This window comes from Gymnoscopelus microlampas (assembly GCF_963454915.1).
Source record: "Gymnoscopelus microlampas genome assembly, chromosome: 13".
Taxonomy (NCBI): domain Eukaryota; kingdom Metazoa; phylum Chordata; class Actinopteri; order Myctophiformes; family Myctophidae; genus Gymnoscopelus; species Gymnoscopelus microlampas.
The window spans coordinates 32,262,395-32,334,483 of NC_139950.1; the positions used below are offsets into that span (position 1 = coordinate 32,262,395).

At 41.8% G+C, this 72,089-nt stretch overlaps 2 protein-coding genes across 4 annotated transcripts in view; one reads left to right on the forward strand and one right to left on the reverse strand.

Annotated features, from left to right (window-relative positions):
- Positions 1-5,096: 5,096 nt before the first annotated feature.
- phactr2 (phosphatase and actin regulator 2) lies at positions 5,097-56,607 on the reverse strand. 2 transcript variants are annotated; one of them, XM_084076857.1, is made up of 12 exons: positions 56,428-56,607; positions 28,363-28,548; positions 26,454-26,528; positions 25,594-25,734; positions 19,729-20,278; positions 19,198-19,364; positions 16,850-17,006; positions 15,467-15,522; positions 12,964-13,025; positions 11,967-12,104; positions 10,183-10,259; positions 5,097-9,495 (listed from the first exon to the last, which is right to left on the reverse strand). In XM_084076857.1, exons 1-12 carry the CDS (start codon positions 56,564-56,566, stop codon positions 9,480-9,482), a joined length of 1,764 nt encoding a protein of 587 aa, XP_083932983.1. In that variant the 5' UTR covers positions 56,567-56,607; the 3' UTR covers positions 5,097-9,479. The 2 variants fall into 2 exon arrangements, with proteins under 2 accessions (XP_083932983.1, XP_083932984.1); XM_084076858.1 differs by lacking the exon at positions 56,428-56,607 and adding an exon at positions 36,537-36,834.
- Positions 56,608-60,378: 3,771 nt separating this feature from the next.
- The window catches only part of LOC311059175 (pleckstrin homology domain-containing family A member 1-like), a 21,789-nt gene continuing 10,078 nt past the window's right edge, over positions 60,379-72,089 (forward strand). For both annotated transcript variants that reach the window (XM_084076860.1, XM_084076861.1), the window contains exons 1-6: positions 60,379-60,557; positions 65,417-65,683; positions 66,702-66,758; positions 66,869-66,914; positions 70,808-70,905; positions 71,708-71,839. In XM_084076860.1, coding sequence (XP_083932986.1) covers positions 65,543-65,683; positions 66,702-66,758; positions 66,869-66,914; positions 70,808-70,905; positions 71,708-71,839 — 474 coding nt within the window. In that variant the 5' untranslated portion in view covers positions 60,379-60,557; positions 65,417-65,542. The remainder of the gene's footprint in view (positions 60,558-65,416; positions 65,684-66,701; positions 66,759-66,868; positions 66,915-70,807; positions 70,906-71,707; positions 71,840-72,089) is intronic.

The window sequence follows — 72,089 nt, forward strand, 5'->3', positions numbered from 1 at the left end:
GAACAGAAATGACATATCTTTTTGCCTTGCACAGAGCAGATAAGACAACTAACTTCAATATACAGAGAAATAAGTGCCAATGACCAGTACCATATAAATGAATAATGTACTATGGCCAAAATAGGCTATAGTGGAAATAGCTGGAAGCTTGTAGATCTGCTATTTCCACTATTTTTGAAAATGTAGGAACATTTTTCAAATGATGCATACTTGCGATAGGAAATTATTTAATAATTGTGACAATCTCAGTCTAAACAGGCTTTTAAAAATCATGTGAAAACATTGGTATGGGAAAGCATACACAATGAATTAAAAGTTGTAAGTTAACCAATTGGGGTGCTTAAGTGCTTATTTAGACATAAGGTCATGATGTGCCATTGAAAAACACATTTTCTTTGTTGGCTGAGTGGCTTCCAGGCAGGCATTCTGCTCTCTCTTTCTGTGTATTCTTTGGAAAAGGTCCACTGGACCACTGCAATATTGCAGTATGTGATATTGCAGTAATATTTGCATGATGTGAGCATTCTATTTTGAGAGGCAGATCTATTTAGATCTGCCTCTCAAAATAGAGTGCTCACATCATGCAAACAATGTTTTATTTTAAATATTTTATTTAAAAAAAAAGTTAAATAAACCCCAAAGTGCTTTACATAAAACATTAACTCTAGAGATGGATATTCTTTCTATTTCTTATGTACCCACTTTGGAACATCTTTTACCAAGTATTTGGTGAAACTCAGGACTGCGTTTAGTATGATCACTACACTGCAAAATGTGTAAACTTTTACTGAGAATGTAAAAACCGACCAATTTTTACACTCAGTTTAATTAACAGGATTTTACTGTGTATGATAGGCCAGGACAAGAAAGTCTCCCATCTTCTCATTTTTAAAAACTAATCCTTGCAGATATTAAAGTGGAGATTAATGGTCCTCTTATAACAAATGAATAATGGAGCTGTAATATAGCATAGACCTCCAGGCAGCAAGCCAGGGAGGAAAACTGCTCTCCTATCTGTGAGGACTTAATGTTCTCGTGTGTGTGTGTGTGTGTGTGTGTGTGTGTGTGTGTGTGTGTGTGTGTGTGTGTGTGTGTGTGTGTGTGTGTGTGTGTGTGTGTGTGTGTGTGTGTGTGTGTGTGTGTGTGTGTGTGTGTGTGTGTGTGTGTGTGTGTGTGTGTGTGTGTGTGTGTGTGTGTGTGTGTGCGTGCGTGCGTGCGCACCCACGCAAAGTCCCTGATGACAAGTAATTTTTGTCAGGTCAAGTTTAGGGTTGGAATAAGGTTTGCATAAAGGTTAGAGGGACATTTCAATTAAGTTTATGGATTTATAGACTGTGTGCATACGTGCGTTTGTGTGGACAGAGAGGAATTTATAATGTACTTGTGCCAGGAGGGCATCGATTATCTATATAAAAGTTATGTTTTTGGCAATCTGCTAAATAATTATTTCTACTTATTTTGGCTGTTTTTAAAACGTTCAACATGAATGAATAAATAAACGGATAAGGGAACAGCTTCAGATCCTCTAAACTCTTTTTAACACAACAATTTCTTGCCAAAGTCGGGTATTGATGTGTTGCTTTTGGTGAGATCAGGTTTGATCTCATGGAGTTGAAGAGATTGATGACTCACTTACACTTGCTTTCTTAATCTCTCTCTCTCTCTCTCTCTCTCTCTCTCTCTCTCTCTCTCTCTCTCTCTCTCTCTCTCTCTCTCTCTCTCTCTCTCTCTCTCTCTCTCTCTCTCTCTCTCTCAGTATGTCTAGCACTGACCATGTCTGTCACAATCTGTCACTTTGCCTTACACGTGCAGGATGTTTTTGGGTGGGATACCGTGACACTGTGACTTTGTCTGTGTTTGTTGTTCTGCATAGTGCAAGCTATATATAAGCATAGGCTTATGCTACTTTGTAAATATGTATTTGATGTACCCCAACACGCACGCACGCACGCACGCACGCACGCACGCACGCACGCACGCACGCACGCACGCACGCACGCACGCACGCACGCACGCACGCACGCACGCACGCACGCACGCACACACACACACACACACACACACACGCACACGCACACGCACACGCACACGCACACACACACTCTCTCTTTGAGTGGCAGGTACACCCATGCATCCACTCGGAGACTTCTTCAGATGTGCCCAGGGACACATTAGCACAGGGGTCTTCAACAGGGGGTCCGGGACCCCTAGGGGGTCCGCCAAATCTTAGTGTGATATGATTTGTTTTTTACCCTAACCACTTCAACCCTAGCATCTATTTTCTGAGGAGAACTTTAGCCTAAAATAGCATATCTGCAAGCTCACAACGCCTCGCAGCGTAACATTAGCTACTAGTTACTTTGTGGATATAAAGTATTACATTATAAAACATACATTAACCACTTTAGCCCTGTTTTTGGCAATCTGCTAAATAATTATTTCTACTTATTTTGGCTGCTATTTTCAAACATTTTAGTACTTTTACTTTTGGTACTTTAAGTACATTTTGATACCAATACTTTTGTACTTTTACTCAAGTAAATTTTGAATTCCGGACTTTTACTTGTAACGGAGTACTTCTATTTTGCAGTGTTGATACTTTTACTTAAGTAAAACATTTGAATACTTTTTCCACCACTGAGATTTATGTTACATTTGACATAATGTTTCATATCATGATCAATAAAGATCAGTCAAGACTGTACTGTTATTGATGGTACTTTGTGATGTTATTCCTCCCCTGACCCTTAATCCCCTTTGTATTGCTACCCTTGCTGTATCTTACAGTACTTTTTCTTACCCTTTATTTGTAACTTAACTGCTGTGCTGCGTTTGGTGACTGAATTTCCCACGCGGGATCAATAAAGGACTATCTAGCTAAGCTAACTAGAGGTGCAAAATATTTACTTGAATATCACTACAGTATGTTATGTTTTGTGACACTGTATGAATTTTCAAAAATACTATTGAGTTTTTCTTAATTAATTAGTTTACTAATTGTTTTAAAATCAGTGTATAGGCAAATGTTAATTCCTTTGCTCAGATTGCACAGAAAGTAGTATTAAATGCAGATCCCCACAGATTCTTTATGCTATGACAGTTTTCCTAAAATGTTATCTTATGAAAAAAATGCTTACAGTATTGCAATATATGGGTAATTTCCCATATGGTTGCACATGGTGAAACTCATCCCACTTTCTTTCTCTCTTTCTCCCTGTCAGAGCATACTCCATCACGCCCTCATCCTGTGTGGATTCAGCTGGACTAAAAAGGTTTGATCATTATTACACAAAGGCAAAAACCTCACTTACAAATAGTGCAGTCTCAGTGTACAGATATGCTAACCAACTCTATGTGTGTGTGTGTGTGTGTGTGTGTGTGTGTGTGTGTGGGGGGGGCGTACCATATATAAATATGCTTATACCTTATGTACTATCCGTGACCTCAGCAGATGACAGTGAGTTAGCAGTGTTTGGGAATCAATGGTTAACAAGCCATGTGGCCCATAGGTCAGGAGCCTACAGTATCTGCTGTTTCCGTAGTATGAGGTAGCTTGGTGTACTGTACAAGTACACCCCCTGGACATATGACACTAATGCGTCACAGGGTCTTACCCACAATCCAACCCTTGATTCTGAGTGCCCAGCAGGGAGGCACTGGGTAATATGTTTATAGTCATTATACAGTACTTTGAAATGGTGTTTGATGTGGGAGTTAGCTACTGTATGTAAAAATTACAGCATGTAATAGATTGTGTATGACAAAGGCCTCATTATTTATGTTTCTCTTAAAGCATGTTGTATATATTTTTTAGATATTTGATGTCACAGGCTGGTCACATGACGTCCGAGATCCACAATGGACCCACACCGTTTCTATGTGGATCCCGAAATTCACATAATATCCAATTTGCGAGTTCCTAGTTGGTTATATCATTCCATGTTATATCTGATAATTCATCTAAATTGTTAACAGATGTTTTTTCCATCAACACGTGTTACAACAACAACATTCACTCCAAATTGATAAATCAAGTCATTTAAATAATTCATAAATAATCTCAGCTATTCAGTTATTTAGCTTTTTATTTTCATGATTTTATTTTTATGTGTTCAAACAGAAGCCTTCCTCTGAAACGTATTCATCAACATCTTTAAGATACATCGCTTGAATGCCATCATAACTAATTGCATACGGTAGGGTTTTTAAGACAGGCTATGACCATGCTGGTTTGTTGACTCGTTATTCCTTTGTCTATTGCCTTAGTGATGACTCATGGATGCAGATTCTGTTTTGCTCCAAGAGTCCTTGAAAAGCACTCAGTTTATTTCTTCACCATCCTAGCCAACTATTCGTCAGAGTACTGTACTTGACTCTTCAAGGTCAGTAATCAGGAGACAAACTGCTTGAGGAATTGAACTCATTCATCAACACAGGGACATTATCATGTTGGCTCAACCATTGTCAACATCAAGGACAATGTCATTCTATTGCCTATTCTGAGATGATAACCTGAAAACGACCTCTTTCTCAGTGCATGTAGCAGAATGTAACTAAACAAAAGAGGTTTTCCATGAAATTAATGTTTTCCTTGAACAGTTGAATACAATTTTCTTTTTTACATATCGTCACAGGAAAGTCACTTGAATAATATTCAAGTGCTTAAAGCGCCATCTATCTCTGGTTTTTGATCGACAGTATATTACACATTTATATCTAATAGAGTCTGATAGATTAATAATATATTATGTAGATAAGTCAATCAACAGACATACTGATGGTGAAAAATACTTGCAAATAATCATCTGAACAAAAGAGTCTAACAAGAAATGATTTTCCACATGTCTTTATATACAAAAACATCATAAAGTTGGACATTACTATATGTATCTATATTACATGATATCATCCTATGAAGATAAATCTCAGATGGCTTTTTATGACAAATTTGCAGTTTGGTGACATTCCTTTAGTAACTAAAGTTTAGTTTTTCTCGCCTTGTAGTTGAAGGCCTGCATGTCCTTTTCGCAGGCTCATGAAAGTCAAGTCAAAACCTTGATTAATGGCAAATCTACATGGTCGAGAAAACATCTCTGTAAAGATTACTTTTTAATGAGAGGTTTTGCGTTTGACAGCAGCACTTTACTTACACATTGATAAAAACAAACAAAAAGGATGTATAATATAACTGTATATTTCAGATGTATTTTCCAAAACACATAGCAACAATAGACCAATAATATATTTGTCATTCATCACAGAATCTGACATTTTTACACTTTGATGCCTGTATTATAAATATGTTGGGATAATTGGACCTTTTTGTATAATTTGAAACTCGTTCTTTATGGATATGGGACTTGGAGAGAGGCCTGGGATTTACTAGTAGTAGAAACCATAGATGTGTTATGTCATCAAAAAGGTGTACCCTTCTTTATTTACACTTACTATGCACTGCACCACTGGTACACCATGATATGGCACAGTGATTGGCAATAATGCTTGCAGTTGAGGAATCAAGTGTCAAGAGTGGCTGGAATTGATTTAAACCACCTTGATAAACTGAAAAGCTGTGAAAAATACTTGTCAGCATCCTAACCTGCTGACATCCATCACAGAGACTGATATTTTTATACTTGGATGGCTGTTTTATAAATGCGTTTAGCTAATTGACTCTCACTCATTCTGACAGGTTCCAAAGTAGATGTCAAGATTTAGAGAATGAATCCAAATGGATCTTATGGATTAAAGGAGGATATTAAAAAAATGTGTGCCCCTGGTTTGAGTAATACTGACTGAGTAGTGAATACAGCTGATTTAACTGCTTATATTCTGCTTATTCTAGATCAACAAGCTCACATTCACATTGTGTCGCACTCGCATCGCGACGCATTTTGAGCTTGAAGATCTATTTTCGCAATTGTTAAAGATTTTGACCATCTAGAAGTGGAGAGAATGTATAGTGAGAATGAGAGAATGTATAATGACCATTCAGATCGTAGACGTGTCACGCTCTCCATCTACAGTAGAGACAGTTGTAGATTTCTGTACTAAATCTAATATAACAAACATTTTCTCTTATGGGGTTCCCTGGCACAAAATCTTTCCAAATAGGGGTCCATGGCCTAATTTGTATTAATATGGGGGTTTTGATATGAGAATGTTTGAAAACCACTGACCTACAGTGTAGAGATGAAGCCTACTTCACTGCTTCTAAACCATGTGGGTCAGAACCCCATAGCGGTTTGTGAGATGTTATTACAATAACAAGGGCAACGACAACGTCAAAGGAGGAATGTTGTCTTAATACATTGGGTCCTAGTCAAAATAAAATTGAAGTTCCAGTGTGACATCAGTTGAGAGACAATGTCCTGTGGTATCCAATATAATGTACTTTTTTTTAGTGAAGACGGAATGGAGCCGATTTATTACCATCAACAAAATGTGTAATCTGTGGCTGATTCAAGTCTTTTTTTGGGACGCCAGTTTTATAGGTAGGCTATGGTCAATAGCAATAGATCTACACATTTCTGTTATAGGCCTGCTTGATATGATCCCTACAACACTCACGTTTTCTCACATTGCGCGATCATATGGGGACAAGAATGAAAAAAAATGCAAATAAAAATACAATGTAGAAAAATCAAACAGCTAAAATCATAGCTTAAAACATTCACATAGGAGTAATAACATATCTTGGCAGTAAACTTGATTTCAACGTATGCACATGCTCGATAGACATTCTGTACAAAATAGTCAATATACTATATAACAAGATACATATTAACGTGACTGAATACTGTTGCTTCTCTTCCGATATTGTACACCTTGTGTTACAATCTCCAAACATTCAAAAGAGGACAGAGGCCCCCTTATAAATCACAATTTGTACGAAGGTGGCACATCAAGGTGGGTTGTTAAAAGGTAGTTTTATACCCTTGCAATGCCTTCCTTCTAGTCAAGGTTCACTAAGCCCAAAGATGATATCCTACAAAATAAAGATGTAATTCTACATTACACCTTTAAAGCAATTTTTGAGATACGTTTTGCACTGACTTTCTCCCAGTCCTGCTGCGGGAGATGGAAAGGGAAAGGGAGAGCGAGAGAGAGATACATTTCCAGCAAATGCTCTCGATCCGGCAGCCGTCTGACACATATTGATGACTTCCCAGATTCAAATCTCTGCCAAACAACCTGTGCGTTCAGCAGCTACGTAGGGCACCATCATAAATCTGTGGCCTTCGTTGCACACTGCATTGTGCCCTGGCCTGGACACTCGGATTTCAAAAGTCTCACAATGTAAAAATACCGGTGTAAAAGGGACCTACCACTGCAGGAGGTTTTAGGGGGTTCACACTAACATGTCACCAGAGTTTATTGTGTAGGCTACTCACATACATAATTCCTTTTTCTTTCTCGAAGATTTCTTTCTAATTGTGCAAAAAAAGGTTATTCAGACTTGCACAAGAATAATACTGTAGGCTGAGAAAATATAGGAGGCATGGAACAGACACATGGCAGAGAAACAGAGGAGCATGGCTGCCTACCGTATGCTAATTGGCACAGACAAGCAAGAGAAACAGACCGTGCAGTGTTACAACCTCTAAAGTGACTGCAAGATAATTAGATCACATGAGATTAACAAGTTTGTATCGACTGTGAGGAGAGAAACCGCCATGTTGGCATCACATGTGGGAGAAAAGAAACGTTAAAACTTTATGTGGATGACTGAAACCTGCAGGCAATCTGTGTAATGAATCTCCCTTTACATAACGTGGCAGAGGGCTGTGCAACAAGAGGCACATATTTGACATCAGTGGGTAGTGTGTGAACACAGGGTCACCACAAAGGGAATGTTTATGGAAATGGAAACTTCCATCAGAACAGCCTGATCTATCATCTCTTTTCTCTTATTACCGTGTCACAGATTTATCAAATCAAATCAAATTGAGATGCAGCACTGTTTAAGGGTATCGAGGGTTGGATGTTGAAGAATGAAGCCTGTCACCTTCATTTAAAGCTGATAGGAAACACCGGTGTGTGTCACTGAGAGAGGTAAATAGCAGGAGACACTTTTGGCATTTCAAATCATTATGAATCACAGGAAAGAGTCTTCGGCCTATGATTTAAGATTAAGTCATTCTGTTTGGTCTTCTGTCTATACCAAAATCTAGTTGAAACTAATGGTGATCAATCAAGCCTTTGCAGTTGCCGCTCCCACTCTCTGGAACTGTCTTCCCTTAGTCATAAAAATGCTCAGTCAGTGGATAGTTTTAAGAAGCTGTTAAAAACTCACTTGTTTTGTAAGCAAATCTTTTGTAATACACTATGTGTTGTTAGCCTTCTGTGCAGTTTTAATGTTTTTAATGTAATTTTCATTGTACGGCACCTTTAAACCCGTTTCAAAGGTGCCGTAATAAATAATGTTTACTTATTTACTACAGCCGATTGCCTGAAATGGTTTATGAGTAGATCCTCCATTGTATGTGTATAGAGCTTTACCCTCAGTAACTGCATGTAACTCCATAGCAGTGCAACTGACATCATATGGCATATGAGCATCAAGTATATTCTAAACACTGTGTTAAGCACGTTTGGTCGTTGTTGCTGAATGGTTTCCATTTCAGACCATCTTTGACCCTCATAGATCCGTTGGCATTGGCAGTACAATGCAACAGCAATCCAATCCAACGGTTCATTCCTCATCTGTATACACTCCTCAGAGCTTAAAATTCCTAAATTATGACATTGTGCCCTCTAGTGGCAGTACACTTTAAAATAATCTTGACACATTACACATAAAACATAGGCACATTTCAACATAACTCTCTCTCTCACTCACTCTCTCTGACATCAGCACATATCAATCCAATCAACGTAATTTCCTGTTCTGAGAGGATGTCCATATTTGGCCACAGGATTGGCAGTGGATCTCCACAGCCCCCCGTGCACAGTTACGGTATAACATGTTGTTGTGCATGTTAGAAATTGCCAGGTAGAAACCTCTCTGCACAGTTCACTTAGGCTGCACAAGTACAGTGTGTGATCTCTGTGAGTTTTTAGGGCCGCTCCACAACCCAGAGGGAAGGTTAAGTAATTTCCTCTCTCCGTTTCCTCCCGTCGTGTTGCCTGACAATGGAGATCTTGGGGTTTAAATAAAAACGCCTAGTGAACCGGAACATTAACTTAAGTCCAGGAGGTTTCAAAAATAAATAGCTGGTCCAAACCAGAGTCCTATACACACTGTAGCTCTAGCTCAGACCATAGACAGGTGCATGTATATTGTGGCTAGTATCCATTGACATCCTAGGTCCGACCTGTAACCGCGGACTAATAGACATATCGTCAGCGGCTGTGGAATCCCAAAGAAAAGTCAAGTCAGTCTGAAATGGGGCACTGTGGGTGCTGAAGGCTGGAGAACGGTAGAAGCCAACGCCTTTGGAATTTATTGGCCTGAAATCCAGTTGGACCGAGCATGCTTAGGGCCGATGGAACCTGTAAACACGAACACAAATTGTTTCATGTTAACATATTAATAACATAGCACACCAGAGACTCGCTCTATCATCTCTCACACTGAGGTACAATTAGGGATGCAACTATCGATTATCTTCTTAGCGATTATTCTATCTTTTTTATATAAACAAATCAACACAAAGGAAATTCTAATCAATTTGTTTGTAAGCCACTTAATCAATTAGTCTGATTAACTACGCACTGTTTCATACTTTGTCATACAACGGTGCCACATAAAACAGTCTACGACAAGTGGTAGATCTGTTATTTCAGCTACTTTTGAAAATCGAATATTTTATTTAAAAGACAATAAAATTGATTAGTTTGATTAACTGTTGTACCCCTAGGAACAATGTTATACTAACACTGATATCTATATATCTAACAATGCATTACAGATCTTGGTCTCACTTCATTGGTTGTCAATGGCGGGACTAATAAACGCGGAAGGACCTTGGTGAGAGCATTGCTCCTTCTAAGTGTTAGTGGGTTTAGAAGCTGTCATAATAATATTAGCATGAATCAGTGTGAACAAAAGCAGTGTAGCGTTAAGGTGGTAAGATTATAAGTGGTTGTGACTGCAGAAGCAGGAAAATGTGCATGTTAGCGAAGCACAAGTTAGCCGCTCATTTGCATACTGTGAGTTAAATGGATTGTTGGGATTACCTGGTGTAATGTTTGCTCTCCTCGTGAACGTCCATCTCTCGGCTCTTAAACTCGTTTAGCTCCTTGCGGATTGCAGCCTGGGGAGGGGGCGCATACACACACACACACACACACACACACACACACACACACACACACACACACACACACACACACACACACACACACACACACACACACACACACACACACACACCACACACTATCTGTAAGCATCTTCCATGGTCTGTAATCAGTTCCCTGACCTCTAACCTTAACCCGCAACACTAACCAAATGAACCCAACAAAACATTTTACAGTGTACATACCTACATGCCCCGCCTACCCGACCTTAACAAAACCCTAAACCCAAGCACAGACATACAAGTAGGTCTTTGTATTGTTGACAGACAGCAACATACCTGCACTTGGGAGGGTTAATCTTTCCTTTTTTTTGTGAGGACATTTAGGATCTGAGGGCATTCTTTTGACTAAATATCAGTCCTGCTCAACTTATCACCTATCACTCCATTACATGATTAAAGTAATGCCTAAATGTATAACCTTCAGTGGTGGAAAAAGTACTCAAATTCTTTACTTAAGTAAAAGTACCAATACTGCAATATAGAAATACTCTGTTACAAGTAAAATGCTTAAGTCGTTAATGTATGTTTCATAATATCATTATTTATATCTGAAAAGTAACTAGTAACTGAAGTTTTCAAATAATTGTAGTGGAGTAAAAGTACAATATTTGCCTCTGAGATGTAGTGGAGTAGAGGTAAAAGTACAGAAAATGGGAAATACTCCAGTAAAGTAAAAATTCTTCAAAAGTGTACTTAAGTACAGTACTTGAGTAAATGTACTTAGTTACTTTACACCTCCGCTAACCTTAACCTAAATACAATTTGACCAGTGACAAATACTAAATTAATTTAGGAAAGTTGGCTTAAGTTGGCACGATAGTAAAAACACAGACCACACACACGGTTAGAATCAGTGATGATGACAGTTTTTGCCAAATTTTCAGGCAGTACGCCATGTTCTCTTTGTGCTTGTGCAATTGCAAATATGTGCAGCAGGGAGCAGCATTGAGAAACATGAACACAATGTTCCCTGTCTTGAAGAGTAAAGGTAATTACACTGCATTACTTACTGCTGTTTTCACATTCTTTCTGCATCAATCTGTGTGAGTTGCCAACTTATAACATAGTAAAGTATACTTTAGAATAAGTTCTACTAGTATTTATGGTTAATTAGTTACGTTTAATTGAATTGCAAATAACCCACAAATCATACATGTTGGTTAAAAGACATTCAAGGATAAAACTTTTACATTTTCCACTATACTGATCCCTATGTGCATCTAGTTAGAGATTAACCGAATTTATGAGTGATTCAAACATAGGGTAGTGAGATTCCTCTTAAAGAAATATCACTTACTATCCATTTAAGTTAATAATTTAGTCTCACTCCAGCTCTTTAGTAAATAGAAAATAAAACTTCGGGCAGGGATACCAGTTTTATCCAATCAGCAGAGAGAACTCATACTGATAAATTATATTTGTGGTGTTCTCTCTCATGATTGGTTAAAATTAATACAATATTAATACGACTTAATAATGTTTAACATTTAATAGTGGAAAATAAATGCTTCTCTCCATTTGTTCCTGAGTAATCGTTTGGAACACTTCCCTTACCATTACATGTCATTCTGGGTAAGGTTTAATTTAATGACAAAAAACATGAGTGTAAGATGCAAGGAAATGTAAAGATGAGATAAAGTGGCCAGTGGGGGTACCTACCTTGTCAGCTGGGGTGAGCCGTGTCCAGGGTTTGTCTGCCCGCCGGTCGTAATCCTTGGCATCGGTCACCTCAACATACTCGTTGAAACGCAAGATCCTCCGAGCCACCAGATCTGCCACTGAAGGCCTCACACTCAGCTACGGACAGTGGTGGAAAAAGTACTCAAATGTTTTACTTAAGTAAAAGTATCAATACTGCAATGTAGAAGTACTCTGTTATAAGTAAAAGTCCGGAATTAAAAATGTACTTGAGAAAAATCTATATCAAAATGTACTTAATGTACCAAAAGTAAAAGTATTAAAATGTTTGAAAATAGCAGATCTACAAGCTCAGATTGCGACGCTATTTTCAAATAGCCTAGGTATAAAATAGGGGCTAAAGTGGTTAATGTATGTTTTATAATGTAATAATTTATACCTGCAAAGTAACTAGTAACTAAAGTTTTCAAATAATTGTAGTGGAGTAAAAGTACAATATTTGCCTCTGAGATGTAGTGGAGTAGAAGTAAAAGTATAGACAATTGGAAATACTTCAGTAAAGTACAAGCACCTCAAAATTGTACTGAAGTACAATACTTGAGTAAATGTACTTAGATACTTTACACCACTGGCTACGGAGAGACCGAGAGAAAGTCACAGATAGAAGGAGGGTTTGGGTCGTGGTAGGGTCATAAATAGAGGAATAGGTTAATATTATGCAAAGACATTTGCAACGTTTGCATCATGTTTCTGTTTTTCTGTCACTGGCAGACAACTGATTGCTCAATTCCATCCCTGACCACTAGATGGTGGCAAGTCAGCGTAATCTGTGTGGGTTTTTTTCTTCCTGCTTGCATGAGTCACAACGTGGTTTCACAGACAATGAACAGGGTCCATAATGTAAGCTAAATATAGACTCTCTGTCTCTCGTGTGTGTGTGTGTGTGTGTGTGTGTGTGTGTGTGTGTGTGTGTGTGTGTGTGTGTGTGTGGGGGGGGGGGGGGGGGGGGGTGTAATACCTTTCTGGAAAGTCTCCTTTTAATCTCTTGCATGGCCTCTTGCACCTCCGTTTCATTCTTTTCTGTAGACAGAGAAGCAACAGGGTCAGTCAACTTCCCAAAGCACTGTACATACAGTAAACTGCAGCTTCTGTTCACACCTATTCTAATGTTATATAGATATGAAGCGAATACTGTTGCCCTCGCATAAACAAGAACAAAAGCATTTCGGGTTGCTTATGACCAGAGCTTAAGATATAAAGAAACAAATACATTTTTACATTCTTTCCATTTTCCATGTTCTTCTTCTTGTGTTTTCACATCTGCATCTGCTTGGTTGTGTGTACGCATGGGAGACAGATGGGCTCAGGGACCCTGGGATGTTGGTTGAACTTTGAACTACCAATCAACTAAGTCCTCTTTCCCACAAGGACGACTGTGTGCACTTTTCTTTAAACAAAAAAAAGAAGCTCACAACATGTCGCTTTGAGCTTGTAGATCTTTAAGTTAAAAAAAAATCTTTGCCTGTAATGCCATGCTCTAAATCATACAGTATATGTCACTTTCAATTCCAGCTGGCAGATTTGTCAGCGGATTTGTCAGGGACTAGGAAGCAAACTGGAGCCGGAAGTTCGATGGAATGCATTGAAGTGAATGAGAGCCTCACCGCTATGCGGCCCTCATATCAATGTTGCACCGCCGATCCGACCGATATGCCCATATATGGAGATCTCTGTATCTGTCTGTCCTTGCCCCTTTATGCCCATATACGGAGATCCCTGTCATCAGTATGGGCATGCGGCATGCTGACAAATCTGATTTGTCCTCACATCTAGAGTGAAATGTAATGTAGTGAAATACCACCAGGTCAACTTATTAGTAAGTAGAGATAGAGAGACGATGGAATAGAATACGGTAGAGGGCAATACAAACATGCCCTCTACCGTGCCCAGTCAAGTCCTACTTTACTTTGTATGTAGTGCATTAGCTGTGGTATGAATAAATTTTTGTGATCGAACAGCTGTGTCATAATTGATGCTACATTGTCTCTGTGGCCATGCTCGGTTTTAATATTTCTAAATAGTTTAATATTGTTGTAACTGTGGATGTCTGTAATTGTGTTACCATCTAGTAGTTCTTTACATTATATTTTCTCTACTGCTGGCCAAATGCCATGTCTTGGATGTTGGCTGCTATTTTACACTTGAAACGCATGAAGCCAACAAATATTGCATTATTGGTCGATCTCAAAATGGGAGGGGGAGCGCTTTGATGCAGTTCAGCCGGCCCTTGTGGAAAATAGATGTTTCCAATACAAAACCTAATGAAGCCATTAGATCAAAGCGAAGCCCATTTAAAAGCGCCTGGAGCAACAACACCACCATTCCCAAAAATAGAAAAAGTGAAAAGGCATTTTAGAAGCTAAAGAACCCTCCAGCAGCAGAGTTTAGCTTGTCCATTTAGCAGAGTAACATGTCCAAATGAAACTGGATTCAGTTTCACAATTGCTTATGAAATTGATCCAGCAGAGTAAATTGCAGATCGAATCCAAACACCTGGGCTGTATTCCACACAGCCAGGAATGAACCTCTGGCAGCTCACATGATGATGTAGTCCTTACACACATCACCCGGGGGCGAATTATTCATGCGAATAATATGTTTTTTTTAAAAACCTTATAAAGTCAATGCAAGCTTCCATGGAGCGAAAAAGCGAAGCGAAAAAGCGTCTTTTAATTATTCGGAACGAGTCCTAATTTTGCGTATATTCGCATAATCGCTGGTGTGTAATGACCTTTACTGTGACATACTGTACTGTATGATATCACGTAATGACCATACGTGACATACGTGATCACATGAGAAGGATGCAACAGAATAAATGAAACACCACGGTCTCTACTCCCTACCAGTCCTGTCACTGAAATGCTGCACTTCTATAACATATTTCAGACTTTACCAGTAATATTATTGTTCTGTAACTGTGGACCAGTATTTATTTGTATTAACTTTTTTACCAATGCTATATGCCGGCGTAAATACATTGTAAATAGAGCTTAACAATAGCTTGACTGACTAACATGTTTGATTTACCAAAGGAAATGTGGTAACATTTAGCATTGGACATAGTAAATTCCTATTGTGTCATTCCGGAGGAATCGCGGAGGAACTACTGGGAAAAAGTGTTGTTCAGCACTTATTGCTCAAAGCATAAATGTATCTTGAAATGGTCTGATAAGGCCCAGACAAAGACAAATTTAACAGTGGTATTTTTTACCTTGCCTGATTAAATAAAGACTAAAGTAAAAGGAATACTGTACTATTTAGTGCATTGGGTTACACGTTATATTTCAACCATTCGTTATTTGCTGAAACGAAACAAAAGAAAAACCTTCCCGCTGTCAAGGACATTGTAAATATCAATTATCAAGCAAGCATTATTTGAGGCTAGGACAAAACTCACTGAAAGGCTTGGAGATGCACATGTGAGCTTTGGAATATTAACTCAATTCACTGTAACTCACGTTTCAGAATATTCCTCTGCTCCAGCTCTTCAAGGGAAGGTCTCTGACTGAGACGCCTGGCGAGAGAATAAAGACGAATCATTACATGTTCGTCATAACATCGGGTTCATTCATAACACCTTGCGATCATAAAATGTTCACACGCTGTAGTCTGGCTCTGGTGGGAGACAGGAAACGAATTAAACATGAAACGATAACCTTTCACCATTTTATTATTAACCTTCACATTAAACAGTGTTTATAAAACCCCCAACAATCCCAACACCTCTGGTCCACTTCACCAAGTATGAATGCACGAAGCCAAACGTGATCAAATAGCCATGACGCAGCTGGGGAGGGAATATTTAACAGCTGTGGATAATCGTGACCAGTTAGAAATGTCAGTGTGAATCGTAGTGTTATGTTATGATGAAGGCTGAGACCTGCAGCTACAGCTGAGAGAAGAACTGTGTGTGTGTGTGTGTGTGTGTGTGTGTGTGTGTGTGTGTGTGTGTGTGTGTGTGTGTGTGTGTGTGTGTGTGTGTGTGTGTGTGTGTGTGTGTGTGTGTGTGTGTGTGTGTGTGTGTGTGTGTGTGTGTGTGTGTGTGCGTGTGTGTGTGTATTTGTAGATATACAGTAATTACATGTCTACCGTATGCATGTGGAAAATGTATCTGTGTATGTAACTAATACTTCCTTATTTATGTACAGTATGTGGCTATTTCCACTGTCAGTAAGTGTGTGTGTGTGTGTGTGTGTGTGTGTGTGTGTGTGTGTGTGTGTGTGTGTGTGTGTGTGTGTGTTTGTGTGTTTGTGTGTGTGTGTGTGGGTGTGTATTTTGTATTGTATACATGTATGTATGGCTATTACATACATAACTGCTCCAGGGCGCCGCTACTTGGCAGCCCATCACTCCACCGTAAAATGGAGAGAAAAATAATTTCCCCTCGGGCATAAAACTCAACTCTATATACTGCTGTACATCTTTGACCGGGGTCCCCCAGGGCTTTATATTTGGCCCCCTCCTGTTTCTCTCTACACCAAATTCCTTCACCGAAAATAGCCGATCTACAAGCTCGCAACGCGCCATGTTATGACGTGTTGTGAGCGAGCTTGCCGATCGTCTATTTTAACTGAACGTTTGCCTATTACTATTATTACAAGCCTAGAATAGGGACGCTAGCGTTCATGTGGCCGCGGTAAACTTCTTCATCTATTATTCATGTGTGTGTATGTACGGCATGTGGGCGTAATATATAGTTTGTACAGCATACACTACACTGTAAAATCCTGAGTGTTAATTTAACTCAGAGAGTAAACATGGACAGTCCATTTGGTCCACCCTCTGGATTTTACTGAGTATGGTTTCCTGCGTGGCAAATGTTTGTGTGTGCAGCGCTGTACCTGACTAATTTGGAGCCTATCTGTTGCCGTAGCTCAAGTCTCTCTGTCTCTGAGCTGCGTGGTAGAATGTTCTTCTCCTCCAGCTCTCTCTGGCTGGGCCGGTTCCTCAGCTTGATGTTGAGCGTGTCCCTCCGGCTGATCTTTGTAGCCAGGGAGCCTGGAATGCAGATACACAAGGGAAATGTGTCCCCGGGCTTTTTGAGGTCTTGGAATAAGATCTACACAGCAGCCAGCTGTTAGTAACCCGGAGGGTAATAGCAATGACAAAGGGCAGGAGGGGGAGGCTTCTAAAAGTGGCATCTGAATTAATTAATGTAAAAAAAAGAAAAAGACCATAGGAGGCATGGAAATGTATTGAAAAGAGTCCGATGGACAGGATAACATATAAAGGAGTTATACAATTACCTTACAAAATAAATGTGACTAATCAGTTACAATTAAATAGAACATGTGGTAATTTAATTGCAATTACTAATCTAATTATTGGTGCTTACAAAAAGGCTACAACTTGGCGTGTATTGTATCAGGACATTGTCTATCCTGGTTTAAAACATTTATTTAGAAAGTCATCAAAAGGTAATCATGTACATTATTTTGATAAAATAATCCAAATTATTATATTCATATATATTAATTTACCAGGGTAATCAGTCATTTGTAACAGATTATATTTAAAGCTCTCAACCCTACCAACAGACTCACTATCAGACTCTCAAGATAGCTGTCAAAGTGAGATGGGGCTCTACTTTGAACTGCTTCGCTAAGTTTACATGATAATCCATCTGCATGCTATAGTACAATGGGATAGCCACTAACTGTAGTTTCTATAATACAAACAACTAAACAATTTACTTCCCTGTGACACACGATGAGTGTGCATGAGTCATTGTCTGAAATGTAAACAAAATCCTGGAGATGTACGCCCTGGCGGCACCATTCAGGAGCTCACTGATCCAGAATGCTGCGGCACACCTGGTCTTCAACATCCTTACATTTACATAGGCATGGCACCCCCTTACCACCAAGGCATGATCGACCCCTACACCCCTACCCCTACACCCCACACAATTAGATATTAGATCAGCTGACACAGGACGTTTGTCTCCCCCTTCCCTAAGACACCCTGGGCAACATTCCAAGTGTTTTATAATGGAAGTCAATTAAGGTGACCACCCGTCCCGAAATTCGCGGGACCGTCCCGAAATTGGACCCTCTGTCCCGCGTCCCGCACAAGCAGAGCAATGTCCCGAAAATATATAATAATAAGATATGAAAAAAAAAATATATATATTTTTTTTTTGATAATAAATCGGTAAAATCAGGCAAAAATAAGAATTAAATAACATAACCCTACCCTAACCCTAATCTTAACCCTAAAACCGAAATAAAGAAACCAAAAACTGGAAAGAAACGAAGAGGTCCTCATGCACGCGCGCGCTGCGCAGTGCGCACGCGTGCATGTGTCCCGCGATGTCCCGCGGAACGGGTACGTCTGTCCCTCAATGGGTCTGTTTGAAGGTGGTCACCCTAAAGTCAATGGGACTAGGATCCGGCTAAAACCTAGCCCCCATTTTTGATAGATGCTAGTTCTAGTTATCTAGGCATATGTGTGTTGGTTACTTGTTCACACATCATGTATATTATGTAGATCGACTGTTTGCCTGTCCACAAATGCTATCCATAGCATGTTTTTTAGACACATGCTAGGTTTGATGTTTACCTCGTACCCTACAGTAGTTACTTTGTAGTACATCATTGATTTCTCAGCACTCTATTGACCATTTACCATGTTGTTTGTTGACTAGGGTTCATGCCATTTATTCCGATCTTGCACTTTCTAAGTCGTTCTGGAATGCCTAAATAGTAAATTGTTGAAAGAGACAAAAGACGTGCACATCCACACCCATGATTGGGCAGGTGCTGAGCGAAAAATAATAATAATAAAGAAAACGTAGAAACGCTTGCACACTGCTGGGCTCCATTTGAAGAAAAGTATTTATTGCATCCTTAAAGTGCAGTGTGAAGTTTCGGTCCACACACCCTTCATCAGACTGTCTGATGAAGGAACGTCACACTGCACTTTGAGGGTGCAATAAATACTTTTCTAAGTTCAAGAGGAGCCCAGCAGTGGGCGAGCGTTTGTTCATTTTCCGTAAATCGTAACATGTCCTCTGTCTTTCCCATAACCTCTTCTCCAATCCACTCTGATACATGACGTTGCACATCTCTGATGAGTATCCAACATGTGTTCATGAGTGACTATGGGTGACATGTAGCCTTTGTGATTTGCTATTACTGTATGCTTATATACAATGCTGTGATTAAAAAAGAATAAGCTGGTCCCATACTGCTTGTGAACTCATCCTCTTCTTCCTCTTCTTCCTCGTCGCGGTACAAGATCGGTCCGTCCGAGTCAGAGTCACTAGCCTGGCTGTCCCTCCGCTGGTCAGGGATCAGAGTCACCTCAGCCTGGTCCACGTTCACCTGCTTCTTCTCAGTGTCACCCTCTGATGGCCTGGAGGACACAGTTACAATACATTTGGAGTCAACTCAACTTGATTTAAAACATGACAGACAGAGAGATTGGAGGCTCCAGAGAAATGTAATGGTTTCAAGATGTCTCTGAAATTGCTCAACCCTGATCATGTTCCATGCAGATATAAAAATGTACTGTAACTGCATATTTACTCTGTTACCACACCCACAAAATAACAGGAATAGTCACACTTTTCACTGAAATCAACTGCCTAATCAAATCGTTGTAATTAGGGTAAGAAAATTGAAATCTTTAAAAAAAAACGTACTTCTATACTGGCCATTGTATGACATGGGACTCTTGACATTTTTATTAACGTGAGTGTCCCTCCAAGAGAGCTTACCTCTGGCTGTTCTGTACAGTAGAGTCTGTTCCACCTGTATTCTTATCTTCTCCTGCTCCCTCGTCCCGGTCCCCTCCCTCCCCTCTCGCCCTCCCCCGTCTCTCCTCCTTTGAGGAGCCGTCTGTCTCTCCCTCTGTGAAGGAGGTGTCCTCTGTGGTAGTGTTGACGTGAGGAGTCCGATCTGCGGGCATGCAGTGGCCATTGACCTCCTTTCCCGCAGAGGAGGCATTGTGAGTGGGCTGGGGCTCTGGGGCGGGGTGGGTATCCGCCTGGTTTCCCTCTGCCCCAGGAGGTGAAGCTACAGGTGTGGTGATCTGGGCGGCTGAGGCAGGGGGCTGGGACCTGAGCCCTCCGGGAACGCTAGCGACCTCCGGAGAGGGCCTGGGAATTACAGAAGAGGAAGGGGAGGAGCTGGGAGTCTCCGATTTGCGGTTGGTGGTCCTCCCCTCTGCTCCGGCTCCCTCCTTGGACGCCCGGGAACGAGGGGTGGAAGCAGAGGAGGAGGTGTTTTTTGTTGCGCCTCCCGACTTCTTTGGATGGGAAGTTTTGGCTGAGAAGAATAGGAGAACGGGAGAGAAACAGAGAAAAGAGAGATTGAGGCTATCATATTGTAGAGTTCACTGTACTAAAATACTACAGCAAATCAGATGTAAATGTAACTCCAATGTAATTTCTACATTTAATACACAGATAAACAACAGATGCTGTCCTCTGATGACATCATGCTATCAGCCATGAAAAACCTTGGCTTCCAATTAATAATTTTCAAATCAGAACTGCACAGCCCTTTGGCACAGAGGACACATAAAGTAGCGTAGCAAAGATGCACTTAACAGTGAATCACCCATTGTGGATTCTCAAGCTCAGCCTGAGGACAGGGGTGATGACTAGAAGGCTCTCTAAACAGATATGAAGTTGCTATTGTACAATTTCCTGAGACTACACATAAAAAAAGTCTCCATGAATGCCTATACACATCACATGTCATGCACTACTCCAGGGTCTGTACCAGATAGTTTAAACCATGCTGTGGGTGAAACACACACACACACACACACACACACACACACACACACACACACACACACACACACACACGTGCAGTAACATATACCCCAATGTTGACAAAATCTTGCCTAACATCATGCCAGAATTTAAACCACACCCATGCAAGCATGCATGTAGGTGTCCAAACACACAGCCCACAAACTAATATGTACTGTACAGTCATTCACTGCAGTATTTTACAAATAGAGAAGTGTGTACATAAAGATTTTTCTTCACTTCTGCTTTCTCACAGACTGAAAGGGAACTAGAAAAAGTGTTCCTCGGACTTGGCTCAGATATGAACCCATTTGATTTGGCGTTGAGAACCTTTCAGTTTCAACAGTGTGGCAGAATCAGAGTTAAATTAACTTTGAGGATTTTTACTATGTTCTACCTTCTCGGTTTTTCACTCTCTGTGGCAACACAGAGGATGTACAGTATAGGCGAATCCACAGAGCGGCAATCATAACTGCGCCGCCAAGCGGGTGCCGCTCCGCACCACGACACCACAGCTACCGTACATGCAACGCTCCGTGGATTCGTCTAAAGACAGGTTTCTTGTTTACAAGCATTAGTGTGTGTGTGTGTGCGCATTCAGGGTGCAAAACCACTTTAAAAGAAACACGCACAGCTGAGATTAATAAACTGTCTGATTAGAGTCAGCTAGAGCCATGAACTGCAGTCTGTGATGGTGATCACGTTACCTCAAGTGTCTCAAACTAAAGATATTAAGACCTTTATTGCTAGAAGGATGCATTCCAGATAATGTAAAGAGTGCTGGGTTCATCCCAAACAGAAACCTGTTCATTAATTGCAATGGTACAGACAGTACAGTATAACATACTGTGCAGTCAACAGTCAACCATGTGTTTGGCAACGAGCCAACAACATGCACAATACTGTCAGAATAGCGCTTAAGTCACATTTCTTGCCTAGCTCTGGTCCACATTAGAGTTCTCCTACGCTACGCTATGGACCAGAGATAGTTGCCATTCTCTCTCTCTGCGTGCATGACAGGAGATTACTCTTATTGAGAATAAAACACCATGCTATCTACTTAGCTAACGCCCAATGCAAATTCTTCATATTAATTAGTCTAATAGTTTTGTTTTCAATTTGGCTTTTGCATGATATCCTAGTTATTTGTATTTGAGAAATAGCCTTATTTAGGCTATATTATTAACTCTTTGACTTGACAAGGCAAAATTGTGGATAGAGTACAAAATTGCTCAGGGCCGGCACTGAGTCTCTGCCAGGTCAGGTAGGTTATTGTGGGCCAATCAGGATAGAATATGGAAAATCGGACAGATCTGTCTTCATCACTTGACTATAGACTAGAGATCTTCTACTTTTTTTTGCATAAATCGGCCCGCTGGTGGCGCTATAACAAGCCGATCTGAGAAATTTGGGGCAGCGGTTCTGTTCTGGCATCCAAGGAGTGTGTGTGCACAGTTTCGCCAGAGATTAGCTGCTCGCAGACCGACGGACGGACACACACACACACACACACACACACACACACACACACACACGCACACACGCACACGCACGCGCGCGCGCACACACACACACACACACACACACACACAAGGACGAACGGACAGGGTGCAAAACATAGTCTCGGCCACGCCTTCAGCCTGTCGGAGACAATCATTTCCTTTGCTTACTCACTTGACATGAAGCCCTTTCAAATAAAGAGGGAGCATTTACAAGAAAGAAGGAAGGGGATTAACTAGCACTATACGGACACAACCAGTTGACAGTTGTCACAGATGAGCAAGCACGGGCACTACCACTTGTAGGAGGGTCACGAAAACATGGTTTCACAAACACGTTGGGGATGCATGGCGAGTCTGGAGACTTCCTTATTTTCAGAAAGTAAGACAGGTGCATTCCACAAACAGGCAGACTTGCTGGCACATACACAGGAAAATCCTTGGTCTTAATTGAACTCAGACGAGTGAGGTTCCATACTCTTACGAGTTAAATGAACACTGAGGATTTTACTGTGTAGACCATTGGTTCTCAAAGTGCGGTCCGTGGACCCCCAGGGGTCCTTGGGGGGGTACCAGGGGGTCCCCAGCAAAATGTCTTAATAAAGCGTCACAATCATTTCAACCCCTTTATCCATATTTTATACTTTGGCTATTCAAAAATAGCAGTTATACAAGCTCATAGCGTGGCATCGAGTGCCGCGCTATGAGCTTGTAGATCTGCTATTTTTGAAAGATCTTGAAAATTTGTGCAAATCTTTTAATATATATATTTTTAAAGCCAACATTTGTAACTCAAATCTTTGCTTCTGGGGGTCCCTGGGACAAAATATTTTGAGATGGGAATCCGTGGCCAAATACATATCATTTTGGGGGTCCTTGACATGAAAAGGTTTGAGAACCACTGGTGTAGACAGAGATGAACACAGACAAACGTACAGGCTCCAGTCCCAATCAGCCGAGGTCCCACTTACCAGTCCCGCGACTAGTGTTGTTAGTACTCCGAGGGTTCGTTTTAGCTTGTGCGGCTGTGCCTGTTTTGCCTGTGGTTTTAGCTGTCTTTTTAACACCCGAGGCACCGTCCCTGTGCCGTGCAGTGCCCGTAGCGCTGCCTACAGGCTTGGAAGAGGCGGGTAACGTGGCGGCGTGCATTTTTTTAGTAGTAACCTCTCGTGGCCGCGCCTGGCTACCCCGAGGAAGGGGTTTAGTATTGCGTCTCTCTGAGCGGGTTGGAGGAAGAGGGAGGTAAAATGTATAGGTGGAGGTTACGGTTAGCCAAAAGGAAAAATTACGTATTAAGGATATAGGAAAAAATAGAAGCACAAACAGGTCAGCAGACAAGTAGGCAGTTAAGAAGAGGAGATGAAGAGAGAGGAGACTGAGAGGTGCCCAATGGCTGTGTCTAAAATCACTGACTCATTCAGTACTCCCTCTACAGGGAGTTGTATGTAGGGGACTATTAGTGAACTCATCTGCTAAATAAAAAACACATACAAAAAACAAAAACAAGTCGGGTCACCGTTAATTAAGTTATTGCTGTCGTGTGCCAGATAAAAGTCAAATTTCTTCTCTCAACGCAATGCATGATGGTATATACTAGGGTTCGCCATAGTGACCATCGGTTGTACCCTACTTTTCACGATGCCTTGTGGGATAAATCAGTCCGCTATCGGGTATAATATTTATCATTATACATTCGTAATCACTATAGTGCAGTAGGCTAGGGAGTGATTTTGTACACAGCCAGTGGTGAGAGTGGATGATATTGATCTCTAGTCCAGAACATCTCATCTTTGGGAATTGTAGTTCTGTAGGAGGAGGTCATTTTAAAACACATTTTCCACTTGGCTACCTTTTAGCCTCCTGTGATGTTTTGTGAATATGATGTTTTCGTACTGTTAACCTCTGCAGGCTTGAAAACTGTGTGTGTGTGTGTGTGTGTGTGTGTGTGTGTGTGTGTGTGTGTGTGTGTGTGTGTGTGTGTGTGTGTGTGTGTGTGTGTGTGTGTGTGTGCGTGCGTGTGTGCGTGTGTGCGCGCGCGCGCGTGTGTGTCTTTACTAGTGCATTCTGCATTTACTAGTGCATTCTGCATTTAATGTCTTTTAATTTGTTGTTTATTTATTATTTCTTTTAAAATGTTCCTCCACAAGTTACCGGTAGTCACTTTGCTAATTCCCCAAATGTACATATATACTCCCTGTCAGTGCCAGCCCCTACAGTTTGGTCTGGGAAGGGTGTAGACAACCACATGTCTTCAGCGGGAGCTGGGAGGGCTTAATGCATGTAGAGGAACACACTGTCCTATTTCTGCTCCTTGCTGAACAGTCGCCCGACTAACTTGTAGGAGTCGCTACTAGTGCAACAACAGAGATCACCCTCCCCTGCTGTCTTCCCATCCGTGAACATAGCTAATTGTGTTCACTGGTGCGCAGGTACTTTACCCCTGCGCCACCCGGGCTGCTAGTGCATTAGTCATGTCCATGTGTCTGCTATGCTCTACACCGCTGCCTTTTTTGGGATATTGACAAAAAGGCAAACAGGTCTCCTAATGGCTACGAGTTCAATGCTAACAGGATTGAGATGAAAACAGTAAAACACTTTAGCGGCATCAGATAGTAGACCAGTGGGTGGTCTCCTGAGGTAGGGGAAGGCATTAGGTCATGATTATTGCTCTATTCAGCCTGTGCATGCCTGCTATAGAGGCTTATAATGGGTATATCTATTTGAACACATTAGCCAAGGTCAAGGCTCCCAAAGAGGAACCAATGTCATTCAGTTTACTGCTGGTACACAAACAGTTCACAGTCTATAAGAGAGGATATCAAAAATAATATATATCTCAATGTAGTTTCACCATTTGTGGTAAGTATGGAAATTGGTCTTAAGACCTGCTAAGTGCTAACCTGCTACCTGGCCTACTAACCACTCCATGTCCTAGAATTGGTCATTAATCCAGCATCAGGAAACCATGCAATGAACACTGCACCCATAAATGGCTAATCTAAGGCACAGCATCTAAAATCCAGTGTAAAACCATGGGTGATGCCATGTGTAAAGCCTAATTTACACACAATCTCACAATGGTGTCCTTTGTAAAACAATAAAAAAATAAACATGTTTTTCAAGCTAACAAGCCTAGCTTGTTAGCTTGAAAAGCATGCACATCTACTCACTAAAATCCACTCATGACCCAGTGTGCAGACTTAATTATTTTGGTTATTGATGAGTGACATTGTTGTGTGACAGACCATACATTTGGCTTAAGGCCCCAGTATGCATGCCCCTGGACACAGTCCTACAGAAGCTGGTAAATTGTTGCAGTCACCTGTTGAATCCTCAGTGCTATGTGGCCCAATGGTGTGTTCCTCTGATGGCGTCTCTGGCAACTCAATGTCCACTCTCACTTTCTCTGAAGTCCCGTCGGGCATGGCATGGCCGTTCAGGCTTTCACTGCCGACCGGCTCATCTGAAGGATAGCAAACAGAGTGTGATCAGCAGTTTATCTGGGATATGAGAATCTCTTTTTCTGGGGGTTCACAACTCCAGTCCTGCTGGACATGGAGTACTGCTGGCTTTTATCCAAGCAGTGTAATCAAGTTAGAGATAGACCTGGGACATCAGGTGAATCCAATGGGTAGAATCTAGAATGGATCCATTTGGTGTACAGACGTACATACTGTACGTTAACGCTGCTATCACATGATGAACGTTCACCAAACCTTAACCACACCAAACCCATGCCTAAACATAATCATTGTTTTCATGTGTCCGTGGAGTTTCCCCAGCGCAGCCTTTACTTACAGTTGAAATTAGCCATGCCTACATGAACACAAAATCAATCCGTATTCACGTCATTTTGCTCTTACTTCACACTTGAGGTGAGGTCAGGGTGGGTCTACAGTACATTAAATGACATTAGAGGGAATCCATGGTGTCGGCCAGGGACGCCTGGGGCATTTGACCATGATTGGTTGGACACTAGTGCACTAGCAGCAACGTTTAGGTTTTCTCAACATTGAAGCTATGCTTTTCGCTGTCGAGCATCCCAGCGCTGTGGAAAAATGTTGAGGCACTCGTCTCCATAGACCTTTCATTGAAACTCGATGCTCAATCAGAAAGTGCCAATGTTGTGCCCCTGCTGGTGTGAATTGGGCGTAATAATAAGTGGATGAGTGGCAGATGAACCTTGATCAGCGATGAGTACTCCTCTTCTGATGAGCTCCTCTCTGGTCTGCCGGGTGGAGATCTTCCTCTCTAGAACTGAAAGACAAACATTTCAGACATTTTACATAGAAATACAGAGGAGGAAAACAAGAGGTTCTTTCTCCCTAGAACTGAATACTACAGCACTGTTTAAAACATGCAACTGCTTATAAGCTGGACATGAAACAAAGTATAACTGAAACAGGACACATAGTACATAGACATTAAAGGAAATAAAATACATAAATGTGGAAACAGGAGAACATACAATAAATAAATATAATGATCAAATTAATTACAGAGAGAGAGAGAGAGAGAGAGAGAGAGAGAGAGAGAGAGAGAGAGAGAGAGAGAGAGAGAGAGAGAGAGAGAGAGAGAGAGAGAGAGAGAGAGAGAGAGAGAGAGAGAGAGAGAGAGAGAGAGAGAGAGAGAGAGAGAGAGAGAGAGAGAGAGAGAGAGAGAGAGAGAGAGAGAGAGAGAGAGAGAGAGAGAGAGAGAGAGAGAGAGAGAGAGAGAGAGAGAGAGAGAGAGAGAGAGAGAGAGAAATAAGGCATGGAAAATAAAACCTATTTCACATAAAAGTATGTTTTGAGAAGAGATTTAATACTTGATTACAGATGGACAATTTATGATAATAACTAATGAATGACCTATACAGTACAATTCTCAGTGTTAATTTATCCATTTATTACTCGAAGAGTGTAGAAACATAATTGTTTACATTTGCACACTCCCAGAGTTAAATTAACACTGATGTTGCTGGCTGTGGCTTACTATGCACAGGCTAAAAACCTGACTATATAATATGTCACCTTCTCTGAATTCTACCGTGGACTGTATACAACTTTAGCCTCAGGGCAAGACTAGTCTCATACTGTATGCTGTTCACACTCTCTTACACACATTCAGTTCTCTCTTAACACTGTCTTTCTCACTTACGTCTATGTCTAGTGGGCAGATGTCAGTGACAGAAACATGACAGGAGGTCTTTTTTTTTTTACATGTCACCTGACTTCACCCTCTCTCTTTTATCTGTGTCCCTGTAACTTTCATACCTGGACGGTAACCTGAGACCAACTAGGCAAGACAGGCAAGTATGACGCCTAAATATGGAAACATAATAGAGGGAAGATCAGATAACTGACTGGCCATAAAACAGGGGAAGAGTCTTTGCTTTCTTTTATTGTCTTCAGTTGCTTTTCAGTCCTTAACCCAATTTTGACAACATTTTAAACAAATAGACCTTTACAGCAGCATTTTTACATGAAATACTTTGGGTAAACACAGGTGATACTATGGTAATAATTACGGAGTCAGGGTGCTGCTATTGCATGTTGGCTCACTGGAAAGGCTCTGCCTCGCTAAATGGAATGGAACTTTAATTAGCACCATTGGTAACACCTGTGTTAACCGTACTATTTGGTGTCAATATGGCTGCTGTGAAAAGGGTCTATTGTAATACATGACTGGTCGACAGTGATTGAAATGAATACGTCCATTCTTTTGAGAGGGTAATATAAACCGTGATACATGATGTTGTCCACTTTGCAATAATTATAAAATATGTTCTCCTGTTTTGATTTATTTGATTCTTTTCGACAGATATTTTGTGCACAACCAGCATGTTGTGCAGTAGTGTTGTAATCATCCTTGATCGTTCATTTAAAAGCTCCATCAAGAATCATGAGACAGTGGTATTGTTCACACCACTAATATTTTTTAGTTTATTACAAACTGTCTTGCGGTCGAGATATCCACTGTTGCTGTGTGAGCCAAATCCATTAGGCATACACTCATTCAATCAAAAAGGACTTGCTTTTTGTACAGTCAAGACGTAGTAGAAGAACACACACACACACACACACACACACACACACACTCATGCACCAACCTTTGGAGAGGTCCTGGAACTTGTCGCTGGTCTTTTTCTTCCTCCATTTCCAGGGTTTGAACAGTTTCCCTAGCGTCGAGAGCTTCCCACGCGATTGCCGCACGCCCGGTGCATTCTGGGCCGGAGTGGCGCTGCCCACCACCACATCACAGTTGGCCAGTGAGGATGTTTTCTCCAATCCATCCACTAAAGGACACACACGCACACACACACACACACACACACACACACACACACACACACACACACACACACACACACACACACACACACACGTCAGTGATCAGCTTACTTGTTGGGAAATGCATTCCAACAGCACAGCGTGCCTGCAGCAGGTCTCACTACTCTTCCATTAAACCCATTAAGACCTGAGGCCGATTATTCTATGCCTTCTAAACCAGCAGTTCTCACACTTTCGAGATTTTTCAAAAATGTTCAAAAATAGTGCCGCGCTGCGAGTTCGTATATCTGCTGTTTTTGAATAGCCAACGCAAAAATCTAAAATGACACAGATGCTTTCCCGGCTTTAATGGGTTAAGAAATTTAGACCCTAGTGTTGGAATAGACACCTATTTGTTTACGACTAGCCCTGCCTGAAGCTCAAAAGCTCATATCTCCCATAGCCGACCTGGGTGGAATCCCTCTGCTCTTGCATGAGCGGTAGATGTTTGGTTTGATTTCCCATGTGCGAGACCCGGGTTTGGATCCCGGGTGTTATTACAGTTGCAATTAACTTTAATATTGGAACAAACTATCTAGAGTTGTTCCGACACCGATAACAGTATCGGAAAAAGCTGCTGATACTGCCTAAAATGCTGATATCCGTAACAGCGAGTATGCCAGTCTACCCGATACGCAAGTTGCAGGTATCTGAACAACATCTCTACAACAACTATCAAATATTGACAACTTGAGCCCATAAATATAGGCATAAGCATTGGACCCATACTGTATCTGTCAAGATATACTTTATTAATCCCCGAAGTTATAGTGAAGGAGGAAGAATGTGACTTGCTTAAGCAACAAGCTATTGGATTCTGTGAGAAAAGGGGGATCATTTGGATCTTTAGCACAATTTAAATTTAGCGTGGAAGTGAGTGATAAGGATGGATAGCTTTTCATTAGTCCACTTTAAAATAACAGGTTTTCCTTATATACATTACAACATGAAATGGAAACTGTTTTCCCCCATTGCACTTTTTTTTTTCCTGTGTGCGTGTGTGACTGCGTGCGTGTGTGCGTGACTGTGTGTGTGTATCTTGGCTCGATTCTTGTCCTTCCCTGGCTCCTCCCCTTCCTGTTGGAAAGTTAGAAGTCTGCCTGTCCGCCTATTTCTTGCGTGTGTATGTACTTTATGCGTGTGTGCTCCCTACATGCCGGAACCTTGCAGAGGAAAGAGAGGAGGTGCGCTGTTTCCTCGGTCTTTAGGCAGTGGGAGGTTTCTTTCTGCCTCTGCATTAACAGTCTCCCTTCAATGGCACTAAATCACACACTAAAAACAATACTCAGCACCACCAATGTTTGGTGTCCTGGCTTATTTTAAACTGAACTTTGCCTGAAAATGCTGGATTCTTCCATAGACAGGAGGACCTTAAGTTTTTCTAAATTAATCATTTTGTGATGAACTCAAATTCTGTGCATTCAGATCATACGTGAAGGCTACACAGAAAAGGATTTGTTATGTTGTTTAATAGAATATTTATTACACAATAGACCAAGATATTTTTGTGTGTAATAAAATTGCCTTTTCTACAGTATTTGACAAATTGTATTATTGTGGTACTAGACAGGATGCAGCATTGCTAGACATAACTTCACAGTAGTAAACACACGTTAACAGGAACTACAGTACAGTGCAGTAGTGTACAGTTTGCACTGCAATGGGCAACAACGAACTTCAGCAAGAACAGCCTTACAGTATAAGGAACCTTCAACTAGTCCTCTTGCTCAAGGTAAAGGTCAATTGTTAAGCCAGTAGGAAAAGGAATTGGAAAGCTTAGGTCTGTCTTTGTCATTTCCCTCTATTGAGTTTAGACAGACCTACCCTCACTTCCTCTCCAAACGCTCACACACATCTCTCACAGAGGAAAGTACCTTAGGAAATAGTACCAATTACTATTCGTCGTGTAATGATGGACAGAGCCACATGACAGACGGACAGAGAAGCAGAGAATGAGAGAATGAGAAGCGTGTCATCGGTCATATGATGTTTTTTTTCATTAGTGACTCAATGTGAGGGGCCAGTCCCGTCAAGAAGGTCTCAAAATGTCTGTTTAACCAGATGAACCCTAGAGTCCCATTCTGGGCCTCTGTGTCATAATAAAATAAATAGCACATCTACAAGCTTACAACACGCTGTGAGCTTGTAGATCGTCTGTTTTCGGTGAAAAGAGGGAAAAAATCACACCCTGTGTGAAGGTAGTGGCGCCTTTGATACATTTTGTCATCGATATGTGTTTATAATGTGTTTATAGCCATGTGTCACGTGAAGCTTGACCAATCACTTTGTTGACGGGTCTGACCAATCAGAACGTTGACGGGTCTGACCAATCAGAACGTTGACAGGTCTGACCAATCAGAACGTTGACGGGTCTGACTAATCAGAACGTTGACGGGTCTGACCAATCAGAACGTTGACGGTGAACACGGACAAAGTCAGGTATAGAGCAGGATCCGCTCTATACCTAAAGGTATAGAGCGGCTAGCGCCGCTAAAAAGGAGAGGACCAAGGGTAGACCCCTGGGGGACCCCCGGCCAACTGAAGTATATAGAGCTTAAGTTGTTAAAGTACACAAATGCTCGCTAACACATTGACTGCTCACTAAGATTGGTGATGGCCTGAGTAGAGATTGTCAGGACATGTGGTTTTGGCAGATTTTTTTTACTTCATCAGACAGGATGTAGAAGATGTTTGGCCAGTACATAAGTGTAACCCAACTAGAAACTTGTGCTGCAGACGCTCTACAGTATGTAATGTAAAGACCCTACTTGAACTCACTGCCCCTGGTTTTGCAAGGAAGTAATACTGATTAAATCAGATATTTCACATTCTTCATTTCACATCACATCCAGAAACAACATTAAGTGGGCTGTCAAAGCGGAACTCCTCTGTGGTGTGTGTTTGGATATTCAGTTTTATATTAAATAAGATTCATGAACAAGGAAAACGGCTAGGACATGCATCTCTAGACCCCACCAAAAACAACAACATGGAGATTGAGACTGAAACCAACAGGGAGAACCAGGAAGAGAGTCCAGTGCACTCTCTCCCAAGACACCAATTTTTCTCAAGCACAAACACACACACAGATAGTCCACCCATTTCCTGTTCCTATGTTGATATCAAATCACAACAATAGGTGCATTTCAGCAGCTTCTTTGTGTGCAGCTCCTCTAATGACAGGGAAATCAGTAACGGCAATTATCATCACCATTAACGTCCTCCACTATGAAACCACTAGTGGGAACCAACTAAGCACAATAGATTGACTTGTTACTGCCAGGGGAGGAGGAAAGGAGAGGAGTAGAGAACGCCCCAAGGAGACACAGGGACACTATTGCTAAAATGACGGGGAGGAAAGTCGGACACACAGGTCCGATAAGTAGAGGGAGAAACTCAAACAGGAAACAGATGGGAGATTGAGGGAGCCAGGGGAAGTGAGGATGGAGTTAATGACAAGGTTACAGGTGGACGGTCAACAGCGCAAACTAGCTATGATCCAAGTTCAAGTTAGTGGACCAGTTGAACAAAGATGTCGTCCTTCTCAAGTGGCATTATTAAGTCCTCTCTGTGCTCTCCACACTGCTTTGGGTGTTAACTATTCACCGCCACTTCTTTCAAGCCTTCTGAACTGACAAACTAATATTGGTATGACCAAAGGTAACTTCTGATACAAAAGCAGTTAGTTAGTGTTTGTACTGGCTGTGAAACTATATGCCTGCTCGGACTCCAACAGGAAATGTCATGAATATGGTCAGTGCTCTCTAACCATTCAACCATAGAAGCACCGCATGTAGCAGTAATATTTGAAGCTGAAACAGGAAAACTGCAAGAAGCCACACATGAAGCACACACTCAGCTATGCACATCTGTAGCCAAATCTGAAATCTAACATATCAGGTAGCGGACCAAGATAGAAGTGGTAAGAAGAGAGTGGGAGAAGGCTAAAAGCATTCCACGCCAAGGTTTTGTCCCCCCCAATTTGTCTCATGCTTAATACTGTCTCGAGGGGCACATAGGCAAAGTATTAAAATGGAAATCCATTCGTTAGCTTGGCCATTTGCCTGCTTTAGTGCACCAAGACTACAGAATGTCTGAGACTTGCCGGTTTAGGTCAATCCTATTGCTTCCTGTATGTCAGGAAACAAACAATCGATCCCCATATCCCCACTTTTGACTAGTCCACAAGCCTCCATGATATGCTGGTTTTCACACCAAGGCCTTTTATTATAAAAGCTGTGAGTCATGAGTCATTTGGTGATGTCATGCTGCGAGAGTGAGCCAGGATCAGAGCTGGGTGGGAAAATCTGAAAAAACAATGCATGATGATTCAAGATGTAAAAATGTATATATTCTCTGACAGGGTCTATTCATTGTAAAAATTGTGCGGAGTTCACTTTGGTAATAAACATGAACACTTGTGTAGCTGTGTGTGTTTGTGTTAGTGGACTATAATAGCCAAAGCCAAAGTAATATGGTGTGATACCACTTTATTCTTGGAAATAATCTAAACTTGGATGTTTAACCTGAATCCTATCGTTCTCTTATGAGGAGGACGGCTTGTACGTGAAAATCTAACATAACACTTCCCAATGCGCTCTTTGTGTCGAGAGCTTGTTCCAGCCTTCAATGCGCTGGAAAACCTCCACCAGCCTACATTAAAGACATCATACCACATTTATAAAAAATGCTCAAATAATTGAAAATTAAGCCTTTCCCATAATCACTGACTGGGTTTTATAATACAATATGACAGGATAAAACAGGCATATTGTGACCATTATATTGGTGACTGTAAAGCAAAACATGCAGCACGAACAACATGCGTTGAGAGGAGGAGGGGAAAGGGAGAGGCTTCCTTTCCTCACTGCAAGTCACCAGAGGGGAGGGAAGAACAGACCCGCACAAACATAGGAGGGGATGCGGGGAGAACGAGAGAAGAGGAGAGAGGGAGAAGAGAAGAGAATAAGAGAGAGAAGTAACTGCACAAAAAGGGAAAAGGAGGAGACAGAGAGGGAGTGGGGGGAGCAGATGGTTGGCAAGGAGGGAGGTAAGGGAAGAGGAAGAAGAGGAGGGGAGAGGCGAGAGGAGTAGAGGAGGGCTGGACTGGAGAAGTGAAGAAAGAGAGGGGAAAGACGAGGCTTTACTGGGCATCGGTTGTGGTTGTAGCACTCAGGTCATTCCTTCCATTTCCAAAGACTTTCTCTGGAGCATGCAGGCCACCATTAACACACAGCTGCCTTCACATTGGAAATCTCATAGCCGCATTAAATCGTATTTTTGCTTTGTTGTACGACTGTGCCACTTGCCGGGAAAACAGATTTTCAATTGAAATATTTAGCTGTTATTTTCATCCAGCAACACCTCCTTATGACCAAGTTACAAAGTATGATGGTGTGCTGTTGCCAGAGACAACTGTTAAAGTCAAGATGACTAGAGCACGTGATGGTACTGTGTATCAGCCTAGAGTCATAACTCACTGAAAGCCCTTTAGTTATTAGCTTTCATGCTAATTGAGTGCTAATAAAACACTGTCAGTTTCACATTTTCTTCTTTCCCTGCACTCACATTTAACATATGTACATTGTTGCATATTTACATTGGCCAATTACTGATACTGTATCTCTGTTAGCCTGACTGACTTTATTTGCGGTTTCAGTGTGCTTACTCCAGCACTGCCTATTCATACAGACACCACAAATAATTGATGACATCTCCCATAAGTAAAATAATTGTTTTGTTAGTGATCTAACTGTGTGAAGGAGATATCCGTAGTCAAATACTGCAGAGCATATTTCCAAACCTCCAAGTCGCTTTTTATACTTCTATGTTCTCGTTTTTTCTTTTCTTTTTAACCACTTTTGAATAATACATTTTGGATCAGACACTGACAGTGGATGTAAAATCAGGCATTGCAGGCTGATAAACATCCCAATTTTATCTGACATGATATTGCAGATCTGAAAGAAAGCCAGCGGTCCTGGCATCTTGGCTCTAATGTAGCCTGACAGTGCATCGCAGGTTCGAGTCCCACTCCCGATGATCTTTACGGCATGTCTCTCCCCATCTCTCTCTTCCTGACTGTTTCCTGTCCATCTCCTCTATAAAAGGCAGAAAAGCCCCACAAATATCTTTAAAAAATAAAGCCAGGACTTTGATCCACATCATGTGAAGGATTACACATCATCTTGAATAGACTTTTATTGTTGTCAATAACTCGGCATAGCAACAACAAATCAATAAATGTGAGCACTCTTGTCACATTTTTGCTTGAGTTATCTACAAAAAAAAAGAAAAAAACATGAGCTCTGCTGCTCTGGTGATTATCAAGTTGAAATCTCCAACCAACCATCCAGTCTACTGGATGGACTGGTCTGTCTACTACAGTATTCAACCAAGGTCAATGGGTTATTATAGTTATTGTAGTGATTTGTAAGTTATTGTACTTACAAATTAGACTGACCTGAGCCGTTTTTACTTGGGCCATAATGTCAGGCTTCTGGTGGTAAGTGTCCCTTTGTGGTACTTTGACTCGTCTGTTTTAGAAAGACTACCCTGTTAGACAAAATCAGGCTACTTTTCAGTGTATCCGCTCAATGAACTTGGCTGCCGGCAGCTGGCTCAAAATCAAGTGAAACATTGCAGGGGCTACAACAGTACTTTTCAGCAACAACAATGTAGCTACCGGTTCCTAAACCATTGGTTCACAAAGAGGGGTCTGGGCACCCCCAGGGGTCCTTAGAGGGGTACCAGGGGCTCCCCAGCAAAATGAGTTAATACAGCGTCACAAACATTTTAACCACTTTAACCCTATTTTATACTTTGCCTATTCAAAAATAGCAGATATACAAGCTCATAGGGAGTCACTTCGTGATCTTCTAGATTTGCTATTTTTGAAAAATCTTGAAGATTTGTGCAAATCTTTGCATATTTTTTTTTATCGAACATTTTTAACACAAATCTTTGCTTTTGGGGGTCCCTGGCACAAAACATTTTCAGCTACTAGTTCGCAGCCAAATACATAACAATTTGGGGGTCCTTGACACAAACAAGTATGAGAACTGCTGATCTAAACAACTGTTATTATGTTATTATGTAACACTTCATCTCGCACAGTAGTCTACTTTGTTCAGCCTTTCACTGGGCTTAAACGACTTCTAATAAAGCCCTCTACATCAAAGCCTATCATCCGGACCGTTATTATGTTTATGTAGATTCGCAAAACAATACTCAGTCACGTCATCATGACGGTTGCTTCTGTTGCTTGGTTGAACCCCAGCTTCCATATTCTGGCCTGGGGGGAACATTAGCCAAAATAGCAGACGTACAAGCTCACTGTGAGCTTGTAGAGCTGCTTTTTGTGGCGAAGAAAGGATAACCGGAAGGCTCACCCCAAAACACGCTCGTCCCCATTTTTTTTTCGCGGACCAGCGGTTCTTGTATTTGTTTAATAGGATACGTTTAGAAATAACTTTAGGGGTAGCCATACTTTTACTGAGGTTAGGTTTAGGAATACGGTTCGGTCTTTGGCACCGTTTTACTGAGGTTACGTTTAGGAATAAGGTTAGGTTTGTTTTTTAGGCATGGTTTACTGAGGTTTAGGAATACCAGGTGAATACCGCCGGATTTGCCCCGGGGCGACTGTGTTTTGGGGCGAGTGTTTTAGTATTCGAAAAAAAGCGGTCCAAGTACAAAGCCAACTCAGGTCCTTATAGAACCAAGCCTGGAAGGTTTAAAAGTGATTAAGTTCATTGATGCAACATCATGTTAGTTAGGACGCATAAAAGTCGCCAAATGTTCGGTATGTGCACTCGTTTCTCTCTCAATGGAGAGTAGATTGTGCCTAATTTGTGTGGATGGATGGTAGAGAAAAGACTAGACTTCCTGAATAAAGATAGCGGAATGCGTGCGAGCGACGGACGGACAGACAGGCAGACCGACAGACAGCACTCACCGCTGGCAGTCTGTTGAGACACGGCAGACACGGCTGTCTGGCCCATACTGTCGTTCTCCGGCGGACCGGACCGGACCGGACGGACCGGCGGGGCCGACGACCGTCACCCAAACCCACAATCACGCCGTTCTATCACCGCGAAGAAGTCCTCGCCATCGCCGCGCCCGGCGGTTCATTTCCAAAGTTCTTTCTTCAGGCCGTTGATGGGTTGGTTGGACCGTTGCTCAAGTCTGGCGGAGTTGTTGGAAACTTAGTTCACTGGCCTGGGTCGCTGCTGCTGCTGCTACTACGCAGTCACTTCCCCCCACCCTCCCTCGTGTGTGTGTGTGTGTGTGTGTGTGTGTGTGTGTGTGTGTGTGTGTGTGTGCGTGCGTGCAGTGGTGTAAAGTAACTAAGTACATTTACTCAAGTACTGTATACTTAAGTACAATTTTGAGGTATTTACTTTACTGGAGTATTTCCAATTATCAGTACTTTTACTTCTACTCAACCACATCTCATAGGCAAATATTGTCCTTTTACCCCACTATCATTATTTGAACACTTTAGTTACTACTGTATTACAAAACATACATTAACCACTTCAGACACATTCTGCATAATGAGTACTGTCTACTTTTGGTGCTTCAAGTACATTTTGATACCAATAATGTTGTACGTCTTTTACCAAAGTAAATTCTGAACTCCTGACTTTTACTGAGTTGTTAACAGTATTTCTACATGGCAGTATTGATACTTTTACTTAAGTAAAGAATGTGAGTACTTTGTCCACCACTGTGTGTGTGTGTGTGTGTGTGTGTGTGTGTGTGTGTGTGTGTGTGTGTGTGTGTGTGTGTGTGTGTGCGTGTGCGTGTGTGTGGCTGAAGAATACTTGTCATTCCTCTATGCAGATTAGAGGCGCTGCTGGGGTCAGAGGGGTGGAGAGGACCTTCATCCTGCGCCTAGTAGATTCAACCTCATTTTGTGTAAGACTGTCGCTAACGCGTTTTTATCTTGACATTTTTATTTTATTTCAATGATAATAATAATTATAGTATTCATAATATAAAGGTAGAGGAGCAAGGGATCATGTTGAGTAGGCCTGGCTGGTTTAGAACAGTGGTTCTCAAACCTTTTTATTTCAAGGACCCCCATTACTCTGAGTGTAAATGGACCAGGGCCCATTTGTTCCATTTGCACACTCTCAGAGTTAAAGACCAAAGGGTGCATTTGGAACTCCCTCAACGAACCCGGCTGAGGGTCCCTGAACCTCACTTTGAGAAGCACTGGTTTAGAAGAATATGAATCATTCTATATAGGCTACCAAACACGCAACACACTCAACTTTCAAAAATAATTTCATAATAATATTACATTAAATAGTAAAATAATGTCTATAAATTGGTATGAGTGCTTTACAATTTACTACTGTAGGTCAAGAAAGCAAATGGAATGTCATTTACATCCATACAGGGAATTAAATGAACGAGGAGTCTTGCAGCCTGTGAACAGAGGCCATAGGTGAAGTAGGCCTACAGCAGGTGAGTAATTAGTAGTACATCTGTTAGGAAATGGGTGGCAAGACCTTTAAATGCATATTGATTAGGATCATTTAATATTACTGGCTCTGAGCTAAAACCACTTCACCCGAGGGGTTTGATAATACCGTGTCTGCCCTAACAGAGCCAAATTTATCAGCCTGTCGGCCACAAGTCTCAGTGTGGGAATCAGCTGAAGTGTGTGTGTGTGTGTGTGTGTGTGTGTGTGTGTGTGTGTGTGTGTGTGTGTGTGTGTGTGTGTGTGTGTGTGTGTTTTATTATCCACTGTCACAGTGAGTCAGTGTTGGTTGATACCCTGCAGAGCTGAGATTGACTGAGCCGTAGCCACACGCAAGCAAACGCACTCACATGCACGCACATGTACAAGCTTGCGAGTACACACACACACACACACACACACACACACACACACACACACACACACACACACACACACACACACACACACACACACACACACACACACACACACACACACACACACACACTTGGCAAGTGCCATATACCCTCAGAGGTGAAATGATTTTCCATTTAGATCAATACTGCCACCTGCTGTTGGATACGTGATTAAAGACAAAATTGAAAAGCACTGTTACAGACCAGCATGTTATGTGTGGCTCCAGAGGCTGGCATCTTAACCACTACACCAGTAGCAATTAAACAAGCTTAAGCGTGATTTCCGACCATGATTGATTTTCAATTATTTTCAGCGAGCGACACGGTAAAGTATGCAGTAGCCTGCATTGGGCTTTACAAGCCCATCTTATTATAGTTAGCAAAGCATAGCCACAGTCTGAAGGAATTGCTTGACTGAAACAGGAAGGGCTTCAGTGCAGAAGATGAAGGAATGGGCATGGAGGACAGGAATACTTATAGCAGTTAGCAGAGCAGAGTGTATTAGCAGCATAGACAGGCCAGTAATCTCATTGATGTGATGCACCAGCGCAGCATATTGACTTTGTTGGATGCTCCCTCCACACATGTAAAACTAAAGGGACAACAGAAAATGCTGTTAGGACGGGATGTACAGCCTGCATAATATATTATTACCCTGCATGCAGCGGTGCGTGGCAGGGTAATTGCTCCTGTCTGCATGTGTCTGTGAAAAAAATGTTTTACTTGAGAACGAATGGGCAGATTTTCTTGAAACTTGGCGGGAGTGCTCAGTGGACTGCCCTGAAGAGAAGTCTTTTGGAAGGAAAAGGTCAAAGAAAGGTCACAATAAAGGCTGCACAATCACGGGTCATCCGGGTGGCACAGGTGTAGAGTTACACACCTCATGAAGCCATATCATTTTTATCCCACATTTTTTGTAACCCATTTTTTGTAACCCAGTGCCAATTGCCTAAGTCTCCTACTGACCCGTCATCAAATTATTGGCTTAGGAATGCGACAAAAACAAAAAAGTGCCATAACTCAAGTGAGTTGTGCACAAACGCAAGCACAAGTAACAGACGGAAAACCCATTGGACTTAACCAGATTATAAGAAAACAAAAAGAAAGCTACCTGACATACAGGAAACTGAGACAACGCAAAACCAAAGCAAAATCGAATGCTATCTAGAACTAAAAAGAGAATATACATTGGCAGAATACCTGAGCACGGTGAACGACCCAAAACTTAGGAAAGCCTTGACTAGGTACAGACTCAGTGAACACAGCCTTGCAATAGAGAAAGGCCCCCACAGACAGACCCCGCTCCCAAGGGAAGACAGACTATGCACGCACTGCACCCAAAATGTGGTGGAAACAGAGCTACACTTTCTAACCACCTGCCCACTATACCAAGACATCAGAGACACATACTTCCCACAGATTACATACACCAAAACTTGACCAACGACAAAAAACGACTGGGCGAAATACAACAATGTGCGAACACAGTAGCAAGAATTGTGAACTGTTGCGATAAAAGAAGGTAATGGACTACTAATCATCGAGTGTCCCGAATAGACCTCTAGACCTACTGCACATATAAACAGAGCTGCTACCTTTAAACGCATTTTAAATCTGAGGCTTCTTTTGTATACTATTTAAATAGTTTTGAGAGAAAATGCTGCTGTTTGTCCCAAAGTGACTGCAAAAGATTGCTGCTATTTGTCTCAAAAAGCTTTATACCCTGTACACGTATATAACGACGCAATGTGACATATAGCTTGCTGTACCCCCTCCAACTGTATAAACTTACCCCATTTTCAACAAGATTTGTGTAAGAAAATAGCATTTTCAGGAAATACTCAAAAATAGCCTTCTTTAGGGCTCGTTTTTGTAGACCTGGTTGCTTGTTTCTCTACACTGGTGAATTTTTGAATAGCCATATGCACACTCCACCAGAGTGTGCAGGTAGCAAGACGGTGGAGACGGGACATGGAGCGAAAATGCAAAATAATTGATTACTGTAAATGGCATATTATCATCATCATGTGATAAATGTCATTCTGTAGTTAAACTGGACCTTCCTGAAGAAGACCTTTTTACTGAGCAGTGGAAACCGTGTGTGTGTGTGTGTGTGTGTGTGTGTGTGTGTGTGTGTGTGTGTGTGTGTGTGTGTGTGTGTGCGTGTGCGTGTGCGTGTGCGTGTGCGTGCGTGTGCGTGTGCGTGCACGTGACATAAAGCTAGGAGGAGCAAGGGATCATGTTGAGTATAGGCATGGTTTAGAACAGTGCGTGGTTCTCAAACCTTTTGGTGAACTAGGCCTACAGCAGGAGAGAATTAGTAGTACATCTGTTAGGAAATGGGTGGCAAGACCTTTAAATGCATATTGATTAGGATAATTTAATATTATTGGCTCTGAGCTAAAACCACTTCACCCGAGGGATTTGATAATACTGTGTTGGCCTTAACAGAGCCGAATATATCAGCCTGTTGGCCACAAGTCTCAGTGTGGGAGTCAGCTGAAGTGTGCATGCGTGTGTGTGTGTGTGTGTGTGTGTGTGTGTGTGTGTGTGTGTGTGTGTGTGTGTGTGTGTGTGTGTGTGTGTGTGTGTGTGTGTGTGTGTGTGTGTGTGTGTGTGTGTGTGCCCTCTGAAAAAACCTAGAACACACCACTGCACTTATTGGAGGAGATACATGGTTGTCTATGCTCTCCCAAGGACCAACGGAGGTCGAGTTAGCAGTGACAAGGGATATATGGGAAATACTAAGTCATGCAGGCATATCTTGCATCTTCTTGTGTTTAAATTGTCCTCCAGTCCACTCTCTAGCTTGCGACATCTACACATTTTTGTGTTGAAACATAACTTTTGCTATGTTTGCAGCTAGAATCCTTAGCACTCCAGCATTTCTGAACTCCTAAAACAAAGAGCTTTCAAAACACTGCTGAGTGCTGACCCTGTTTGTTGTGAAAACTCTTACATCTTATTATTCCAGATGTTTTTTTTGTGAAAAGGTTCTTTAAAATGAAACCCATCTTCAGTCTTAGCACCTTTTCAGGAATAATCTCCATCTTTACTCGCCTGAAAACACATATCACATGACCATCCATGTACACTGGGCCTGCACATGCACGATACATAATCAGACATATTTGCCATGTTTAGGAGTATAAGATAGTTTGTTCCCATGCTTTTGGGAAAGTTAGCTAAAACAAAAACATCTTTAAAGAAAATCATCCCAACATCTGCTCTCGTACTTGCCAGACCAAGATAAATTAGGATTAGTTCTACATTTCTATTCCTTTCAAACAAATATCAAAATCATTTTGATATTATTATTTATACAGAGACCCAAGAGCAGTTTCGCTCACCTCAACACAGATTTTAAGAGCCAGGCTGTTAAACCGGGAAATGTCTGATCACAAACTGATTCCTAACCACCCTGGCTTTCAACCAGCATCCTAAACATTCAGTAATTGCTCTTTGGTGATTTCTGATGTAATCACAAGGATCAGCTGGGTGCTTTGGATCAATTCAATTTAAACCGTGTGTCACTATTTTGGGAAACAGAAAATAGCAGATCTACATGTCATTATAGCCAAGAACATTCTAAACATTTCCAAAAATAGCTCACAGCATGTCACATGTGAATCCTGGCATCGCTATTCTAGGCATGTCATATAGGTGAATATGTGCCGATACATTCAGAGATTTTGTGTAGAGGGAATAAAGGAAAGGGCCAAGGATAGAGCCCAGCGGTCAACGAAGTAGGGCTTCAGTGGTTCAGTGGTTAAATGTTAATTGTGTGTGTATGTTGGGAAGGACAGTCCTAAGTAAATGTAAAGGTGTTATGTTTGGGAAAACCAGTCCTCTTTTTCTGACTGTGACCTTATTGACAGGAGAGCCAAAGGGGGAGGCAGCGGATGAGAATGACCAGGGAAGAGGAAGACATTCATCAAATATTAAGCAGTGGTCTCAGCAGAACAAGGGGCTAATAATTGTTTAAGTGCAGCTTTTTAGTCCTTCCTCCTCTTCGCCTTGATTTATTTATTAACCTCAGTTGTATGTTGAGGGGGGCAAAGTCTCCTAAAGCATTCTCATACAAAGTTCACAGAATATACATAAACTGTGTGTGTGTGTGTGTGTGTGTGTGTGTGTGTGTGTGTGTGTGTGTGTGTGTGTGTGTGTGTGTGTGTGTGTGTGTGTGTGGGGGGGGGGGGGTCTGTGTGCGTTGAAGGTGGTGTGTGTCCCTTGATAATGAACAGTATTAATACACTTCATGCTACGTGACGTGTATTACATAGTAGCTATTACTTTAAATTCAAAATGTTACGTGGGGCATCCGGGTGGCGCAGGGGTAAAGTTCGTACTGTGGAGACGGGTTCGATGCTGATGCCCCACCTAACACTGATGCTGCATTAGTGACTCCTACTGGTTAGTCAGGGTGCCTGTTGCCTGTTCAGCAAGGGTGGTACCAGGAGGAGTGATGGCGTGTGTGTCGTCCCCCCCCCCCCCCCCCCCCCCCCCATGTGTGTTTTGGAATAGACGTGTGGTTGTCTACGCACTCCCCAGACCAAACAGTAGGGATGGGTACCCATGGGACAGACATGGTATACTGACCAAAATTTGGGGAGATAAATGGACTAGAAATTATACAAAATGGAGTAGGTAGAATAGAATAGAATAGAGAATGCCACAATAATGTTACTGTTGTTATTAAAATGCTATTCTATCAGACACATTTCTATGATGAAACACAACCAAATCTGCGGCACCCTGTACACATGGTACCACAATGCATTGTCATTATTGTGGCTGTTGGCAGCTTAATAAACAATAGATAACAGAGTTTCTGAATGTAATATGTTAATTGACATAGTTACTGTAATAATTTTACCCAGTTTATAAAATAATTGTGTTATATTACTTCATTACTCATGAAAGTAATATGCTTACATAATGTGTTACTTATGTACTTTAATGTGTTACACCCAACGCTGTCTAGTAAATCATTTTGACATAGTTGACAAAATGTCACCTATATCACCATAGCATACTGTTATTCATAAGGGAGGTGTGGCATTTGAATTGGATTGTACTTTGCTGTGAGGTGCCTGAAAAACCGACTACAAGCAAACAATTACACTGCAAACACTTTGACATTGACTTGTAAACCTGCATAATTTCATGCAATTACTGTAAGTAAGTTTTTAGAAATGTCCTATGCAGTTTTTCTTTTGCACACAGAAATAATGTCCCAAATATAAAAGCTGTGTTTATGTGACATTACAAGTGTTACCATCAGCCCTAGGACAGGAACTGGGTGGCTCCCTACTTACTTAGTCCAGACAAACTGTCACAACATTGAAGTGTGACTCAGGGAATGAACAGGCTCTTTTATGCAAGCCAAATCGAATGGAGACAAGAAGAAGTGCACTTATATGGCCTGATTACATTAACTATAGTCATTTTTATCAGACTAACTTCACTCATGGAGACCTCTGTAAACTGGCAAAGTTAGTATATTATAGGCCATTGGAATCTCATTTAGACCTGTGGCCGATCCTAAAAAAAAAAAAAAAATCTTATTCCAAAAATTAAAAACAAATTATGTTGCTATATATATATATATCAACAGCTAATGTGACACAGAGGTGTTCCCGGCTTGAAAGGTGTAACAACATATAGGTGTTCCAGGTCTAAATGGGTTTTAAACTAAAATGTAAATTGTGCAGAACATTTAAGAATGTGATTGCAATTGATGTTTCCTAATATCAATAGGCTTTGGCCTCGATTTGAATAAAATATGATGTAACCGCCACAACACAAGGACATTTGTTGTAATGCATGGCGTTTGCTACAGATAGCAATCCAGGATCAATATTCAGAAAGACTTTTAATGTCTACTTAAACTTCCCATAGGGAATGCTGACAGTACAACAATATAACCTGATGGTACAACCTGATACATGCATTATCCATCCATCCATCCATCCATCCATATAAAGTACATTATGTAGAGTCCACATACATAAATACGTCTACATACATACATCACTGCCGGGCAAAAATCCATGTACAGTGTTTCTAAAACGGTTACTTTTCAGGAAATGGAAAAAAGTGTTCCAATGGATCCAATGTAGTTTTTATGTAGTCTCAAGTCTCAAAACCCACAGACATACGTAACCACTTTCAACCTGGAATGTGTCGTTATAAAATGTCGTTATAGGCAAACCTTTTCAAACAGCGATGATAAGTATGCATTTGTCCTCATCTGTCTATCCACCCGTCTGTGTGGTATATGACTATGTAGTCATGCATTGCTGTGATGATGTAGCAGGAGCTGTCATTTCTCTTCCTGTTGCTATGCGAGCCTGTTCGCCTGAAACCCGATCTCCTGTTTGTTGTCTTCTATTTGGTACTGCCATTATAAGCAGCCATCACCGCTAAAATGTTGCCAGTATGAATCAATAGCTGACATCCTGCCAGCCAGCCAGCCAGCCAGCCAGCCAGCCAGGGAGAGACAGCGAGACAGACAGAGATGGAGTAAAGCTAGGTTAAGGGAATATAATGTGGCCAGTGGCAGAACAGAGCAGCAACCTTAGATAGCACACTGCATGTGTGCTATCTTCAAGGACAAGGATGTGTGTGTGTGTGTGTGTGTGTGTGTGTGTGTGTGTGTGTGTGTGTGTGTGTGTGTGTGTGTGTGTGCGTGTGCGTGTGCGTGTGTGTGTGTGTGTAAAGTTTAGATTTATGTAAGAATAGGCAAGTAACCACATCGCAGAGCTGCATTTTGTTTTTCACAATAATTGTTAACTTTGTAGCTATATAAGGTCATAAAAGTGCAGACGACAAAATCATCTATCCCTCTGTTGCAACAGCCTACAAGCTAGTCTGTCCGTCCTGTTTTCTCAGATATGCCACACTGCAATTAGTCATATTATTATTGCTGTGGAGATTCAACATGCGCATTGGTTTTAAACCACACTGCAAGCGCCATTGGTTTTTATGATGCTGATGATGATTATGATGATAGCTACTTTGGCACCCATCCAGCCGTCTCCCGCTGGCAAATGTTTGTACAGTACGTGATCGCTGCTCAAAGGTTCAAAGGTTCTTTTTGATGCATTTTAGTTGACACACTTATATTTTGCTGTCTTTGAGCACCTCAATACAAGTTAACCTTTTATTAAAAAAAATATCGACCATATGCAAGCAGGACATACTGTAGATTTAACAGTCAAAACTAAGACAGACCAGATGATAATGCAACACATTCCCTACATCTTTAGATGCTTGTTACACCCAATACCTTAACATGAGGATATTTGCCTCTCACTGACTTACAACATGTACAGCACCTGGCATGCAGTACAGATACTGTATTAATACAGTTGCTACATACACCTGTCAAATAGGAAATGTGATGCTCTATCAGGTGAAAGCCTCATCGCAAAATGAAATAAGCTGTATTTGGAATTGTCAGTGCAGCACTTTTATTTTAAAGGAGATAAGATGCAACTGAACAGGAGTGGAAACACTTTAGATCTGTATAGACACTTTTCACAGCAGCCATTTTGACGCCTAAACAAAGCTGAAGGTATAACATTAATTATGGGTGTGTTTACAGAAATGAAGAGCGAGAGAAGGTCTGCACACCATCTTAATGCTCCCAGAAAAATATATTTATTTTACCATTGCATAAATACATTTATTTTTCTGGGAGCATTAAGACGGTGTGCAGACCTTCTCTCTCTCTACATTAGTATTTTTTCTGATCTAGCACTCGTAAAAATAGCCATCTTACGGATGTGCATGCACCTTTTGACCGCATGTGTTTACAGAAACATCAATGAAAGACACTCAATATGTTATTACCTTCAGCTGCGTTTACCAGTCAAAATGGCTGTTGTGAAAAGTGTCCATTGGTGGCACTTTATAAAGTCATGAGAAATAAATGTACTCTGAATGTTTTCAAATCCTTAATGTCCAGCTGTAATGGATTTTTTGCAAACTTTTTTTTAAAAGGTCCTAATAAAACAGAGGCTGGTTGTATCTCAGCCAATCACAGTCTCAGCTAATCACAGTCTCAGCTGACCGTCCCGTCCCCCCTTAAAAATGTATTATTTTACAATATAGGGAATCCCTATATTGTAGGAGAATGTCAGCATTATAACAAACCTGCATGTAAACAGAGCTTAGATTCTAGCGTGCAATGATGAATCACTTTGGTTGAATAACCATATGCAACACACACACGCACGCACACGCACAAGCGCACGCGCACGCACACACACACACACACACACACACACACGCACGTGCGCGCTGCCCGGGGGTCAAGGGAAAGAGTTTATTTCTGTAAAGCCAATTTGATAGACTAAAACACTAATGGGGAAAAATAACCGTAAAATGTATGTTCAATTATGCATGAAAGTCAATGGCTTCCAAGCATCCATCCATCCATCCATCCTGAGTTCAATGTGTCTTCTATTGTAAAACCTGATTCAAAACAACCTGTCCTGTCAGAATCTAAACAGGGAGTCGTACAGTGATTTGTGAGCTGCTTTACTACCCCTCACCAATCTGCAGCTATGGCCTAATAAACACAGTGACATGTTATGACAACGGCCACAAACTGACCATAATTAAACTAGATCAGATAACACAGGCCAAATATAGCCGGTGTGCCCGCTAGCGCCACTGCTCTGGCTCAGTGTGACAAACAAACAAAGTTTAGAGTAGGAATTAGCTATAGTGTACAGTATAATGTGGTCACTTGGGCTGGTACGTCCAAAATGGCTGCAAGCCTGGCCTGCATGAGACAAGTGACAGTCTATGTGTGTGTGTGTGCGTGTGTGTGTGTGTGTGTGTGTGTGTGTGTGTGTGTGTGTGTGTGTGTGTGTGTGTGTGTGTGTGTGTGTGTGTGTGTGTGTGTGTGTGTGTGTGTGTGTGTGTGTGTGTGTGTGTGTGTGTGTGTGTGTGTGTGTGTGTGTGTGTGTGTGTGTGTGTGTGTGTGTGGACTGAGGAAGATCCCATTAAATTCGTCACTGTCATAAATAAATGTTGGAGCATCAGACAAGAGTTGCAGGTTGTCTTTATTGTTAATATTATTATTATTATTTTTACTTTTATGCAATTAGTACTTTGTGATTTGTGTCAAATATGAAGTGCTTTACAAATGAAATGTGTTATTATTATTATTACTATTATTATTACTATTATTATCATTATTATTATTTTTATGGACTGTATATGTTTGCCAATTGATGCTTAGTCATTCACCGGATGCTCATATGCCTTAATGTAACTGTGGGCAGACTTACACAACCCATAAATGCGTTCGAGTTAAGCAGGCTCGTCACCACTCCAGAACCGCTGCCAGTATATCTTTTAATAAAAGTGTGATCAGCTAAACCAGAGCTTGTAATATACTGCATGAGAAGCCTGAAAGGTGATATTAAAAAGCCTTCATTAACCATTGTTATAGTTCTACTATATAATATACTACTGTATCTAATGGTTTCTATCTTCCAATGTCATTTCACATTTGTGACTGTATGCATTATGTTTGTTTCTTTTTTTTTATTATTATGAAGCTAGATGAAAACTAGACAAACCAGATCCAGGCTGTCATTTCACAACCAGAGATTATCTTGATAAACAAAAACACATTCAATGTATCTGTACCAACCAAATACAAGCTTGGCAAAAGATACATTCATAATAAGCCTTTATTTTGCAAGTGGTTAAAGGCAAGTGACATGCAGGGCTTTCATATTATAATATTTAAAGTGCTGTTTCGTTTTCAGATTGGCCTTGACACAACTAATCTTTACTCAGTTTACAATTTAGGCTCCAGTGCGATTTACAAAGTACAAGGACATAGACTAAGCTTGCGCCATGGACCTGCAAGCCAAAAACAAGGGGGTCTCTAATGGTAAGAGAGACAAAAGTCCCTATATGATCACTATTCTGATTGATAGCACAGTAAAGATGTGTATGTTTTCCATGTTTAGCTACTGTAAAAAGCACCCATGAACCACATCACAACACAGAGCCAGTTAAACACACATACAGGGACCCACAAGGCAAAAGGGAAGCAAGTGTAAATAATGTCTCTGTCACTGTCTGTGTTGTAGCTTCTGTTAAACTAACACAGAACCACAAGTAGATACTGACAGAGGAGAGAGAGAGAGAGAGAGAGAGAGAGAGAGAGAGATAGAGAGAGAGAGACATGATATAAACGAAAAACTCACCAGTATGTTCCATGGCTGGACCCTGAGAAAACTGTCAGCAATGTGAGCTGATCCGTCCCTTTTCCCGACACTCTCAACCTCCCTCCCTCCTTCTCCACCTTCTCACTGTCTCGTCACTCTCCCTCTCTCTCTCGTTTCCCTCCCTCTCGCACGGTCTCTCCCCATCGTTCCCTGTCTCTCTCCCTCCCTCCCTCTGCGTCTCCCACCAACCCTCCCATCTCACCCCCATCTCTCCATCTACCTCTTATCCCCCGTGCAACCCTCTCTCCATTAAAAGTTAATATTTGTTTCCACCCCCCCCCCCCCCCCCTCTTTCTCTCTCTCTCTCTCGCTTTCATTTGCTCTCCCCCTCCTGTGGCAAGCTCCTTTTGTGACGTAGGTGGGTCAGTCATCTGCCTCACAGAGACAAACTAGGCAGAGGAGAAGAGATAGATGGGGAGTCAGTGTGAAGGAGGGAGAGATAGACGGAGAGAAAGAGGGAAAGTAAGGGGGACGGCTGGGGGCATCACATCATCATGTATACGCTTACGCGTGTGTGTGTGTGTGTGTGTCTGTGTGTGTGTGTGTGTGTGTGTGTGTGTGTGTGTGTGTGTGTGTGTGTGTGTCTGCACGCCCCCGTGTGTAGTTATGCTTGTATATGCAAGTGTAAGAAATTGCAGATATATTGATAGCAACATATGTACATGGACACAAACTCACAGACAGACAGACAGACAGACAGACAGACAGACAGACGGACAGACAGCACACACAGAGACAGGTTTTACAGCTCTCTCATTCTTTCTCTCTATTTTAGACACAAACAAATCGCACCAACTTGTCTTGTTCTACTGTATGTCTCTCCGTTCCTGAGATATGACCGATTATGCCATTTTGACCTTGCAGCCTTTGATCTTTGACCTTTTCAACCCAAACATAAATCATCTCTTTGGGTTAGCCTACTGATCAAGTTATTTTGTTCACATTCACAGATACACCAACAGATACAGATGAGTGATTACGATACCCGGTCATGCATTGCTGTCAGTAGAGAGATAACAATCACAGATCCCTCAAGTGGTCTGAGGGGGAGCCACTCCATACAAAGTGAGTCATCTATATGCTATACAAGGCTTCATACTAGAAGTAGCAACATTGTGCAGGTCAGGATGAGTCAGAATCTGTGCTCAATGTTCTATCAGCTGTTAAGCATAAGCAAACACACACACACACACACACACACACACACACACACACACACACACACACACACACACACACACACACACACACACACACACACACACACACACACACACACACACAGACACACACACACACACACACACACACACACACACACACACACACACACACACACACACACACACACACACACACACACACACACACACACACACACACACACTTTGTGCACATACTGTGTGCACATACTGTGCAATACTTTTTTTTTCTTTTTTTTAACAATTTCCTGTCCCTTATATATCTTACCTCATTTAACACCTAATTTCTGATATGCTGTAGCAAGAATGAGTAAAGCAGTGTCAGGTCACAGCTCAAGGGTTGTGACAAAGAGAGGCTCGTCCGGGATTGTTCACGATATAGCAAAAGTGAGTTGTGTGTTTAAGGCAGTGTAAAGTCAAGTAAACTGCACAGAGCAGTACAGACACTATGACCACAAAGCCATTCGATTATTGACTATTATGGCTATTAACAACTATTATGCCATTTAAATGTTACAGTACTTTCTCTACCTCCTTCTCACCTTCTTTCCTCTTCTAGAGTTGATGCCTTGATTAATAACAAGCTACAGTAGCTACACACATCTGTGCAGGATACCTTTCAACACTTCAACACTGCTATGTTTTATCTGTCACAGATGGTTAGCAGGCAGAGCTGGGGAAGGGCATGTGGCTGATTGTCTGGTCAACATTATCTCTCTTCCTCTTGAGGTTAAAATAGCAGAAAACATTTATACTATAAAATAACCGATCTATAGATTGGTCTTTAATAGATCTGCGATTTTATAGTATAAACAGAGCTTAAAGGAGACACACCATGAATTTCACTTGTTTTTATTTCTTTGGTATTTTTTTGGCTCCGCAGTGTCTCTTGTACCCCAAAAAATATTTTTTTTTAACATTCAGTCATTCATTCTCATTTCAGAGATTTTCAGAATGGGCGTGTCTGAACGGGCCATCTCAGAAATGGCATGTTTGCTTACATCACGAAACTTTCTGCCCATGTATTTTGACAGACAGAATTGCTCAGTACCGCAGTACAGCACCCCTCTGCCCAACAGGACGTTTTGGTATTGCAGCTGAAAGTGCTTTATAAGCCTGAGAGAATTGACTTGGGATGAGTATATCTGAGTGTTGATTTAGGCTCAAACCTTTTGAAAATGGTTTGAGGGACATACACCATATGATATTAAATATCAAATATTTTTTTTAAATTCATGGTGTGTCTCCTTTAAGTGGTTAAGGGTTTATGTTAATAAATACCTTCAGAAAAAAAGGTTTGTGTGATATATGCATGTCTCTCTCTCTCTCTCTCTCTCTCTCTCTCTCTCTCTCACACTCTCACTCTCACTCTCTCTCTCTCATATGTGCATAGGATAAGGGGCTACTTCTCTCTCTCAGCCCCTGTCTCTCAGATCAAAGTCCATATTCAATTTCCTTCGGAAGCATCCAACACAAACACCACTTGCGTATACAACTGAGCGAGCACTATTATTAGAAACTGTGCAACATAATAACATGGGATAACATCCTGCCTGTATGTTGCCGAGGTGTTCCAACAAATATTATTAAAAGAAAAGGCTTATTTATTAACCGCACAGAGTTACTGGTAAACTGGGAGGGAAGAGGGGCAGGCCGCAGGGGGTGTGCGGTGGAATTAATTGGCCGCAAAAGAGCCACAAAATACATTTAAAACGTATTTTTTGGTCATAATCATTCAGATTTAGTCCCTCTACCAAACGTAATCATAACGTCATAACCAACCACCATTTTAACACACTGAAACCGCGTGCGTGTGTGTGCTTCTTGGTTATTCGATAGAATCATTATAAGAATATAATCGATGGTTGCAGGCAGCTCTACTTTAATCTTCCTCGCCCACTGTTGTTCTTTCCCTGACCTTCTGCTCTCAACGTGTCTTCTCATCTCTTTTCTTCTATCCATTAGTTTTCTTTTTCCATCCCGTCCTCCTCTTCTCATCCGTTCACCTCCTTTACCCTCTCTCCTTACTCCTCCTCTTCTTCTTGCCTCTCTCCTCTGCCTGTGTAATTACATGACTAATATAGCAGCTGTTGTCAGGAGGACAACAACAGAGTATAGCTATTCACAGCGGACATTGAAGACCCCATGAACCTACACATTATCCCAAACACAGTGTTTTAACAACACACATGCAAGTCCAGTATGTGAACACACACACACACGTACACGTATGCACGCACATACACACATACACACGCACGCACGCACGCACACACAGTCATGCACACACTTGCACACACACACACACACACACACACACACACACACACACACACACACACACACACACACACACACACACACACACACACACACACACACACACACACACACACACACACACACACACACACACACACACACACACACACACACACACACACACACACACACACACACACACACAGCTATGGGGCGGCCATAGCTGAATGGTTAGTGAGCCCGCCTAGGGAGCCAGAGGCCCTGGTTGCCCCAGGTTCGATTCCAGGCCAGGTCAGCATATGTGTCGATGAAATGAAATTTGTCCCTGAGCAAGACTCTTAACCCCTAATTGCTCACAGGTTCTCATTGGAAACAAGACCGCAAGGACTTTCATGAACAACCTGTTAAAAGGAATTATCCTTATCCTTATCACACACACACACACACACACACACACAAGCTGAACTGAACCTGAAGTTCAGAAACAGTTGTTAGAAACTGTTAAACTGTTAAACTTGAATCAGAATTGAATTATAATTACCTCATGATTCTCTTTTAAAATCTAAGTAAAAGTTGTGAATATCGTGACAAATTAATTTTGGCTAATTAGAGTTTTATTAAAATTAAATGCGATGACCACACATGCAGCAATATTGGCTATGAAAGTCATGATTGTCTCTCATATTACATACTATTTGACCAGCTGGACACCGACATGTTAGACCACCCCAAACCTACAGTATTAAGCCAGTACCTAACCAGCCCTGAAGGTTCACGGTTCAAGGTTGTGCTTTATTATTGTTACATCTTGTATACAGGTACATAAGATAAAACATATTTTTGTTTGTGGTTTTAGACAAAAAAGCCAAATCAATACCAGCAGTATGACATCTTGGCCAAGTGTGAATTTTAAAAGTTGGTTAAATCGTTTTGTTTAGTTTTTTAGTTTTTACGCTTAACTTACAGAATTTGCAACTAAAAGTACAAAAATGTTAGATCTGTCTCCAGAAGTGACGGCATAATACCAGCAAGGAAAAATATTTGTTATTGAATCAGCCTTGTCGTTTCGAGCCTCACATGTTTGAAATATATACTATCAATTGACTTGAGAAAACTAACAATGTCCAGTGCATTCAGCAGAAACATAACAACAATGGTTATTGGCAAATCAGCTGTGTCAAAATAAAATGTCTGTTAGGTTTGTGAGGTTACTGTAATATTGTGTGTAGTATTATTGGCTGTTTGCAGGCATGTGATGTATGGTGATACTTAATTTATTTTTATTATATATTTATACTGTACTCTATTCTTAGGGAAGCGGACCTGAGTTGCAACTGCACTTTGTATAATTATTGTCCATCTACACCAAATCTCTTTGCCAAAAATAGCCAATCTACAAGCTCATAACGTTTCGCAACATGAGAATATCTTGCTTTCCATAGAGATTGCACAGAGAAGCGCCATTATTAGACCCTGTCTTGTTTTTACAGTAGCCTATATGCCTATCTACCTGAATTGTTGGTGTATGCAATTCATCCTTGGTTTTGGCTTTTCTCAGATCATTTCGAACTTTTTCGATTTGTTTTTTACCCATCACTTTGTGAGAAGTGAAAACTTTAGTAATATATTTATACACTCTCAAAGTTAAATTAACACTGAGGATTTTACTATGTATACATGCAGCACGTTGTCGAGCTGGATGCTCTTTAATGCTACTGTAAAAGAAGGTGGTGCCAACAGCTTGTGCTTGTGACTAAATCAGAGCCCTAGAATTTTAGACCATTAGGATTCCAATCTCATGTCCTATCTCTTAATTACATACCATTATGGAACTGTGCAAGGCAGCATAGTTCTAAGCATTAATGTAACCCTGACTGTAGAAATGGACTTGTTTAAAACATTGAGAGTTAAATTAACACTCAGGAATTTGCTGTGTGGAATCATAGCTTGCTTTTTAGAGTTCTCTTCAACTTCTCTCCAAAGCCAATGTTATCTTCAATGTTCAAAGAAGATAATAGAACCTGCATGCTACATGCCTGGTGTGTGTGTGTGTGTGTGTGTGTGTGTGTGTGTGTGTGTGTGTGTGTGTGTGTGTGTGTGTGTGTGTGTGTGTGTGCGTGTGCGTGTGCGCGCGCATATGCGTGCATGCCTGCGTGAGAGATAGAGTTCTTGATGATAATCAAGTGCAGTGCAGTGTCTTTAGATTATGAAAAAGGTCAGCTAGCTCCCTCTGGTGCTTTATTAATGAAATGATGTTTGCCGTTCACAGCTAACTGAATTGAGCACTTTAGAACTACAGCCTTGGATGGGTTGTTTGTGTGTATTGGCCCAATGCCTATAGTCAATTTAATCTGACTGCATGGACCAGACCCATTAAAACATTTTGTGCTATGCTGATGTGGGAGCATAGCTGTAGCTACCATTGAGGACACAGAGGACATTCCCTTGGTGTTTGGGGATGTTAGTGCCATGAGCATTTCCTCCTATTTTGACTACACTTTCCATGAATCCCTAGCTATTGTTTTGCATGATGTTTCAGTGTTTTGGGAGAAGTATGAGTGAGGAAAAGATGCAGATGATTACACACAGTGACAGGACTGGAGATGGGAGCAACTATCCCAAATGATTATTGTTGCCCCCAAGATGCATTCATTTGCATAGATCTGTACTGTAGATCAGAATCAGAAGATCAGAATTGTTTGTATTGCCATCTTTGCACATACAAGGCATTTGTCTCTGTGTACAGGCTGTGACACATTTCCACCTGATCTCCCGGGATTTTCACACACAACTATCTCTAAGGTTTACAGAGAATGGTGTGAAAAGTAGAAAATATCCATGAGGGCATCATGGGAAAATGAAAATGAAAGACAACAGATGTTGGTTGATGTTATTTCAATACCTCTTGACTTAAACTGGTGAGGGATTATGTCCTTGTCGCTGCACTATAGTGACACCTGCCTGATGATATGGGCAGCCGTACAGCTGGGGAGGATCTGGCGGGTATGGCAGGAACCCCTGAGCACATATATACTCTTTATACTCCTCACAGGTGAAAAGCCTGACTGGTGACTCCAAGTGTATCGGAGGAGACCTGCAGTCAGGGGACTGGCAGGGACAGGGACTGCAGTGCAGTACATGAGATATTGATGACTAAATTGGGTAGAAAATGGTGAAAGAAAATTCAAATCTGTTGACTTTAAGCACTCGCTCACTTCCAGATCAAGACCAAGGTAGGCCATTCCACGGCAGAACTGAACAAGAGCTAAAACCAACCATTCAGTATGGGGGCTGGTGAAATACTGTAATGACTAGGACCAGAGACATCGAGAGCTATCCAACTTAAAATCTAAACCACCACAAGGCCATTTCCCGTCATTACAATATATGAACACAGAGAGATTGCTGTTGCAATTTAAGATAAACATAGAGCTGGGAACCGCTCAGACAAATAAGAGTGGGAACACTGGTCATTTGCATATTGCTACTGTATAAGACATTATGTCAGCATGTGGAACCAGCAAGGACTTATGGAAAAGCAGTCAGTAAAAGATTCTAGCAGTATAAGTAAGCCTTTGACGTGATTCTCACTGGGTGACAGTGGTGTTGAAGGGATACAGAGAGCATTGGGTGAGAGAGACAAAAGCACTGAAAAGCTGATTAAGGTGGTTTCAATCACTAAGATGTAGCCTAGTTCAGGTTTTAGGTAGGGACAGTGATGGTGTGACATTGCTGGAGGAAGTGAAACCCACTCTGTTCACACTGTGGTTTATATATGGCCTAGTTTGCTCAGCAGCAAATAAAGCTGTATAATGGCAGTATGTACTCACAATAAACAGAGAGGAAGAGAGGTAGAGAGAAAAAGGAAATACACAGAACAGAACAGAACAGGAAATAAGATGTTTTTTTTTTTATCGATGAACCTACAAATATCTTATAGCTTGGGATAATAGGTCATTTTATTATATCAGATATAAGATATGTTTAGCTAATAAAATGAACATTAAATCTCACTTGGAAAATAATCTGAAAGATGGTGTGTGCTTTAAAAGCTTATATTTCAAATGTAACAGCATAGAAGTATGAGGCAGGAAGTTTGTTTTTGTTTAATATGGTGCCTACTATGACAAAAAGATCAAATTGCTGGCCTATACCATGAGCCTTTACGTGTTATGTGTATAAATATATATATATATATAATATATATAAATGAATATTATAGGCAATAGCTTACCTGACTTTGCACCTCGGAGTCTGCAGAGGATTCTGGAGCGGAAACCAGATGAGTCACTGTGGGATCGAACCCTTGGAAGGGGCCACACCAGAGGGAAATGTCTCAATTCAGGATAACTATCCACCGCCTCCTCATCCATCGTGGCTTTTATCCGTATATACTATTGTGTGTCGTTCAAGGAGGAGGTGGATCTGTGGTAAAGGTTGAACAGAAGTCACAAACTAATACTATCCTGCCTCACTCATTGCACCTCCCCTTTTTACTTCAGTTGGTCTCTAGATAGAATTTGTCTGTGGTGGGTTTTTGGTTGTTGTGTGCCACACAGTGGTGCTACTGGTCTATCTATGTAATGCATGGCAGAAATTGATACTATGTTGAAATGTATGAATAGATAAATGAAATATCGCTACATTTCCAGAAACGTTTTATAACCTTTCATTTCTTTTCACGCACCTATCAAAATAAGCATATAAAGAGTTTGTTTAATTTCAAACAGAAATATTGACCGCATTACCCCTGTCCTTGCCTCTCTAAACTGGCATTCAGATTTTAGAATTACATTGTTTGTTTTTAAATCACTGAATGGACTTGCACCTGTTTTTATTCTTGACCCCCTGACCTCCTGTTTTGTATCATTCCTTTGTTTTTAATTCTGTCATTGAATTGCCTTAAAATGTCATGCTTGTTTTTATGTAGCCTATGGGAAGCACTTTGTAAACCTGTTTTTGAAAAGTGCTATATGAATAAAGTGTATTATTATTATATTATATTCACCATTTAGGAAAAAGTGGCACTAGGCCTACTTTGAAAAAAAGGAAAGAAAGAAAAAGAAGAAAAGAAAATTATGGCTCTAAAGTATATCCCATAGGGAATCATACAAATGAATGTCCTTTTACTTCATATGCTAATTATTATGTATACTATATTTAGGCATAGCCTATAGCTGTAGACCTTTTCTCACTTGACAACATACATTCTATTGGTCCATGTTTATTTCCTGTTAGTGTCTATCAGTGAATATCAGTAACTGACAGGATATGAACTTGAACCAAAGCTGTTCCCTAGCAACGTATTTCCACTGACAGTGACAAGGACTATAATGCTGTATTTAGTAGTGTGTAGGATGCCTATTATTTTTGTTAGTTTTATTCTTCTTCTTCCACCACTTTTTGCAGTTCTGGCTAAACTTGTCGGTTTTTACGAAACTCTGCAATATGGTAGAGGGCCGTCTATGCCAAATGGCCAAGAAACGAAACTCACAACCATTGGCCAAAGGGCGGCGCTATAGCACTCATTTGAAAAAATGCAAACTGTGTGCTCTGACACCCGTCAGAGCACTGCACCAGTGCAAAGCCCTATTGAATTGGCAAAGATTGTTGTCTCCGCCAGGCCGAAAGGCATGGCGAGAGAATAGGTTTTGCACCCTGTCCGTCCGTCCTGCCGTGTGTGTGTGTGTGTGTGTGTGTGTGTGTGTGTGTGTGTGTGTGTGTGTGTGTGTGTGTGTGTGTGTGTGTGTGTGTGTGTGTGTGTGTGTGTGTGTGTGTGTGTCATTCTGTCTGTGGACAGCTAATCTCCAGCACCGTTGGCTTGATCGCAGCAAAACTGTGCACACACACTCCCTGGATGCCAGAGCATATAATAACCTCTGCACCAAATATTTCACATAGGCCTGCTAAAGTGCCACCAGGAGGCCGATTTTGACAAAACATATTTCTTGACAGTACTCCAACAGATTTTGTCCAAACATCATGCAAATGGGTACACAGTAGCTCTGGTCCATAGCGTTAGAAGGAGTTCTCCATAACGCTATGGGACTTTCGAGCCTTTGCGCACGCATCACATGCTGCGCAGCCTCTCGTCTGTAGTAAAAACTAAAAATACACTTTTGCTACTTACCAAAACAAAGACGGTTTTATGGAGACCTCATTAATTAACTAGAGGGGGCGCTTTGCAGAGCACAGAACTCTGCCAGGCCTGGTGTCATGGCCAGGGCTGTGTAATGTAGCTTTTGCACAGTATCTATAGTATCGGCACTATCTTCCTTCTTTGCGTTTCCATTCGGCCAAAGTACCCAAATAGTAAGCAGGGAAAGCGCTTCATTTATGTTGCCATGTTATGAGCTGTCTCGTGCACACGCGCCAGTGCTTCAGTGTTAGTCTCTGTGTGTTTATGTTTTGGGGAGTGTATTCCTTGGCCTGTGCACACAGCAGTTTGCAAGATTAGCTTTGGACTCACACACACATACACAGCTCTCTCAGCAACTGTCTTGCAATCTGCAATCTCTTGACACAAAAGAGACAACTTTTTGGCATATCTTGGACCTGTTGATCGTACAATCCTCTAAAACCTCTAAACAATGTTGCGCCAAAAGTGATTTCACTTCCACCAATAGGGGGTGCCGCAAATGATACAAATGTCACTGTTTGTTGCAGAAAAGTGATAACAATGACAGGGTTTTCAACACTCAATACCTTAACCTGTAATTGCCCAAATTTGTGAGTGGGGCCTATTTCTTACAAAATATCATGAACAAAACATCCAATCAGACCAAATTTGGAATCTCGTGTTTTTAGGGGCCTCTGTAGAACTTTCTACATGATCTGCTGGCACGGTCTGCCACTTTTCAACTTTGTAGCCTATCTCATTCTAAATGCCATATTGCCTTTAAAGGTCAGATGTAAATTGACTGTAAACCTGCATGTGTAGTCGTAATGACATGACATTACAGAGCTTACTTACCCCATGTAAAAAGTAGGAATACAAAAAATCCAAAAAGGTAGCACATCCAAAATGTAAAATCAATGGAGCACAAAGTAGGCCTACTCACATTTTTTATTGGCACACACACACCAATAAACGAACGCTTACGCGTATCGGATATGAGCCTTCATAAGAGCATTGTTGATGCGCAAATGACTGGTGATGCAAACATATTTCACACAAGGAATTAACCAAATCAGACTTTGTGTGTTACTAACCTCGCTTTCCAAATTTGTATAATAAAAATCAGAGAATAGGAAGATGGAGAGGGAGGTAAACAATGAATAGCCTCTGTATGAGAGAGACATGGGGACAGTGACGATGATGTATGATGATCATGATCACATGCTAGTAGGTTGACATTTTGTACCCAACCATTTCAAATGCTACTGAAGATGCCGCAATAACTCTGCCTGCCCAACTCACTCTCTCTCTACTTCTCAATTCACTTTTGATTGATTATTGTATTACCATTTGCAAAAAAAAGTACAGTGGTACAGATTTATACAAACGGATGCTAAAAGGATAACCCAAAAAAGCCCAGGGCTTATTTCCATTGAGGTCCTGTCTGTGTACTTCACTTCTTCACTTCAATTTCACTAAGCCATGTGTAAATAGTATTGCAACTTATAACCAACTATACAAAACCATAAGAATTGTGCATTTGCCGTCAGAAATAGTTATAGCAGGAAAGTTTAGCGTAGGATAAACTTTTGAAACAAAATATGGCTGCAATATTTCAATGTTTTGCAATGGTATAATACCTGCTGTGGGACAATTAGTAGCGCACATTTTTCACATGTATGTAAAATTGTGCACAAGTAGCAGCAGTTTTTCAGAGAGGGAGGGATAGAGAGAGAGAGAGAGAGAGAGAGAGAGAGAGAGAGAGAGACCGACAGACAGAGAGACACGCACGCACGCACGCACGCACGCGCACACACACACACACACACACACACACACACACACACACACACACACACACACACACACACACAGACAGACAGACAGACAGACAGAGGGGGTGGGAGGGTGACAGACAGACAGAGAGAGAGGGGGAGGGAGAATGAGACAGACAGACAGAAAGACAGGGAGAGAGAGAGAGACAGACAGACAGACAGACAGACTGACAGGGGATGGGAGAGAGAGAGAGAGAGAGAGAGAGAGAGAGAGAGAGAGAGAGAGAGAGAGAGAGAGAGAGAGAGAGAGAGAACTACACTGGCTGCCACCACTGGCACTCAGTGAGTCAGTAGTGAGGTCTAGTAAGTGGATCGGGAGTGGAGATGGGCTGACTGACTGACTGACTGGAGGCTCAGGGAGACTCAGTAACACTAACCACCGCGCAGTGTGTCGAGTGAGAAGACAACGGGGTAAGTTGGCTGGCAACACGGAGATAAATTATCTCTCATGCTCTGTGTGAGGCTTTGGGATCACACCATGAAACGGTCAAAAATAAGAACTCACTTGGCCAGCGATGAGCTACAGTAGGTAGCCTTAGCTTTGGTGTGTTAGCAAAACTTGTTTGCCAGGCAGGCAGGTTAGCTGAATGCTAGCCAGGTGGCCATGTTTGTAACGTTCACTACAATGCACAACGTTAGACATTGAATAGATTCTGACCTGACAACTTCATATATTATATTGAGCTTTTATTTCTTTGGTTAGAACAGTAAGCAGAGCTGGTAAAATGTGGAGTGCAGGTTAGCGTTAGCTAGGTATCTTAAGCTAAAGCTAACCCTGGTACAGTACAGAAGCATTTGGTCCGATGAACAGTAAGTATAAATGGTTCTATACAATGGCTGAAGTAAAGCTAGTTGTTGATGCTGTTAACAGTGTCGTGGGTGTGTGTGTGATAATAATCTGTTTACAAAAGCATAACGTTATTAAACGCCTTCTTGTTACCCTGCTATTTAATTAACGTTACCAGTCTACTGTAAAATACTAACGTTAGCCAAGTTATCCATGGAATCTGGTTGAGCTCAGCCAGCCAGTGGACTGTCGAGAGATGAATTTGGAAGTTTAACGTTAGTAAACGTTAGATGCAAATATTATTAGTTAGTGTCGTCGTTGCGTGGAAGTGTCGTGTCTTAGTTTGTAGAGATTTCTTCCTGTGTGAAACCTACTGTATATTGTGCTGCTGCCTACTGCCCACAAGACAGTATCAGGCCTCATTATGAAACGTGACTGTAGTAGGGCTACAGAACACTCTAAACCAGTGGTTCTCAATCTGAACCTTTTCAGTCCGTGACCCCCCAAAATAATCACATTTGAACTGGGTACCCCCCATTTTGTTTGACTTGGTTCCACAGATAAATATTGTGAAAAAAGCAAATCTACAAGCCCACAACGCCTTGTAGTTTGGCTATTTTCACAATTTGTTAAATTATTTGACAATTTATGCAGTAATGGTATTACTATTTTTCTTTTCTTTTTTTGAGGTCTTAAAAAGGTCTTAAAAGTCCTTAAATCCTCACTTAACTGTCATCTGGGGATCCCTAAAAAAATCACTTAGGGACCCGACCCACAGGTTGAGAAGCACTGCTCTAAACCTACAGGCCTGGTTTGCACATCTCTGAGCCAGAAATTGTCCAGAAGGGTCTTAAACTCGACAGACCTGAAGAAGTTCTGCCTGCTCTTCTCCAGGCTGGTATTGATTGATCCTTTCTGGTCTGGACAGATATATGCAGCTGTTTGAATTTACTATTGAGCTAACAGAATCAGACTCTCAAACTGCACAGTAAAAAAAAAAGGTATCTCTGAAAGTGTACCATTTGTTTTAGTTTAGAGTTATGAAGTTGTAACGCATTGAGAAATTTCCTGTGTGCCAGGTAACCTCTGTGCTTTTCTTTTGCCACAAACCTGTGTGAATGTGGTAGCCTTGGATGAAGACTATCATATATGTATTGACTTTTACTTTCGTCAAAATCAATAAAATACATCGATAGTCTTGATCCATGGCTAGTAATGTGGTAGCTTTGGCATGACATAGACCCTCTGAATTTGTAGATCAATTCAACAGAAAAAACTACAGCACTTTGAGTCCGAGGTTAGCCAGATTTGGTCGTTAGAAGTGAACAAGTGTGTTTGTTGGTTGAGGGAGTGAAGGAGACAGATTCCATGCCAGCAGCAGCATGACAGGGCTTGTCACTATGAGGGCCTCCCTCACAGTAAACTCCCTTACCTAGGGGCGCCTGCCTGGTGACATCACATTGTCTATTCTGTATATGTCTAATTTCACACATTTACCTGCTTGGCAGGATTAATGTAGGCTTAAGACGAGGGAGGAAAGAATGTGGATGTGGTGGAGATTAATAAAGTAGACACAATGTGGAGTCTTGCGTTGGCTTAACTTGGCTACTTCAAAAGTTAGATAGATAGACCTTTATTGATCCTGAGGGATATCCGGGTGTCATAGAAGTAGTGAGCTAAGAATGATTAGGTTCTTCTTTACTTCTCTAGCCTAGCCATCTGTAACTTTCTTTTGTCATTGATTGATGATTTGTAGGTCTCTTCCTGCTCTCACACTATTTGTCCCTCCCTCTCTTGGCTCCGGTGTGGAAAGTTAACACCAGTAACCAGCCAAATGCTTCTGGCTGGTAAGCTAACACTGCCATCACTTCTTCAGGGGGCTGCTGACACCAACCATCATTTGGAAGTTTGGCTGGTTAAAATAATGATAGTGTGACTACTACATTGAAATTGTGAGTCCAGACAGTCAAATGGCCATATTCCCTGCATATGATCATTGATCATGTGTGGTGGTAGCAGGTCAAGCTGGATAGGAGTGAAATCTGTGTATCCCATTGCCAAGCCAAAACCCGGCTGAGAGACGCGTGCAGGGAGCAGGTGATATATGGAGGGAGGGGAGCGCTCATTTTGTTTCATGTGTTACCCTATTCCGTCCACCACAGCTTGCCAAATCGGACGGCGCACTTGGCGATGCGTGAGGGCTGAGGCTATCGGCTGCTCACCGCGGGCACTCACTCGACTAATTGCTCGCTCAGACACGAGTCTAGGCCTCTTATTCGACGTGCCAGCCTTGTTCTCAAGTCATTTATAAAGTTGTGCATTTGTTGTAAATCCTTCATCTTGCACATACCAGGATGTTGAGTGAACCAAAAAATGTGGCTTGGCAATGACATACATGTGAGTGGAATGGACTTTGTGTGCTCATCTAAGGAAGTAGATTTAATACTGGTACAGTGTGTCATACCGTATTTTATCTGTTTACGGAGGTCACATTTTTCTCGGCTGTTGACAGACACGGGTCCATAAATGAAGAAAAATGAGCATCCACTGTGGCGTTGTCCTACCCTCCCACACCACCCCACCCCTTTTGTACTGTTTATGACCTGCTCTGTGTGACCAAAGGGTTGCTGTGTGATGGGTGGACAAAGCCTTCCTTCAATCTGGAAAGAGTGAGAGTTTTTGGAGCTGTGTTTGAGTTAGGAAGACAGCTCCTAGTCAGTGAGCGCTACATGCCCCATTCTGACCTTCTCTTCAGTCTGACCTTTAACCTGCTGCTCTCACAGTCTGTCCAACTGTCTTCTGCTACTTGCTTCGCATTTGTGCATCAGGCTGTTCATTCCATTCCCTCTCTTCTGCACACACACAATCTTGCCTGTCATGGAATATAGCATCTGCTAAATCAAAGGGTTTCATCGCCTTGTCGTGGATTTCCTTGAGTAGACATTTTGTCGGGCGCTGGACTTGATGCGACATGTCATGAATTACGTTAGCCTTGTCTATTTGTTATTTTTCCAGAAGACGGTGACGAAAACCTGTCTACAAATTGGCCTTACTACATTGAAACTCTGCACAATAATATCCTCAGTGTTATTTTATCCATTTGTAATTCAGAGAGTGTACAATTGGTCCATCCATTTAGTTACATTTTTCTACACAATAGTTTAATTAACATGATTTTCCTGTCTAGGCTTCAGTTTAGCTCTAGATGTTGTAAATGCCTATGTAGGTTGTCTAGGTTTGGTTTTACACCATATGTCTGATAATTTCTCTGCCTACAAAACACATGCAGTTCTGCATCAGTGAATGAACACTATATTCCAAGGAGCCCTGATACAAAATGACCAAATGCTACCAAGCCACCTCTCAGTCTCACTCATAATTGTTTGTTTAGCGGACTGGTTACAAAGTCAGCTTTGATACTGCTGCTGCTTCTTTGCATGCCCATGTGCATATAAATGTGTATGTGCTCATTTGTTTCTCTCATATTATGGGATGACTTGGGAAGATACATGGGCCAACAGTGACTTTCTCTCAGGCCTGAGTCGATCCACAACAAGCAGGCCTTTTGTCCCGGCTTTGCCCCCTGTCCTCCCACACAAGGCTCATAATGTCCCGGAGAAAGAGAGAGTCTTTATCTTTCTTTTTCCGAAGCGTCATTTATTTTTGACTGACTACAAAATGACAACCGCTTAAACAGGGCTGATGTAACAGTATGCTCACAATATTGCTACGCCCACCCACGCTGGTTTCACATTGAGAGAGATTCTCTCACACACAACTTGCTATACACAGACACACATTAATCATTTACTATTATATGGATTTCCAGTGAGTAGCTGCTCTGAGGTGTGTGTGTGTGTGTGTGTGTGTATTGTCGCTTCTCAGCAGGTTAAATATTGCCCAGTCCCTGCCAGCCAGCTCCTCTGCGTGTGTTTTCGCTTCAGCTCCTGTGATAAATATATATATATATATATGTGTGTATATATATATATATATATATATATATATATATATATATATATATATATTTTTTTTTTTTTTTTTTTCACTTTCTAGGCCACGCTCAAGTTGCTCTCAGCTGTGGAGGAGGGAGGGGGATGGTGGGGGCTGGCCAGAGGCTCGCCAAATAGGATGAGAGTGAGCGGAAAGAGGGAGGAGATAGCAGACAGAACGGTGTAAGAGAGAGAACAAAAAAAGGGAGGGAGGGTAGAGGAGATGTTAGAGAGAGGGGGAGAAGACAGAAGAGCTGCAGACAGAGTAGGCGATATAAAGGGCTAAAGGCGGGGTTGTGGTTTGTGTCACATGATCGCCTGGCAAGCGGTGGTGTGGTGAGCTCCAGGTGGCAGAGAGACCAGAGAGGGGTAGAGAAAGAGGGTGGGAGGGAGCTGGCAGAGCTCGCCACAACGAACACTGAAACTCCTCATTTCCTCGCGCTCTCCTCACACCCACACCCCTCTCCACTTTCTTCTCTCTTTCCCTCCAGGATTTTCTTCCCGATCCCCGCCGCCAGTCCACTTCCCATCGCCATCACCACCGCTCCCCCCACCCCCCTCCCCCGGATCCTCTCCAGTCCCGGCCCCAGCGGGCCAGGGAATGTCCCGGCGTCGAGATGCCTTACGTGGATCGGCAGAACCGCATCTGTGGCTTCCTGGACATCGAGGAGAATGAGAGCAGTGGCAAGTTCCTGCGGCGCTACTTCATCCTGGACACGCAGCAGGGTAGCCTTGTCTGGTTCATGGACAACCCACAGGTAATACAGCAGCATGGCTGGCGTTAGCTTAGCCCGTAGCAATCAGCACAGAGTCTCTGCAGGGTAACTGCAGGGGCTAATGGGTAGCGTAGCTGTTAAAAAGTGATCTTTGCTGGCAACCCGCAGGTAATTACACACTGGGGGATGTTCGCTTACTTGCCAGTGACCTGGGTGGGCACCACACAGGTAACGGCAGAGGGCTAAAGTTAGCTTAGCTGTCAGCAGTATGGTGGCTTGGCTGTCTGCGATCGGTAAAGAGTAACCTCATGCATGCTGGCCCACCAGCAAAGGAGGGAGAACCAGCAATAATTTGTTTGAAATTTGACAGCAGACACGCAGGTACAGAAGCGGAACACTGGCAAGCATGTAACTAGTTAACAGCAGTTATTTGATAAAGTGAGGTGCCCCGTTGACAATCAGGATAGAGAGAGCTTCTGGTAAAGTTAATGAATGCTTGACTTGCTCCAAAGCGTTCTGGGTAGTTTCAAAACCTATGCACACATCTAATTAGTTACAAAAGTTCGCTCTGAGACCGTGATGTGAGAGTGCAGTTACCCCCCCCCCCCCCACACACACACACACACACACACACACATATATATTCAATCACCTACTTCTCTCTCCTTTGTTTGTATATGTATAGCACTAAAGATGTCTTAGATGTCAGTGTTCTGCTACAGTACATGACTTATTCATAAATCATGTAGGACAGGCGATATATTGAATAATTCAGCCCTGTTCTTTTTATAGCTCTACAAAAAAAAATCTGAAAATTTAATGACATTGAATTTAGATCATCTAGTTCAGAGCTATGGAAAGACTCATTCAGCAGCATGTATGTGTGTATATACTATATGTACATAACCACAACATGCTCTTCAGCGTTTCCTTTGCCCTTCCACCACTTCATTCAAGTGTTTCATTCCAGAGAAAAGGCTGTTAGTGCCAAATTGTGATTCCTTTTAAAATTTTAATTGGCATGCAATAGTTTGGTTTAATAGTCTTTTCGTACCCATAGAACCTGCCCGTCGGAACGGAGTGCGTCGGCTCCCTTAAGCTCACCTACATCTCAAAGGTAAGCCCTGCTCCTACAGCTTTTAGAAGGTGATGTTTGTAAACATGACATTCATGGTGTTTAAGTTTTCTATGCCTGATGAGCGCGTGTCTCCTCCCATTTCCTCGTAGGTCAGCGACGCCACGAAGCAGAGGCCTAAGGCAGAGTTCTGCTTCGGTAAGCACACACACACACACACACACACACACACACACACACACACTCACAGGTTCTGGTCACTCAGCAATCAATCAGATCTCCACTTTTAAACCCCACACGCACGCACGCACACACACACACCATTAATGTTCAAAAACACGGAGCATGTCAGTGTGTCACTGTAGCCTGTGGGAGGAATGCACACTGTCCTTGTCTCACCCCTCAATCTCAGCCTAGAGTGCCATTCCACACATTTTCACCGCTCCGCCGACCAGGTAGCCAGCTGTTTAGGCAACACTGACTTGATGGGTGGTTGTTTTTTATAGATACGAAACGGGTAAAAACGCATCCAGAATGTCACTTCGGTCACTAATTTGCAATTGAAGTATAACATAATGACAAACAGACCCGGGACCCAAGTGTCCATGATAAAACATAGATCTGAGTTGTAGTTGTCTGTTGTCTGTCGCGGACACTCAATAAAGGGAATGTAACTTGAAGTGTCTGCAAACGGATGGCTCTGTGATCTCGCAAGGCCAGCTGCTGTGCAAGGTTAGAGGGGCCAGTGGTAGATTATTATTATTTTTAATTCAAACCTTAATTTTCACATTCAACGGTTGGTTAAAAAAAGAAAAAGTATTAGAATATTGGTTGACAGCCCTATACAACTGACACCCATGCGCAACTAAGTATAACTCAGGCTTTAAGCCATTCATACCGTGACCTCCATCCCTGTCTTCTGTGCCTGTGCTGTCTCGACAAATGGAACAGAGAATGTTGCATAAACAAGAGCCATCATCCCATAGCATTGGGAGGTTATTGAGGCACAAACCTTTACCCCCCCTGTTATTGTTTACCAGCAACCCCCCCTCCTTTATTCAGCCTCAATAGCAGGAAACACTAGTGTGTGTGTGTGTGTGTGTGTGTGTGTGTGTGTGTGTGTGTGCGAGCGTGTGTGTGTGCGCGTGTGTGTGAGACATGAAGTTGACTTGCCCTGACTATATGTGTGAATTTGCGTGTGCGTGTACACATGGGCTCGCATGTTGAGATTTCCACAGGATGCAGACATCCTAATCGGAACCCAATTCAGAAACGTAGGGGAGGGTATTTTTATACTGCCGTTTGCGTGCCACATGTTAAACTGATCACTACAACTACCCTCTCCCTCCCCCCTCCGTGCTGTGACTTGAAGGACGACTTCACCCATTTTCAACCTATCTTCATATAATTGGTCCTCACTAATACTCTTGATAAAATGGTAAAAATAAAATCTACTTGGTCTGTGTCTCATAGGAGGGCTGTGGACAGTCCAGAAACCCGTCTACCAGTGACATCATCGTTAGGCAGGATTTTCTTTCCAACAAGATTTCACAAAATATTAGCACGAGAACAAGGGCTTCTATTATTGCATTGACACTTTCCAGGAATAGAAAGCCTGCAGTTTCTATTAGCTTGGATTCCCCATCGATGATGTCAATGGTAGGCAGGTTTCTGAACTGTCCACAGCCCTCCTCTGAGACACAGACTGAGTAGAAAAAAATGAAGTCCGAAATGGGTGTACCTTAAGAAAAAGTGAGACTTTCTGAGTGGCAGGTTGTGAATCATGAATGCGTATGTGTTCGGAAGTGTTTACCAGCCAGCATACAGATATGTGCATACGTTTCCAAGACAAACCAAGTCATGTGTTCTTGTGATTCGCCTGTGCCTGACGCAACTGCACACATATTTTGTGCATGCGTTACTGTAGGCTTTCAACTGTGTGACTCAGATATTGACACCCACCACCAGTGGTGGACAGTAACTAAGTACATTTACTTGAGTACTGTACTTAAGTACATTATTTTGTACTTAAGTATTATTATGAGTGAGGATGAGTATTATTATTTTTTTGCAAGCATGTGACTTTAACTGCATTTCTAGGAAGGGACTCTTAGGACCTAAACTTACAAAAATATATTATGAATTAACCACTTAAGGCCTATTTCTAAGATAATAAAAATAGCTGATCTTCAAGCTTGCACCGCGTAGTGGCGTGCTGTGAGCTTGTAGATCGGCTATTTTCACAATTTCTGAAAATGTCTGATTTTAAAATGTTGTACATTTTCGATACAGCAATTCATTGATACTTGAGTATTTACTCGAGTATATACTTTGTCCACCACTGTCGCCCAAATCAGTATTCCCAGGCCTTTCAGGAAGCCCACTACCCCAACAAATGGCCAGTGTGCAACTCCCCTCCCACCCTCCTAGTTGTGGGACTTAGCCAGATGCTGCTAATAAGATCTGTAGCAAAAATGTCTTGTCTTTTATCTGCCACTTATAACATTTACAGAATGTAGAGGCATATTGTCAGACATAATGTCTCATCAATATGTCCCTTTTTAACTTTGCAATACATCATCTTTAAACATGTTCCTAATCCCCAGCTCCGCCGCACTTCAGCAAATCACCTGGAGTTACTTATTTACTCTGTAGATTCCCCCCCAGCATATGTGAGCCTAACTTTTTCAGTCTTAGTAGGCTAATCGGTACATTCTCCTTAGTTGTCCATATTGGTCCTCTGAATGAGATGGAGAGAATGGGGAGGGCAAGAGAGTGTGAGGCTTTGCATGTGTCCCAAGAGCTGGTGCAGACAGAATTGCGTGCGCACACATACACACACACTCGGAGGGAACTAGAAAGAATTATCTCCATTGTGTCACAAAGTTTGAGCTATTTGCAGCTCATTTCACCCTGACTTACCAGTCAAGCTCTAATGTAATTTATCTCCATGCAGTGGAGGAGAGAGACGGAGAGGGACTTTGGGTTTGGACGATGGGTCAAGAGAGGGGGATGGATGAAAGGATGTAGACTAGAGAGAGGAGGAGAGACATAAGCGATGCTTTCAGTGCCTAAATCACTGATTCATAGCTAATCGGGGGTTGACCCAAAAACTTCTTTGTGATTGATAATGGTGTGTGTCAGGGTTTTGTGTGAGAGAGAGAGAGAGAGAGAGAGAGAGAGAGAGAGAGAGAGAGAGAGAGAGAGCATGTGTGCACTGTGCACAGGCCAACTTTCACAATTGGTATGTAATCGTGCATTGGAAAGACAGGGTACGTGCTATTATTTTTATCCTTAATCACTTAAGCCCTATTTTATACTTTGTCCTTCGTCATACGACAGTGTCGCATAAGATGCAACGCTATTTTATTTTTTGGAAAACCTGTAATGACATGCCCAGAATAGGGACGCCAGGTTGAAAGTGGTTAAACAGTCTTTGCCCTTACGGTGTTGGTGGGTGAGTGTGGTAAGCTGCGGGCTGATATTCCCTCCAGCTAGGTCATCCAGTGTGAGTGAGGGCGGTAGTAGTGCAGGGAGAAGCCCAGGCTTCTCTCTCCCTTTCCACTTGCACACACACACACACACACACATCCATGGTTAATGGAGCCGCGCTCTCAATACGCCCCATCCTATTAGCTACACCAGGCGGATGGTCAGACAGCCCGCTTATACAGTAGTACTTGGCCAACTCTCAATCTGCAGAGCACATGGGTAACAAGCGCTCATCACCTCTACAGCTGTTTGGCTCAGTTCATCAGGAAAGAGAAACAAATAAAACTCCTCCAGAGAGTCGTGTCCTTTGTTATCACTCCACTGAATTATTGTATATAGTATCGTTGGAAACATAGCAAGGTGCAAAGAGCAAAAATGCTATACTAGGTAGGGGACAAAATCTTCATGTCAAAATGTAATAATTGTCTTACACTGACTGAACCACTGCTGACAACTGTAAATGGATATGGATACAGGGAAGGAAGGAATGGAGTGAATGAGTGGATAAAATGCTGCTGTTCCACAGTGCAGAACTGGTATTTTATCGTCTTCCACTGGTGAAGCTTACTCTTATTGTTTGTGCTCATGTCATGCAACAGTCATCAATGCAGGGATGAGGAAGTTCTTCCTGCAAGCCAACGACCAGCAGGACCTGGTGGACTGGGTCACCGCACTCAACAAAGCAACCAAGATCACTGTGAGAGAGAGAGACACACACACACACACACACACACACACACACACACACACACACACACACACACACACACACACACACACACACACACACACACACACACACACACACACACAGTATCATGCACACCACAAACGGCATACATATGGACAGAAGCGCACACTACAAGGCCACAGAAGCATGCACAGCAGCCCACACACAGCACACTTAATACACACATAATGCATACAAAAGCCTGCACACACAGAAATGCACAGCACACAAACGCATGCATGCATACAGAAATGTGCACAAAACGTAGAAGCATGCACTACACATGCATGCAGAATAACACAACTCATCTTCACACACTCATGCACACAAAATACTTTCCTTTGTTCTGTTGTGGTTCGAGCTTAGGTTGAATGCCTTTTTGGAGAAGCCATTATTTAATTTCTGTTGTACACAAATGAGTGAGTGGGCCGTCAAGCCATCAGATAGTGAGTCAGAGCATGACTAACAGGATGCCTTGTATTGTTGTTGAATGTTGCCCCGGTTCGAGGGAAAGAGGAGTATTTCCACTGCGCTCTATGCGTCCTCTACCATGCAGGCCTCTGAGGAAATGGCTACCAGAGAGAGTTGGATGCATTGTGAAATTAACAGGCTCGTCAAGTTCAGCCCGTACAGCGACAATACGGTGTGAATGTGAACCCAGTTGGAGACACTGGAAAGTCCCATTTCTGCGTCATACCTGTACTATGACAGGAAACCTTGAAAGTTCCTGAATATTTGGTTGAATTGGTGTGTGTGTTCTTCCCCACAGGTCCCAAAGACATGTGACAGCCAGCAGAATGCAGAGAACCAGAAAGCCTCGCAGGATGTCGCAGGGCCCAAGAAACAGGTCTCCTACAAGACAGAGATCATAGGAGGTGTCCCGATCATTACTCAGACGCAGGTAAATGGAATACACATCTGCACATACACACGCCATCAACCAGTCAACTCATTTAAGTAGTAGGATACATGTACAAAATTCTTTGTGTATGTAAAATTACATTTACAACTTCAAAATGTGAATGCTTGACTTTGTTCCATATCTCAACTTATCATGAGCATTTACCATAATTTTGTACTGTACCTTATTTTATGGTCTAAATAACATAATTTAGATAAATCTGAAAAGGGTAATTGACAGATTAAACCTA

What these genes read in the sequence shown, in the direction of transcription:
- phactr2 (XM_084076857.1), bottom strand. Translation starts at nt 56,566, where the DNA reads ATGGATGAGGAGGCGGTGGATAGTTATCCTGAATTGAGACATTTCCCT. An exon ending in GCAGAGGAATATTCTGAAAC is followed by an intron (nt 13,026 to 15,466) that starts GTGAGTTACAGT and finishes CTCTGTCTACAG; the next exon opens with AAAAGAATGAAACGGAGGTG. An exon ending in AAAGGAGACTTTCCAGAAAG is followed by an intron (nt 12,105 to 12,963) that starts GTATTACACCCC and finishes CACTGTCCGTAG; the next exon opens with CTGAGTGTGAGGCCTTCAGT.